Source organism: Porites lutea, chromosome 1, assembly GCF_958299795.1.
Source record: "Porites lutea chromosome 1, jaPorLute2.1, whole genome shotgun sequence".
Classification (NCBI taxonomy): domain Eukaryota; kingdom Metazoa; phylum Cnidaria; class Anthozoa; order Scleractinia; family Poritidae; genus Porites; species Porites lutea.
The window spans coordinates 36,820,035-36,880,982 of record NC_133201.1 but is presented as its reverse complement, the minus strand read 5'-3'; the positions used below and the strand labels follow the sequence as shown (position 1 = coordinate 36,880,982).

Here is a 60,948-nt window from a genome sequence, read left to right as displayed (position 1 = left end):
TTAAACCTGATAATACACTCCTGCGATTTTTTTGAACGGCTTCAAAATCTCTGTAAATTAGTGAGAATAACTAAGGTAGTTTTAAAGGTTAATCGATGGCACTCTGACAGGCAAAAGTAATACTTGCCAATTCGTAATCATGAAGGCAAAATATAAACTATTCCAAAAAGACTCATTCAACCCCCTGTAATATTAAAAAGCACTACATATACTCCAGCAACTTTTGCCTCTCGTGCGTCCTATTGGGCTCCTGATGTCAACATTATACCGAAAAGTTTTTCAAGACGAAATGAAACCTGAGTTTGATTTGGCAAGTATCGTGAACGTTTATCCTGCTAAAAAAAAAAACAAAATAAAATAAACTTTCGTAGTAAATTAGAGTTCGTTGCTTCTTTGCGTAGCTTTTAACTATCAATGTTATCATTATTATATATTTCTAGGTTTGCTTCTACAAGAGTGTTCCCAGCTTGACTTGTGCACCTTTTCTTAGTCATTTTTGTGTAGGAACAGAATCCGTCCATTCGAAGAACGACTCACTGAAGAACAGCGTTCCCCGTTCTTTACAAAATCTGGTGGGCTTGTCATCTAATTTCCAACACTTCAATCCATAAGGATGTTACTAAAACGGGGACGCCCAGGAATTCGTGCCTTGGTTGAAATCAGGTGGGGACGAAATTGCAAATCAGACTCACATTTTACGCTTACGTTTTGAGCAGGTGGTATGTTTTTTCGGTATTCAACCTGTTTCATTTACAATATGATAAGGTCTTAGGTCTTAGTTTTCGAGACACCTGGCACACTCACATTACTCCTGGATTACTCCGTTTACTTTAGACCGTCGCTTAATCCTGCCTATTTATCCCTCGGAATGTTCTTTTTCCCACTCAGACAAACTCTTGCAGAGTAAAGGTTTTATCCAAGCCCATTATATGCCCTGTTTTGAGAATGCTTGGTAAATAACTCGCAGGCATTGTAATGAGAAATAAACGTGGAATTTATTAATGCATGTACATATAGTGTTCTCGCGTTCTGTGCTTGAGTCAGACTTTGTACAGCTATTAGTATTTAAAACTAACGGCTAAAACTTGTTTTTTACAATTTTTTTTATAACTGGGAAAGCTTGTTGTTGTTGTTAGTGTTCTATTAAAGTCAAGTATAGTATTAGTGTCAAGCATGCCAAATAATACAGAATTCGGCATGTACTGGCACAGATTAAGGAAAAAAGAGAACCAAAAAAATGAAGGTGCCGTGAAAATAATCATGATTTAGTTGTGCTTGGTTTTAGTGATGCATATTCACTATTGTATACAGTGCTTTTCAACACGTTTTGTGAGTGTAGTTTACATTATAAAATCATCACATTTTCTTAATTTACTTTAGAATGAAAGAGTCCAAGGCTAAGTTTTAAAATCAGCCAAAAGAAATGCTTATCCAGATTGCACCATGTTATTGCCTTAGATGAGGTTGAAAATTTAACTCTTCAAGTCCCATGATCGACCAAAATCAATTTTCTCGAAACAATATCAATACATTATCCAGAGGAATGTTTATGACAAGTAATGAAATAATCACCAAAGGGAAAATGCTTTAATCTTCAACCAAATTCTGTCATCTAAATCTTTAAGGAAATGTAAAGAGATAAGTGTGGACAATGTTATTTGTATGTGGAAAATGAAGCTTAGAGGGTTAAGGTACGAGTAGGTATGACTAGGATCATTATGGCGAGTTAACCAAATGGGTTAAGTATAAACTAACATGTCTGGAACAGTTTAAATTCGTAAGTGGCCGCCTAAATACTTTTATGATATTTTGTATAGTTCCCTTCATATACATTACTCATTAGCAAAAAGGGGGCCAGTTCATTTCTTTATATCAATCATCATTATATCATCTCAGGAACCTATCTAGAGTTAGGAAGTATTTCACTAAAGAATCAGCAGAAGTTGCTGTTCATGCATTTGTCACATCGAAACTAGATTACTGTAATGCATTATTATACGGCCTACCTAAGATTAGTTACAAAGATTGCAGTATGTACAAAACACGGCGGCTAGAGTTGTGTTGCAAGTAAGTAAGTTTCAGCATATCACACCTGTTTTGCAGAGCTTCACTGGCTACCGATTCAATATCGCATTATTTTCAAGATTCTGCTCCTCGTGTATAAATCACTGAATGGGACATCGCCTAGCTATTTAGCTCAGAAACTACATTATCGTTCTCATACTAGATCATTGAGGTCTGTTAGTAATGAACTTTTTATGCAACCTAGATCGTATACCAAGACCTACGGAGATAGAGCATTCGCTGTTCATGCACCAAGAGAATGGAACTTAATACCCTATGAAATTCGGAAGTCCAACACCATCTCGAGTTTTAAAAGATCACTTAAGACGTACTTGTTCACTAAATTCAGTAATATCGGATCATTGTTTTTATAGATTTGTATATATAGCGTTAGTTTTAATTTTTTTCCTTTTTTTTTTTATCATTATGAATATGGTTTAATAGTTGCTTTAGTTTTAATTTTTTCCTTTTTTACCCATTGTAAATATAATAGGATATGGTTGTAAATTTGTAAATATTTTTCAATAATGACTGTAAAGCGCCTTGAACATAGGATAAGAGCGCTATAGAAATAAAGTTATTATTATTATCAAGCGATAACGGGTTGATCATGACCCTATGCCAGCAAATTGTGATAGTCAAGAGATCTCTACCAAAATCCTTCACAACAAAGGAGTATCTTTAAAAAAATGATTAGAATTTGCTTTTACACCCATTTTATATTCAGAATGATATTTCAAATTGATTTTGATATTTGTATCTTTTGACGATAACTAGATTATAAGGGGAAACTGAATAATTGCCTCAAACCCTTTTATCTCCTTAGAGAGTGAAGTGGCAAAAATTCCCTTTACACCTTTTACTGTAAATCCTCTATTCAGCCTCCCTCTCCTTAGAGGACTACAACAAGACAACCATGAATGTACCACTTCCTTGGCACAAAAAGGTATTGGTACAAATCATGCTATATGTTGGCAGTAGTCAGTGCGGCATTTCTAGTATGTCTCTCACTCTCTTTAGCCTTGTGCCATGTAATATTGGCCTAAGCATTCAGGAGGGGGTATGGTAGAGGACTGACAGTACAATTTGTTGTGTTTATATTAGAAAAAAAACATGCACTAAATGAGCTTTGGCGTTTCTAGTAAAGGCCAAGAATCGAAAATGCCGGTTTAAAATTAGGCCACGTTATGGGTCAAGGAGTTGAAATTATAGAGGCAATTAAATAATTGAGTCGATGAGTCATGAGTCAAGTGAAAAACTTCAAATATCTCGGATTAACTGCTACTATCTGCTTTAAACAAATACTGGTACATACAGTAAATATAGTGACAAACCTGAATAAACACTTCTTGAAGGGTGGTGGACAAAACACCGACCCACACTTCATGGACATACCCTAAAATGGACTACACTGCTGAAGTTTAGTGATTAGGGTTAGGAAACTGAGTGAATGAAGTTTTAGGTCAGTTTTCCCAGTATAAGGACCCTAAATGGAACCTGATTCACTCAGTTTCCTAACCCTAATCACTTAACTTCAGTGGCATAGTCCATTTTTGGGTAGTCATTGGGGGTAGTTCATGGAATGGGAGTCAGTGTTTTGTCCACCACCTTCTTGAAGTCAGTGCTTAACCCTGCTTTCAATGCCAAACCCTGACCTTAAACGATTCATAACTCATCACTCAATGACCTTAATATAACACTAACAACAACAACAAGCTTTCCCAGTTATAAAAAACAATTGTAAAAAAACAAGTTTTAGCCGTTAGTTTTAAATACTAATAGCTGTACAAAGTTTGACTCAAGCACAGAACGCGAGAACACTATATGTACATGCATTAATAAATTCCACGTTTATTTCTCATTACAATGCCTGCGAGTTATTTACCAAGCATTCTCAAAACAGGGCATATAATGGGCTTGGATAAAACCTTTACTCTCCAAGAGTTTGTCTGAGTGGGAAAAAGAACATTCCGAGGGATAAACAGGCAGGATTAAGCGACGGTCTAAGGTAAACGGAGTAATCCAGGAGTAATGTGAGTGTGCCAGGTGTCTCGAAAACTAAGACCTAAGACCTTATCATATTGTAAATGAAACAGGTTGAATATCGAAAAAACATACCACCTGCTCAAAACGTAAACGTAAAATGTGAGTCTGATTTGCAATTTCGTCCCCACCTGATTTCAACCAAGGCACGAATTCCTGGGCGTCGATAAAATCCGGAACATGGAACATTCCGGAACATGCCGGAACATTCCGGAACATTCCGGAACATGAAAAAATAAAAATAATTTTAATGAAAAAAAAAATATAATAAAATAATACTAATAAATTAATTTTTGTAAAAATTAATAATAACGTAAAATAACAAAAAAAAAACGAAAAATAATGAAATAATCGATAAAAAGAAACTGGTATCCTCTCTGAGTATGAGAAAACAATATTTTGACGCAACAAATTAAATTTTTGGGGCAAGTGAGGGTTCATGCAAATGACAGTAATGAGTGAAGGCTTGCTTCTAAATTCATATATTAAAATGGGTCGCGAGGAGGGGGTTTTCAAGCTTTCCTCACACAGCCTCCTCTTGTAATTGTTTGCCATAAGTTAATCATTTGGCGGTTAACCATTTGCGGTTGTGCAATGGTCTGAAATGTCGGTGCAGTATTTCATGTCAAGCCAAGTCGGTAAGTAGCTTATAGAGAATAGGGGCTGTCTTTGAATTTTAGTGGACAATACTCACATTCGTAGTAGTTTCTATACTGTTTACAGTCAGCATGATATTTCAGACGTCTCCTCGCGTCGCAAGAGGAGTTTGCAGGGAGACGGCTAAAATTCAGGCTAACTGATAACAGTTAGAAACTATCGCTGCGCTGCCACTGCCACTGCAACGTGAATCTTTAATTTAAGTATCCAAGTCCAAAGCGATGAGCCCCTAAGCTCTTCTTACGGTTGCAAAGCCGTAAATGGATAACCGTTAAACCGCATGGCAAACATTTACAAGAGGTGGCTGTTTGAGGAAAGCTTGAAAACCCCCTCCTCACGACCCATTTTAATATATTTTGAATTTGGAAGCAAGCCTTCACTTATTGCTGTCATTTGAATGGACCCTCACTCGCCCAAAAAATTCATTGCGACAAAATATTGTTTTTTCATTCTCGGAGATGATACCAGTTTCTTTTTCTTTCTTTCATTGTTTGTTTCTTTATTTTTCGTTTTTATGTTATGTTATGTTATTTATTTTGTTATTATAAATTTTTGCAAAAATTGTTTTCCATCTATTGTTCTTTTTATTATTTATTATTATTATTATTATTATTATTATTATTTAATTAATTATTTTTTTCACATTTTAATTTTTTCGTGTTCCGGGATGTTCCGGAATGTTCCGGGATGTTCCATGTTCCAGGTTTTATCGACGCCCCGAATTCCTTTCTTTGTCTTCTTCTTTCTCTCTCTCGTTTTTTAGACCGCCATTTTGGATTTTTGTGGAGGTTTCCGCTGACAACTCGTTCCCAGACTTCCGTTCCCCGCTCCCCGCTCCCCGCTCCCCGCTCCCCGCTCCCCGCTCCCCGTTCCTCGTTTTAGTAACATCCCCTTGTATGTTATTATTGTATATAAAGTGAATTTGAACAAATTACTGCAAATTATCACGAAACTTCGTTGCAGCAATAGGGACAACAACAATTAACTGCAGAGTATGTTTCATTGATCTTTTTTTAGTATTTCCTAGAAATTTTAGGATGTTATTTTTACCCCATACAAACACTGTAATTTTACTGGAACGGTACTGTGGTACTATGACAGAGCCTGGGTTACCTGTGGAGCAATGTGTTGAGCTCAGCCGGCTCATAATCTTCTATTTCATCAGTAATTTTCTTATCTACGAACCAATTCTTCCAAACAGAGAGCCAAAAACCAGTGCTTTTCGCAGTGTTTTCGTTTTTAGAGCAGTTTTTCAGCTCCTCTACCAGAGATGCCAACCTCTGGAGACCTAAAATCGAGAGACTGTCTTTTTTTCACAACCCCCCCGGAATTTCAACGACCCCCCGGAATTTCAACGACCCCCCGGAAAAATTGATCCAGCCTCCAATGGGAATGACTTAGGACATTATATGACGTCTTACATGATGTACATACTATCAAAATTCGAACTCATCGTTTTGATGCTAGAAATAATCTCTGTCAATTACTAAATACGTGCAAAAATGCCCCAGAAACCGTACTGCGAATAAGAAAATTCAAGTTTTGAGCTAAAAATGGGCTAAATCTCAAACTAAGTTTGTTTTATTTTTTACTAAGTATTCAATATTTATAGTGGACGTAAAAAGCGGGAGATTTATGTACCAAAGCGGGAGAGCGGGAGACGAGGCAAAAAAGCGTCAGTCTCCCGCCAAAAGCGGAAGAGTTGGCATCACTGTTCTACATTTGTTTCGGTCGCAAAAGCAAATGTGCTGCAAACGCCAACCATTGCAGTTTTTGCTCGAAACTGGTCCGGAGCGGATCCAAATTTTGCGCCATTTAGATGGCGCATATGATTGGCTCTCAGTAAGTTCTTTTGTTTATGAGCCAATCAGAATGCACAAAATTACCTTTTTTCTGCACCGTGTTACCTAAAAACTCCATTTCTCTTGGCCAATCACAATCGAGAAATTTTTTCATGTATATTATTAAATCTGTAATAGAGTCGGCTGTATTGCATTGAACGGCGCGGCTTATGGTCTTTCCGAGGAACGCTATTTTTGGTCGATGTTATTTAGTGTCAACACGTCACGAAATCCTACCTACCATCGACCGAAACCTAACCGGAACTCGACAGCGGCTTCGAAAAAACCTAAATACAAATAAATCCCGCGAGAGTACGAATCCCATCCCAGTTTTATTGCTGTCATTAGAGTCTCAAACACTAACAGTAGTTTTCGAGCTTTTCGATTTTCACCAAAGAAAGTTTAAGAAGTTCATAATGAAAAAAGGTTCTACTTCCACAATCACATGCTAACATTGGCGCCAAATCTAAAATTTTACAACGGATTCTGCGAAGGACAATGGCGGTAGCAGAATTAAGCGATACACCATGGGTATCTCTATTTTCAGTCGCATACGATCAAAGAGCGTTGCGTGACGAGCCTAAAAACGGCTGAGAAGTCTGCGAAGGACTCTTTTAAACCCTCCCTTCCCTCCTTCGTCATCCTTAAAGGATAGACTATATTAATAAATCACAACTGTAACAGCTCATGTGGACTGATCCAGTATGGATTATTCATGTGCTGGAAGTTTAGATTTGTTTTTCATCTTTAGCTGCAGGCCGTGTGCCCCACTAGTGAGGAGGAGCGTTGCGTGACGAAGGAGACTATCACCTTGCTCGTTGTCTGCATTCTTTCTCCGCCATTGAAGCCAACTTGATAGCATTTATGGCATTTCTCTGCCAGAAGTATGAACATTTTGAATCACCGCGTACAGAAAATTCAGCGGACAAAAATCATGCACCCAAAACAAAAGTTTCAAACCAACATGCCCAGAGACACCACAGGCATCCCAAGCTGACGTTACGGGTGTGTTATGTAAATTAACTTTCTCACGAGAGAGTCGGTGTCGCGTTACAAGCAACCGTTGAGACTTCGTATGAGAAATAAAATACTGAGGTCCGCGAACGCTGAATATCATTATTGCGTTCGACGTTAGGAGAACGCAACACATAATCTTGGGATTCCCGTGGTACTCAGTTGAGACTTACCGACCGATTTGCCCATGTATTCTAGGTAAACAACCACTAATTCTTTAATACGCTGGGACGAGAGACTAACTGTCTCCCGACCAGGATACAGCAAGGCCAACATAACACTCTCATGAGCTTACTTGATTATTGATTTTGAACGCAGTGAAAGTGAGATGAAAATGAGGCCAATATCTTTTGCCTTTGACCCATGATCATCCAGTCGTGGAAATAACATGTGCCCTTTTTTATAAGTACTGTATAACCTCCACCCACTTGTAACCGCTCTGTGGTAGTAGCCAACTCGAAAACTTGGCGTTTTTGGCTGCTACACACTTTTTCCTTTGTTATGTTTAATTCAATGTATAGTTAGCTCTGTTTTTACTCCAAACTTTTAAATTGATTCATAAATACACATATTACGTAAAATGGCCTAAATATGTTTTCGGAAACGTCCCGATTTTGTTCTAAATATCCGAGTGACAAAGTTCTAATTAAATATCTCAAAAATATCTGTCTTTATTTTTATAAATATTACAGTAATATTATTTGTCGGCCTTATTTCAGTACCCCGAGGACTAGGGCACTGCACTTACAAGCCACATGGCATATATTATAAATGGAGAATACTGCTGAATCTGATTTCTGCAGGCCTATATGGGGAGACTTGTTTGGCTTTCTGTCACTGAAATGCCCATGCCCTTATAAGAATTGAAGTAGCTTCCTAGAAAAAAAACATGATTTCAATAATTTTTCCTCAACAAAATTCGAAATATCACAATTGTATTTTTTTAACCTAAATATTATGAGATTTTCCAAAATCTTTTAATAAACACTTAAAAGGTTAAAATAACATAACAGAAACAACAGATGCCACGGATGGGCAAAACTGAGGAAGATTGAAACGGATTGAAGTTACGGTTTTTGAAAACTGTTCAGCCTAACAGTTTTTCAAAGTTGATCCCTGCTGCTTGCAACTTCAATACTGCTCAGGAGACATATTTGTTTGTCACGGACCTCTGATTTTGTCATTTACATGTAATATCGATCTTTGCTTAGTTTAAGTTCCATAGCGATTGAGGGCGAGTAATTGGCAAAATTAAACAAAATGAACTAGACTGCCGTGACACAGCCCCTTTAACCTCCTTTCATAAAAGTAACCGTGCTAACGTTTCTGGTTGTCTATTTTTTGTGAATACGAGAAAAAAACTTTAAGTCAAATATTGTCCTCGTTGTCGTTCTCTGCCTCGTATCTAAAGGTCTCTATTCTATGCAGTGCGATCTCCAAACTTCCAAAAATCTCTAAACACATCTTCACATCTTGTGTTCCTCTTTCAAAAGCGTTTCAGCGGGCAAGGGAGCAACGTCTCAATGTCACCCAGCAGTCCTCTCTCTAAAATCAGGTCTAGAGAGACTGGGCCTGCTTGAGGAAAAAAATAGCTGAAATTGAATTGAAGACGTCATGAAATCCAATTTTTTTGCCATTTTGTTTTTTCTCCTCAGCTTGAAATACACTAAAGTTCGGAGCAGACACTGTTTGACTATCTAAAAAATTAAAAGATAAACGTCCCCGGGTGGGCTTGAACCACCAACCTTTCGGTATCTCCAATTAGTTAACAGCCGAACGCGCTAACCGATTGCGCCACGGAGACTGACTATAGAAAGATTGTGGTAACTTCCCAGTTTAAACTTGCACTAATTGGCATGGATCTAGTCTCAAAACTACGGGCAGGAAATTTTTTCCGCTACTGGTACAGTAACTTGGTGCCCGACCTAAAGAGAGTCTTAATTACGGTAATGAAGAACGCCAGGGCCGCAAGTAATCTCCGCTTTAGTTTCTTCGACAAGAGATCTGGGTACGAGTAGTAGGTCGTAAGCGCCTTGCGGCCCGTGTCACGGTGATACGGGCATCCCTATTGCCCATATCACTGTAACACCTGCAGATTTACGAAGCCCGATTACTGTCATGCAAATTTTGCGCCCCATTTTACTTTTTTCGACCTTTCTCCGTCGCCTTTGGGTGTTTTTTATCCCGACTATTTTCTCGACTTTTGTTTCGATTTTTTTTGCTCTCAGTTATTCTCTCGACCGTTTTCTGTTGTCCTAACTTCGTGCCAAGACTCAATGGAAATTTTTTTCCCTTCTCTCAGTTGTTGTCAAGACTCTTTTAGTATATCCTGTTTTGTATATCATATTGTAGTGGCCATAAAGGAAGCTTCTGGCTGTTTCAGTGTATTCTTTTAGCAGGTGCCAAATTCATTTAACGTTTCTTTCTTGACCGGTTATTTCCGAGGATAGAAACAACCACTTGTTCCATTGTAGTCTCTGTCTTTAATGTTGAAACGGTTCACCGACGTGAAAGTCCTCAGACGCGTTCACAAAAGCTCTGTACGTTTACTTCTTAGCCAAACCAGAAAGAAAAAACATTCAATTCTCACCCGTTGCTGTTGTATTAGACATAGGAGTCCCCGAACACGAGTAATGGTGTCAGCAGCTTTCGGGTAAAGTATTAAGAATAGATTTAAATAGAATGACTAATTGATTGTGATGTACTCCATTCACTGACTCAATGCACTTTATTTTCTTGGAGTTACTTTACGGGTACGAATTGCATGTCTAACAAAAGTTGCGGTTAATCCGTTCTATAAAATATATATTATAATACTGTAACGCACCTGGAGCGTTGAGCGTAATTCCACTGGCAACATAGCTGCTACGAATTTAATTATGTAAAGCGCTCGGACTGAACATTTGGATCGTGGAAGTGTTGTACAAAAGTTGTGTAGACATTTGGATTTCAGCGCAAATATTCGAACCTCCAGCTTTGCCTCCTTTTGTCTTTGCTTTAATCCTATATAAAAACACCCTTTACATATCCAGTTTATATAATTCACGCAAACGCCTTCTGAAACTTTCACGGGTTGACCATATACCCGTTTTAGGGCGAGTGTAACCAGTCCAGAGAGACAGTTGGACCCTCAGAATGTTCACCAAACAGTTTCTCAAAGACAGGCGTCTTTTGTCCTTTCCTTTTATAACAAGAGGACCTCGGAAAACAGACCCGCCACACTGATCTATTTCAAGCTGTTTAATTCTGATTTAATTTGTAACAGTGGCTAGTAAATTTTGTCTTGAACCTGATTTTTTTATAAATCAGGTGCTCTTGTTAAGGTGCCAAAAAAATATTTTAGTTGACATCTACATATTTGGTTATATTATTCCATTGAAGAAAAGGCAAACCGGATTGAAAAATGGCATTTAGGAAATTTAAACCAAAAACGTCTCTGATAGTAGACAACTGCCGATCGGGCCTTCGTTTGTAGTAACACGCCCTGTTTCGCAGCGACAAAGGCTTGACTCTTACCAGGTTAGAATCCATTGTTTTTTTTAATAGTCTATTGAACATAAATGTCAGAAAAAAATTGAGTGGTTATGTTTTGTCGAGAACCTAAAACCGACTGTGCCATTGTGATACAATTTTTTGTAGTATTTATTCGCTCGCTGTCAGGGGTGCTTTATCAAACGAGGCTAGAACGCGGGTAATATCCGATTTCCATAGAATGCAATAGTCGCGTGGCGAGAATACAGATTTTTTAGCGACTTTAACCGAGGAAAGATTTTCGGAGCAAGACTATAATTGAAAGGTATTCAATGTTAAAAACCCTGATTTTTATCCAACTTGCCCTTGTTTAAAATGTAAGAGTTTAAACTAAAGCGTCCACGCAATTGTTATTTTCACTAGTCTCTTGTTGCTCTAAGCTGTTTATTCCGCGATGAGATGATTATTCTATACATTTACAGTCAAACCAAGTCAAGCGTACCCCCCAAGATTCTATTAATGAATTGATTATTTGAAAAGTGAATCTGTTAGTCGTTCCCGTAACTGGTGTCAAATTCAAAGCGGCATTTCTGCATGCGTAATGAGCAGTGAATATTTTACGAGAACTTCTCTGTATTTGGTCAGATTGGAAATCTTTGAATGGATTAAGCTTCTTAGAAGACATTTACATCAATTTCAGGAAAATGGAGGTGGTAGAAATTTCATAACTGCCTCGCGTGTGAATTCACGGCTCATTACACATGCAAGAGTGCAGAGATCAATCTGAAATCTACAACTAGCAACGGATTCAACTTTTGAATAATAAATTCATTAATGTATTCTTGGGGGGTACGCTTGACATGGTTTGACTGTAACCACTGTAAAATATAAAACGTCAATTAAAACCGCGCGAAGAGAGGAAATCGAACATAAACGTGGCGCGAAACTATTGAGGAAACCTTCACGCATGCGCCTGTTATTAAATAATATTGACCGCGCGATGTATCTTTAGCTGTAGAGCATCGCTTTACAACAACAGTGTTTCTGCTTATGTCTCCCACAGATTTGGGATGTCTGAACTGCGTAAAAGAAAAGGTGTTCCGTTGAAGGATAGAAATCGAAATTCGTCCCATGCGAACGGCGGATCAAAAAGCGTTCGTGCGGCTGCCAAAGTACCCGACGAAAATGGTGGACCGTCTTGGACTAGTTGCGGAAATTTTCTGTTGGGATCAATAATAGCCCTGATCGTAGGAACAAAATATGCGCTCTACGTCCGAGAACTTCATGAGAATGATATGTGGTTTTCAAACATCGGGGTTAGTAAAGTGACTTTAAATACACTTATTTTAATCATGCTCAATGTAAGTATGTTTGGGCCGTTAAGCTTATATTTCTAGTCTGTATAAATTATCAGGGCACAGTCTTAAGTCTTTAAAAAATAGGATAGTCCAAAATGCACTTTAGATCAGAGGGCATTATTTTTTAAGAACGATATGCAGTTTGATCGTAAGATAAGCATAAAATGGATTTTCATATTTCTTTAATTCTGAATGATAAGATTGAATTTAGCTTACATTTGATTCTCCGTCCAAAATTAAATTCATATTTATTCCAGAAGAAACCATTTTGCATAATTTTACCGCAGATAACAAAGGCTTAATATCCCTAACTTAAATTTTGAAGACTTACCAAGGTGATTTTAGATGACTATCAAGCAGCCATATTCATATTACAGCATAATTTTTACAGTAAGAAGGAATGTAAGAAAAAAAATTATTTAACATTCACCTTGTCTTACCTTTTTTTTCTGTTGTCCCATTGTGCTAATAAATTGATGTTTGATTTTTTCATAATGACTGAAATATCCTTTGGTAGGAGATTGACAGTCACTATATGGTATCCTAGCAACAACATATGGCAGTGGAGACCTTTAATTTTGAGATAGTTTTTTGGGCCGTAATTATAAAATTGTTGGTATTGGACATTTTTTTTTTAAAATAAGAGAATGTACTGTTGTAGGTCCCGGTTTCATTGTAAATTTAATGTGGCTCTTGCTGAAAACTTTCTTTGTATCAACCATAGTAGGGTTAAGGTGTTATGGCTTTTGCAGGAAGTAAGTTAGAGTAAGCTGTGCCTGTAATTAACTACCTGTATTACGTTTTTTCCTATTTTTAGCAACTGGAGAGAGAAATATCCTTTAGGACAGAGTCAGGGTTATATTTTTCATATTATAAGCAGATTGTTTTAGCACCATCATTTTTTCAAGGTAAGCAGTTATTTTCTGATAATTTTGTCTCTCTTTCCTGCAACCACGACTCAAAGCTGAGTTTCATAATTATGTACAAAATGCACACATCTGCAATCCATTTTGGCAATTAGTTTCTACATAGTTAAACGAGGATAAGGGAAAATCCCAATAACACATAGTATTCTTAGTTAATAATAGTCCTTTTCATGCTGAATCTGAGGCTGCCAGACAGATGGTTAAAGCAATCCATTTCAATCCTTATGTTTCAAATACAACTTCCTGTTAAAAAAAGTACTTTATTTGAGTGTTAATGTATTCAGCACTAAAGTACTAAAACTGAGGACAATATGTCTCCTGCTGAAGACGGGACTGCCATTTTACTTGATTATCTGAGCCATGGGAAAGTCTAGCCACTTGCTGGGCAAAGGCAGTACTTTTATTCTCATTAAGATCCTGAGTTTTCTCCCGGCCTCGGGAATTGAACCCATGACCTCCTGCACTGCAGTCAAGTGCTCTACTGACAGAGCTAATCCTGCTGGAAGGTCTTTGTTGATTTGTTGCAAACAATGCCTGGATTGAGAAAATGCTGATTAATAAAGCGAGTGGTATTGATAACATCTCGGCTAGTTAACTGAAAGAAGCATCACCCATAGTTACTCATAGTTTAACTTTTCAAATTAGTCTCTATATTACCACAATGGAATGTATCCAAATGCTTGGAAATGAGCTAGAATTTCACCAATATTTAAAGAGGACCTGAAAACTGATCCTAACAACTGCAGACCTACCTACCTCAGGTCTGCCTGTAGTAAGTAAGTTAATTCAATTGTTCATGACTGTTAAAGTACAGTTGTGGTATAATTCCTAGGTATAAAAACACGTGACATATTAGGAAATTCTTCGTGCTAATACAACTACTGTACTGCTGTACTATAGTCCTGCATCCCAACATGATGCCTTCCTTTGTGATTTAGAAGAGCGTCGGTCATTGTCTCAACTGACGCATCCCAATAATTTTCATTGTTTCTTAGGAATCCATGATGTCATGCATGATAACAGAACAGAGCATCTAAGGACTATTAACATATTAGAGAGATTTAATATTTATCAAGAAGTTATTCTAGCAGCACTATACAGAATTTTACCAATACAGGTGTGTACTGTACTGTCCGTAAGTTCATGCTAATTTTTATTTCAACTCAAACTTATTTTTATGTCATTAACCTCTTTACTTCTGGTACACCTCCCTGGAGGGGGGGGGGAGGGGGTAGTGGAGTGAGAGGCATAACCCTGCCCTTGCTGGGAAATTTAGGAGCTAAGTTCTCTGAAATGTTATTCCCTCATTTTAAGACCTACTTTATGAAAATATTTTACTGTTGTTATCTTACTTTTACTCTCTTTCCAAAATGCGTGGCCCATAAAAAGAAAAGCTGTTGATACTTAGTACTATTCCATAATTTTATTATAATTTTTATTTATTCATTTTCCTTGTGAGAATCAGATAGGATCACAACTTCAATTTTTTTTAAAATCTAGTTTTTTTAATTTTAGTAAACCTTCAAGCGGTTGCAGCCGGTAAGAAGTGTTGCTTCAGGTGGTAAATTTTACCGGTTACTGCCTGATAAGGGGAACACTGGATACCTAGATAATGTGGATCACATCAGCTTATGATAATCCCTGTCAACAATACACTGAACTGTGATGTTTTACTGACAGAGATAAACCTCTGTCACTACAGTTGACTCTCACTAGAAAAGACACTAAGGATTTTTTTTTCATGATACCAGGGCCACTTTCGCACTCCAGTTTCACTTTTGGAGCTCTCTTTGTTTACCTCATACCACCAAAAAAATTCATACTGGCATGAATTCACCCCAGTTGAGTGCATTGCTCACAATTGCATCCTGTAAACCAAGACTGGGGACAGCTCATTTTAGTATAAAATTGGCCTCCTGGTGGACTGGAATGGGTAGTGCATGTGTAGTTCTTCACTTTAAGTTGGTGTTATTACAGTGGACATGGAAAACACGTAAACGTGAAGCGAAATGAAGAAGTCTTGCACCCCTTACTGTTTGTGAAATTATCACCAATAAAGATTCCTTTTGACGTTTATTTCAATGGGATTTTGCCCACAAGCTTTATTTCTATATATTTACAGGATGCAAGATAAAGAGTAGCCTGTGAAAGTATTATGCAGAAGAGGATTCGTGTAAATGATCAGGCCATAGAATTTTTGTCTACAGATTGGGGTTCTGTCTGTTTTAAAATTTTTGCTGTGATTGTAAATATTTACCTTCAATAATAAGTTAGTATTATTGATACTACTAAAATTTAATTATAAAGGTTGGCAAGTATATCTTTTAAATAATCATTTATGCCAATTTCCTTTTTTTCTTGGTAGATGGAGTATGTATATTTTTATATTGATACCATCTTTGCCTTACATGGAATGTACATGATGGCGCTGTTTGCCTCATCGTGGATGCTAAGTGGTTCTTGGCTTGCTGGCTTACTATCTGCAAGTTTTTACATTTTTAACAGGCATGTGTTGTGAAAACTTTTAATACACGTACAACCTTGACATTGTCAAATCCGCAAAACCACGCTTAGGAGAGGGTTCCTGGTAGGCTTTCTTTCTTAACAGGAATTTGTGCAGTTTATATATCTCTCTTTTTTCTTTTGTTCTGTGTTAAATAAAAGCTATACTTAAAATAATGTGCTTTCTTTTTCTTTTTTTATCCTCAGGGCTGATACTACAAGAATATCGTTTACTATTCCTCTGCGTGAAAGTTTTGGATTCCCATTTCTCTTTGCACAGATTGCATTTATAAATTACTTTCTAAAGAAAGATGTTTTCTCCCTTGCCCAGGTAGCTACTTTTACTTTTATAGTGTTCCCTAATAAGAAATCTTTATTCAAGTGCATTTAATACAAAATTACAGAGCATGATAAGAGATACTCTGCATGTATCCTAGTATTATATAGTGAATATCTCTTGGCTGTAGCTCATGGTACTGTTATGATTATATTATTAATCTAATAAATACATGAAAAGATGATAAAATACATGTATTATAAAAACTTCTACATCACTCAGCAAATGCTCATTCTTTAATTTGTGATATTTTATTTCAGAGACTATGCCTCACTGTTATTGCAATTTGTACATTTTTCTTCACATTGGTCTGGCAGTTTGCTCAGTTTATTCTCCTGTTGGAGTCCATGGCTTTTTTTGGTACTTATTCACTTGGCTTCATTTCCAAGCACAAGGTAAGCCTCAGTATGCTTAAAACTAATTTGTGCTGAGAGAAAAAGTAGATTATTATTTCTTAAGAAGGTATTGTGAGGAGACAAGAAATGATGGGTTGGCTTGCGTAGATGATGTACAGTGACCATCTGTTACCTCTGCGTCCTGCTTCCCTGATGCATAAAAATCGCTAAAGATGTGAAATAATATTCATGGCTCGTGTCCCATAGGATGCAAAGATTGATCGATCTAGTTGAAGATGTTTTTGTAGAATATCCTGTTCATGTGACTTTTTTGGTTGTTTAACGACGCATATTTCTTTTTTTTTTAATTCTTTGTTGTGCTTAACAATTAACAGAAGGAGTATATTTTTATTTCTGTTCAGCAAACTGTAATACACAGGTTTGTCCAGGAGTCTGTCTTCAGATTAACTGTCTGGTTTCATAAAGGCCCAAGCATTTTCAAGTTTAGGACTCATTGGTCGTTGACCAGATGAGTCCCAAGACTCACCATAACAATTTGTAACGCTCTTGCGGGGGTCATTTTGTAGTGGTGTTGCAAAAAAGGGACAAAATTGGTAATTGGACATTAATTTTCCATCAAACTTGTTTTCTTTCAGGCACGATGCCTTTACCTCATTGTGATTGGTTCATTGTTAAGTGTGTGCATCCTGCAGTTTATCAATGACATGATCCTTTGTTCACTTGCTCTGAGTTTTGCAGTGGCTGCAGTTATCCTCATGACTTTTCATGTGAGTTTTGTACTGTTTTCAAGCTAGAAGGCCTTGAGATTGTTTTCACTCCATTATTTTTCGTGAGATTGACAAGATCACCCTCTTGATTTCACATGGCAAGTGATATCTGTTGAGATTGCACCTTCATGGCAGACAATTAAAGGGAGGGAAGAACGCTGTGGTTGGACAAGTTCCTCTTCCTTCTCCCTTTTGCAAGCATTTTTTGCATTTTTACATAGTTTCATAGTTCCTTCCTTCCCTTTTAAATACCTGCTGTACAGGCTACTTTGTAGGGAGGTCTGGAGGAGGGTGGTTCTTAATTCTTTTCCCCTCCCCCCACCCACAATAATTTATTATCACCCACTCTTTTCCCAAGGACAATTTACTTTCCCATCCGTATGAATTCAAGTTGGCAGCTACATCAAATTAGTTATCAATCTTGATATTTTATTTTTTGACAGACTTTTGGTTGTGTTTCAGGGGGAAGGAAATTCAACTGACAATCCCTTGCTAAGAGTGTTTAAGCTTGTTCTCAATACCATAGCAGTTCTTTTGTTAGCTGGAGGAATAAGCTTCCTTGTTAAGGTATAGTGAAGCCATTACCATAAAAGTGTATAATCCATGCTGTGTGAACCATTTGGTTCTCCTTGTGAATGCAGGGCTTGAATTGATGGAGAAGAAAAACTAGCCTCTTACGCGAACATTCCTAGGGTTTCATAACGCGTTCGTTCCCCACGTGAGGAAACGCGGTGGGGCAGGAACGCGTGACGAAGCCCAAAGAACGACTGTTGGGGAGGCTACATCTTTGTCAAATTAGTTGATTATCTATTTCAGGTTGTCTTGCAAATTGAGTCAGACGAGCACATCTTTAAGTTTCTCAAGTCAAAGTTCGGTTACGGCATTGGAAGGTATGTAAGTTTAACAACAAAATGAAGAGCTATTCGTCATTTTGTTTATTTGCTAATGCGACTTCTTATGAACCTTGAGTAAAAATAGGGAGCTTAAGCAATCACGACGACGTGGACGACAACTACACGTAATTAAAAAGAAAAAAACAATTCGTTTTATGAGCAAAACACTGAACGGCCCTGCACGTGCATTACTCGCGCTTTTTAGTTCATTTCTTTGACTGCTCGACTAGGACGTCAAACCTCCTAATGCGGCGTTTTATGGAGGATGTGAACATATGACGACGAATTTTCCTTTCTCTTTTTGAACCTGGATGAAGTCCTTTAGAATTCAACTCCTGGAAAAATCGCCCACACTTGACAAATTGAGCGAGTCCAGATAGACGCCATGAAAGGACGCAGATTCATTTTTTAGCGACGTTTTCACTGCTTTCGTCCTCGTCGTTGTTTGAGCTCCCTAAAAGTGTGAAGAACGTGGTCAGCACAGTTCTGGCCCCTCTCTCTATGTCACGTAACGCCGCGAGAGCTGACATGCGCAAACTGTTGTCCCTGGACCCTCTCTCGCGGCGTTGCGTGACATAGAGAGAGGGGCCAGAACTGGACTATGTCAGCACATAGTCACGTTTGTAGAGTGTGTGGATTGAACCTGATGGCAGATTGGGACCCTCTACCAAGTGTAGGTACAGTTGTGCTTCCCAGTTTGTCCCTGCGCTGTTTATAAATACCCAGTGTTTGCTTCATAGAATTGCATTGCGGACACATTGAAGAGAGATTTTTCTGTCAACGAAAGAGAACCTTTGTACCTTGTTTATGACAGAGTTAAGTCAAAACCCCTGTACAAGGCTTGAAATAATTTTGCGATTGGTGCCGGTCGAGTTGTCCGGTCAAATCTATTCTTCGGACACAACCCGGTTTTAATGAGGACACTGATTATCTATTACATCTTATCTCTTAAAAGCCCCTTTTTTCTTTACGAACGCCAATAATGTCTAATTATCTAAATTCAGAAGTTCTGAGTAAAAATTTCCATTAGAAGCGTAAACGACCGGACAACGTGTCCAGTCATCCAAGGATTTGACCGGTCAAAACCTACTGTTGCCCGGACATGGTCCCGCTGACCGGCCATAATTTCAAGCCCTACAGGTCCTTCGCCACATTAAAAGTGTCCCAAAGGATGATCCAATTTTGGGTGGATTCTTTTGCAGCATACTTGCATAGCCGTCGCATTTTCCTGCTGAAATTCCAACGGGAAAATGCAACCGCTATCCGCGTATACTGCAAATGAAAGGAGCGTTTATTCCCCTGTTTCAAGATTCCTAGCCCTACTTCCAAAAGCAACAAGGGTATATTACCCGCGAGTGACTGGTAAAATGTTCTTAAATGTCACAACGTTGTGAATAATCCGAGTATAGTTACGTTTGTGGTTCAAACCTAGCCTATTCACAGTCCCTCTATTTTCTCTTTAGAGATCGTCGAGCGCGCATATGAAAAGAAAAAACGGGGGGGGGGGGGTTGAATTTATTCACCGCAAGCACAAGGGGGTAGAGTTGGGGAAAGGAGAACTTTTTTCTCGCGCTTCGCTCTCGTTGCGCTCGTTTCGCACGCTTAAAAAATAAAAATGGCTGTGGACAGGCTGTTCAAACCTACAATCTACAGCTTTGTGCTCTTTTAGCTTGAGTTGGCTGAGCTGGATTGCAGGGCTAAATGAATACACGGGCTTGGAATTTAGAGAACGAGGTGGCCATTTGTTGTAATTCCCCCCTTTTCATTTCTCCCCAGGGATTTTGATTCATTGTTATACCTTTGCGAGGGAGCCTTCAAATTCCTTCCCACAGATAGCTACTCCAGACTGACGACCGGTGTGGTATTTCCTTGTTATGTTGTGTCCATGGTGGCCATATTATTTCTGTTAGCATATACAGTGTTTGTTAATTGGAGGTAAGACATACACTCATTTGTTGGAGTTGTAAGCAATTTTTTTCTTTTGGAATAGTCTAAATCCTGTCTGGCTTCTCCTCTCGAATCTGTGGGCAAGCTGTCTTGGGTTTTGAATAGCAAATCTGTGTCACTTAAATACAAATCTATGAGATATCTTCCTTTGCAAAAGATGTTCAGAAATTTTTAGATAAAATAATAATCCCGCGAACATACAGCAACAAATAGCGTCACCTGTGCAATGGTCTCAGGTAGTAGGAAGGTCGCGAAAAAAAGACGCGCCTTTTCTCCTTCCAACCCACGAGCGTTTTCCGCGTTTGCACGTAGCTGAAAATTTGACCGGTTTCATGCGCAATGTTCAACACCCAACAACACGCAAGTGGGATCTTCCTCGCTGTAAACAGCCGTTTGTTGATCTTGTAATTGCCTCATACTAGTAAGAAAGAAATGCAGGCTTAAGATATTTTGGGGTGCGGCGAAAAAATAAAAGTTTTTGTCTCCTGCAGAAAACGTGACGATGTCACAGAAGACGCGGATCCTCTTTTTCTTAACTCCCATCCAGAGGTGGTTTATCAAGTCATTCAGAGCGTTTTCTTTGGAGCATTGGCCCTAACTGCTCTCCGTTTTAAGTTTCTATGGACACCTCACATGTGCTTGTTTGCCGCTGGAATATTTTGTAACCAATATTTCTGGAAAACAGCGCTAACGAAGATAGGACTCAAAGAAACATGGGTGAGTCGCTCTTTGCTTGTATATTGCTGAAACGATTCCCTGTGCAAGGTGCAGGAGCAAAATGTGGCTGGTTCGCTAAATTTAGCTTTTTTTCCTGTCGATTGACTGACGGAATTTTAACCGTTTTGAGTCAAAACACTTTAAAAAGGTTTGTACGTGAATTCTAAAACCTGGAAATACATGTAATTTTATGTTTCGTAGGTTGGTTACTGTAGGTTATGTCAAATCGAGGACAATGTAAGTTAGAGAAGGGTAATTAGACAGTGCGAACGGCACGCAGTTTGTGTCTTTTGAACTAAGTTAAGTAAAAAATACCCTAAACCAAGGAAGGTTTTGTTACCTGGTTGGTTATGTCATTTTAAGGGACTTTTCTTACCTATTTGGCGCGAAATTCACCGGTTGAAAACTCTCTGGTGACGTCATACGCGATTGACCAATAGGAGAGCGAGTGGTGTTTGTCGCCACTCCCGACACAGCATATGTCAATCATTTTCTCCCGCGTAAATTTATGATGAGATTCAAATCCATTCAGGCGAAACAAGTCGACCTCGCGACTTCGTTGTTTGCTCGGTCGGTCATTGAAGCTATCTCCGCTTGCTTTTAAGAACTTACGAGAAGTCGACTTGTAGCAAGTCTAGAAAAACTTGAACAAGTAATAGAAAGTCCTGGAAGGTGAAGAACTCAAAAGAGTACGAAACCTGTTTCCTATCCTTATGCGAAAAACCGTGTCCGTAATAGGTGATACAGGTTTTGCACAGCATGTCTTGGGGCGTTGGCGAATGGTGCCGATATGAAAGTTACAACTCCATTTTATATTTTTGTTCTGTAGGCGAAGTTCACGGGACATTTCGTCGCTGCCTTTCTTCTAGCCATTTTGCTGTTCAATGTAAGTTTATACTTAAAAAAAAGTAATAAATGCTTTGTTAATGTTATTTCCTAATCCACGACACACTAAGAGCTCTTGAGAACTCGGTTACCATGTGTTCATGCTCCACGTGTTCATGCTCCATGTGTTCATGCTTTCCACGTCGAAGTGGAATCTATAAGTAGGATTCAAAGAAACAGGAGTAAATTACTTAGGAATATTATATACCTCATTGTTACTTAATTTCGCGGGTACTTAATTTCGTGATTTTGGCCAGACAATATTTCGCGGGGTTTTTTTTTCGTGATTTCAATAGGTAAATGTGAAAAAAGACATTAAATTTCGCGATTTAAGCATTCTCAACGTTACTTTATTGTTTGTCAAGTCCGTTTTGCTTGGGACAAGGAAAACGCATATTTATCTACTTCATACCTGTAATCTTTGCAACTTTCACAACAGGAGATACATGTACAAAATGGAACTTACAGTAAAACCTGCTGATAAATTGTCAGCAGGTGTTACTGTAAGTTCCATTAATAATGTGTTTATTTGTCGATGCATATCTTGTATATGTTGTTTTTATTATTTTATTAAACTGTGGTGGGGAGAGGTGATTAGAGCTGCACTAGTAACTGAAAAACAATTCGACTTTGTTTTCTAGCGTCTTCCGCGAGCGTTGGACGAACTCAAGGAATTGAGGGAATTTTACGATCCTGACACAGTAGAGTTGATGAAGTGGATAAAGTGAGTACAGAACTCTTTGTTGTCCCGGCCCACCGTAAACGCTCGACCCCACAACTTACACGACACACCCCTACTTTTGTCCTTCGTAAATAGAGGTGACCTTTATGAAAGTGGAAATGATACTCGCAGTTAAATGAACAACCTAAGCGGTTGTTGGTTTAACAGCGAGGATCATTTCCCCATTCATATATTTATCCGCAGTTCAAAATATGAATCATTTCTTATATTCCCAGAAGTGACCATGGTCATGGTAGACCATAACGTGGTTTCATCACTGTGTTATATGCCAAGGCGCCTTGTACCGTATTTCCTTTCGCCATGGAGCTCTAATGCTCTGATGCCTTATATATGTTGTGATACTGTGTGATATGGTACCGCATGCTCAAATTGCCCCTAGTCCGTCCCAACTGAGTCGCGTTGTTATTGGTCGTCTGTCAGTAAAGCCATGTTATTCACCCTAAATATGATTGGTGCGTTTTAATCCGCCTTTTATCACAGTATAATGGTCGTTTCATAGTTAGTCAAATTGTACTACTTATAAACTGTGTGACAGTTCACTTGTTGCATTCTAGTCAGAATACCCCACCGGAAGCGTCATTTACTGGTAGCATGCAGCTTTTAGCAGGAGTGAAGCTATGCACAGACAGACACATCACCAATCACCCACACTACGAAAACAAGTTTCTCAGAGAAAGAACAAAACAGGTAAAGATTATAATCCAACATATCATGAACATGGGACAAAGAAATGCAAAATCCCTGGCGACAGCCGGAATAGCAATGCCTGAATGGTCTTGGGGTCTTCCGCTAAGTGTTCGAACGCTTGAGCTAGCGAAATATAAGTATACTCCTGGCTCTGGATGTTCAAATGTTGGATGGCGCTATCCACCGGATAAATCACTATCCAGCCCATGAATATTAGGGAAAACAATTTCATTATCCTCGAGATAGTGATTTATCCAGTGGATAGCGTTACCCACCTTTAATACGAACAACTGGTCCCTGGCGTAATTAGCCTGCAAGCAAGGTCTCTGTTTGGAAATCCCCAGAACCCCCAGCCGTCATCGCGTCGCTTGTCGCTCACGCGTGATTTTTCCGGTCGCCCTCTCGCGATGCTCACTAAAATGAAGAGGTTGCTCTCAGCTGACTACAAAAAGCCTTTTTCTAGCCGTTCATATGTGAAAGGCGTCCTATACAGATTACGGAGTAGCCTTGCTATTGACAAGTTTAAAGTGTGACTTTACCTCCTTTTTTCTGTGTTGTATTTCACTTGCGAGTTTGGCAAGACAAAGGAAAGAAAAAAAGATGTGTTTCACCGACTTATGCGAGGTGGTATCCATTTCTATTACAGCAACTGATGATTAAAAACATTGACGAATGGTTGAAGGAGCTGCTGTGTCACGGCTCTCTAGTTAACAAAACGACAAAAATGAACTTTGAAAAACTGTTTGGCTAACAAGTATTCAAGTACAATTTCAGTCTGTCTTAATCTTCTTCAAGTTTGTCTATCTGTGCCCAATTTTTCATTTGACTTGTAACTGATACTTTCTTTTAATGTTTTGAGCGATATATATGTTTATGTTTCACTCAATTGGGTGGCAGTTCCTGCGGTTAGAATATTAATAAAATTCGTGACACAGCTCCTTTGAGATGTTGCGATGATAAAAGAGTTTCCTGCGCCTGGATAGCACTCTATCCTTTGACTCCTTCTTACTCTCCTTCTTTCTTTGATGTAGGTTTATCAAATTTACGCCAAACGTCCTCCGAGAGAGGTGTACGAAATTCTGCGTCAACATGGCACAGACTACATCATATTAGAAAACAGCATCTGTCTCTCACGACAGAGCTTGGGCTGCAGACTAATCGACCTCCTGGACTTGGACAACGGTCACGTGATCGACGGAGGCCAATTAGAAGAAGGATTACAATTTACAAACATTCCGCGTTTTTGTAAAGCTATAAAAATAGATAGCAAGAATTTTAGTCCGTATTTTAAGAAAGTATTTGAAAATCGTACGTTTTATTTATACAAGTTACTGTAGTAGGAATCTAAATATATAAAGTGTCACGAAAAATATGATCAGAAAACTTGTGTTTATTTAAAAGTTGCTTGACATTAAGGTTTTAACTGACAACTAATTAATGGTCGATTAATATTTTCTTTTCTGTTAATAGTCTAGTCAATCATTTCTCTACACTTTCAATTCTTTTGCGCTCCCTAAGTGGCCAGGATATCTTAAGTTAAGAAAGGTTCTTGTGACCTCAGAAATGAGGGGCGGACTTTTAACAACATTTAGACTTGTTAAAATTTGTTTCACTCAATAGAGTTGTGAGTCACTAGTATTTTTTTTAGTCTGAGGCTGGCGAGACCTAAATATAGGTAACGAATCGTAAAGCTTCTTGACCGCTGTCGTTAAGTTTTTGTTTGGTGTAATGTCTTTAGTGTTGTAAGTTCTCGTTTCCAGTTGGTTCACAAAACCCAGATTATTTGCAATGATCATCGTAAGGAAAAATAGACCATTGTGTCGGAAGTTGATATTAGGTAGGAAATAAAGATTATCAAATTTTATCTAGTGTTGTATTGTTTGCGTGTACGCCTGGTAAGAGTAGTGTCCAGTCCCCCTCCCGCTTTCCCTTGACTGTAGGAAGTGTTGAGTCATCAGGTTAGCTTGCGTGGCAAGCATTTTAAAGAAGAGAGGATTTCGGGCACACCCAGAAACAAAACTGGTTGATTTGTTAACCCTGTCACTTCCAAAGTGGCCAAAGTCAAAATTCAACAACATTTCCCCAAAACAATTAGTATGCTATTTTATGTCACATGCATCAACGGATTTCTTTCCCTCAACAGTTGGAACTACATACTTAATAAATAGTACCGTACCATGTGAAAGTACCGTTTAAGACATTTCATTTCAAAGGTAACCATACTAGATTTCACAGGATTTTGTTCACAGGTTCAAAAGTTAAATCCTCCTGACGAGATCGGCGCCATCATTCACTCGGACTGAGCTTTCCGCTCTTGCTACCCCCGGTACACTTGACATGGCCATACCCATAAATAGCTTGCTTTCCGGTTTCCCTATTAGTTTGTTCATTCGTTCGTTCCTTTTTGTATTATACTGGCAGGAAAGAAACACAATACAAGACTTGTGTTCTAAGAGCATAACAACTTTCCTTTTTGACAAATTAAAAGTCAATTCAACGCCTACTTATGACCTGATCCCTGAAAACAAAATAATTTAACAACAACACTAGTAAGGGAGAGTGCTAGAAGGCCTTCCTTTCTTTCTTCCTGTTTTTTTTTTCTGACCTGACCGCCGATTCTTGCCCCCCACTTAAAAAAGGGAGCTGATTACTGATCGGTTCGTGTCCTTATCCCCCTGGACAAATTTTGTAAAATGATATTAGGGACGGACCATTATTTTTTGACGGGGGAGGGGGGAGGGGTTGGAAAAGTTTGAAATAAATTGTTTGCAGAGTCTGTAAACACTGAAATAAATTGTAGTGCAAGTGAAAAAGAAAGTGTTTGCACGAAGACGAAGACCCCCCAAAAATTGTTTGCAGCACAAGCCGCATATAAAAAAATGTTTTCATGCGAAAATTTTCCGACACCCCCGTCAAAAAAATAATGGTCCGTCCCTTAGCCTTGCATAAAGGCTGGAACACCTTGAACGGTCTCGACCAACAAAGCTCCCATCCTTTAAATCTTAACCTTGAATCCCTAATGTGTCAAACTACATATGTTCTTATCAACCTCTTTTTTAGCTAGCCCCGGTCTTTCGATCAAACGTTGGATAGCGCTATCGACCGGATAAGTATTGGGGAAACTGATTGCACTATCTATCCGGTGGATCCTTTGGACAACCGAGGGCTGGACTTTCCCGGGAGCCTGGAACGGGAAAAGGGTCTATTGAGCCCACCAAAAGAAACCTTACCAGACAGCGGAAACACAAACAAGAACAAAATGGCGGCCAAAAGAGTTTTCGATCTGAACGAAGCTTCGGTAATAAAAAGTCATTCTTTGTTTTGTTTTCCATCTACCATACACATGACCGTATGCGTGGGCTTGATTATCATGTATTCTACTGTTCTCATAGATTGTTGACTTAAAAGCAGAGCTCATCCGTAAGGAATCTGAGTTCAAGCGAGAGAAACTTGCCGGAACTGAACAGAAAATCAATCGACAACACAAGGTAAGTTTATTCAAGCTGTTATCTGTGCGTGCCTCTACAATATTGGCTTAAATTTAATAGAATTGATAAGCAAACAGTACAGCAAGAAATTTCTGTCTTGTTTGATTCCTGAAATTTTGTCTACAGATTCAGATAACCTCAACTATTATAATCGACGTCATATGCTACAGATTTGTACACAGTTCAGTGTGATTTTTGATATCATAGCTTGTTCTGACAGTAGGTTATGAACATAGGGTTGCTGTTTGTGAATTTCCTTTTTAAGGAGCTGAGTCGGATGATTGACAGGATTTGAAGTTATTCCAAGCTGAAATTTTAGTAAATTCTAGTAACCAATACCCTCGTCTTTTCTTTTTTTCTAGAAACCTCCAGTTTGGGCAAAAGTGAAAAAAGAGACCAAAGATACAGGCTCAAAGACAACTGCTATTAAACAAGATGAACTGTCCTTGGAAGAGCAACAAGCCCTGCAAAAGTCAAGGTAATATTTTATTCAGGGGAAATTAAGTTTTATAAAAATGTTTAAAATTGAACAGTCCAAATAGCCATAACATTATCTATCCTTAAATCTCAAAATGCCGTAAAAATCAATTGATATCCACATTGGCTTTTCCCTTGGGTAAATACTAAAACAAAGAATGACCTAAAACCATCTAAAACCACCTCCAGAAATATAAACAATCCATGGAGAATATTGTTTTTGTCATTTTATTAGCGTCAATTTTGTCGCTATCAGTTAGCCTGCATGCACACCGGAAATGTTGCATTCTTTTTCCACAGGTATCTTGTTTCATGTAAACAAACTTTTAAAATACTTAGGAAGAGCATGTAGAAATTGATTACGATCAGTCAAGTTTAGTTATTGTACTTACATTGTACAGTGCAAGGATTGAACTATAAATCGGTAGGTATACTTCAAGAATTTTAGTTGCCATGCATTTTTCTTACCAAAGAAGTACGTGTACTTTCCGAGACAGGTAATTCTGGGATTAATTCTTCACGCTCAAACTGTCAGCCAAAATGATAGTAATTGCCCATATGTGGTACAATATTTCTCAAACTTACAGCCAGAATTGCAGTTTCAGCAATTTATTTAGTAAACTTCTTTCCAAAGGTTTAGGAAATGAATGCAGTGTTTTTTAGTGAAAGGGATACTGTTTTCCAGTCTGAATTTTTTTTTAAATTTCTGTTAATATGTAGTGGGTATGAAAAAATACGTGCTCTTCTTTCTAACCTCTCTTGATTAACCTTCCTTCCAACAGACAGGTCTTGGAAGCTAAAGCAGCTTTGTATGAAAAGATGGCAAGAGGAGAGATTGAAGGTACTGTGTTGCTGATTAATTTATTGTTACTTTTGTTTCCAATCTTTGCTTTGAACCCTGGTAACCATTACAAACTTTCAAGCTAGTTAATTATCAGGAGAGTATTTATAATAACATATACAATAATTATTATTATCTTAGTAATTAACCTCATACCTTTTATGAGATTCATCTGGTTAAAACTATGCTCTCTTAATCTTTTCTTTCTTAAGATGAAGATGATGGTGAAGATGGAGGCAGATTCCTGGTAGATTTTCACAAGAAAGTTTATTCAAAGGTGATGAAATTGTCATTTGCATCATTCTATTTTCTTTGGTTTACTTTTGTCAAATTTACATCCTGTCATTCTGAAAATTTTTACACAATTTTTCACATTACTGCATGGTATAGCAGATACATTATTGGATTGTGTTGTACTTGTCTGGTAAAAGCCCCTCTCATGTTAAACCAGTATTTAGCTTAGTTGATTCAGATTTTTTGTTGTTTCTTAGCTGTAATTATTCATAGGAGATAAAAGCAATTCTGCTTTGACCTGGGGTTAAATTTTACTTACAACAGGTGCACATGAATCTTTTACACATAAAACAGCTCTCCAGGGGATGGGGTCTATTTGTTAAATTTCAAAGTCAGGCATAACAAATAGCATCGTGCACATACTTGATATTCCTACTTTTTCCCTAAAAACGTTTGTGCCAACTATGTAGGCTAAGCCCAGTCAGACTCTCTAATTTAATGCTGGATGTTGATTGTTACAACAAATATAGAATTAGGTATGCCACCTGAGCCCACAGCGGCATTTTCTTTTTCTTAAAGACGGCCCTTACCCCTCAATCCCCCTCCCAGTTCAACCCTTGGTTGTGTAAATGGAATCAATTCTGCTTGACTTATTTTATCAAGCTCAGGAGGTACTTTATATCAGCTAGTCATTTTGCATAAGGGCCATTGCACTTGCATGACAGCATCAGTGACTCAATAGCTTTGATGATGAAATCTGATTGTCAGGATGAAGAGAGTGATCAGGATTCAGAAACACTGAAAGATGAAGACATTCCACCACCATCAGGACCTGAAGAAGAATGGTGAGAAACTGATTTTACTGTACCTTTAAATCTTACGTCTGCTTAAGCACCTGAGGACAGAAGCTGACAAGTTATTGAAGTAGTTGCCAGCTGTCTTCTAAAATTTCTTGCCCAGTCTATTCTGCCTCACTATCATGCATCCTCCCAAATATCCACCAGCTGTTTTCTGATATTTTCCGGAAAGTTCCAAACCAACTTGTTTCTAAACACTCCTTGGCCCAATACTGTAGGCCCTTTTCAGCTGATCAGTCTTGTGGAACAAGCAATGTGCATTCTGGGACAAGACGAACATAAAGCTTACATATAATTTTTAAAGGTGGTAATTTCCTTAGTTCTTTCCCAAGTGCATTTCTTTCTCTCCAGGCAACATAGTGTGTGTTTTTTATTTTTTTTATGTTAATTTTTTTAACAACATGACTTAGCAACTGCCAAGGGCCTACAGTGCTGTAATAGTCCCCAGCTGTTTTCCAATCTTTCTTCCTGGTCCTCCCAGCTCTTCTACTGTAGCTCTTCCAGTATCATAGTTTGTCTTACTTTAGTAACTTCCTGTCCCCTTGTAAGTCGCCAGATTTTATCTGTAGGCAAAAGGAGAAGTCTTTTCCCTCTCTCAGCTACTGCCACGAACATGTCATTGGTATTAAATACCCTGTGAGCAAAGCATTCTTTTGTCTTCTTGAGTGAAAAGGAGAAAAGGAGGTTCTGCCTGAATCACGACAAACCTTTGAGGTCGCCATAACCTGAACTTCTGAGCTAGTCAATCTTCTTCTCTCTTGTCAAACTGGTTTTTTCAACTGCAAGCATCCCTTAATTGGTAAGCCGATAGTGATAACTGAGCCTGCTGTTTCAAGCGCATGGTTCATTAGGCCTGGGTTTGAACCTATAATTATCTTAGCAACATGCCATGCATGCTCAACAAAGATCTTAGTTACTTAATTCATGCAGAGTCTTTCCCAAAAATCAAGCAAGTGAAATAAAAGCGTTGTTGACACGGCGGCAGCAGTAATGCCAGGGGGGTCTGATTTGTGGAGAGAAGAAAAGGAATAAAATTTATTATTAATAGTGTTTTTAAATATAATTGTTGTTTCCAGGGTTGACTATGTAGACTCTTTAGGTAGATCCAGAAGATGTCTTCGAAAAGATCTGAAACATTTGCAAGAGATGGACAAAGATATCAGCAATCGACAGAGGTTAGTCTCTATATTTTGCTCAGTTTAAATCTTTTCCAGCGTTCTTGGTCAGTTAATATATATAGTCTGCTCTTGCATTTCTGTGGTTAAAGGCTGCAGTGCAAGACTTGTCATAAGTCATAATGACCTGATCATTCATTTTTTCATCCTCCACATTTTTGTCTGCCTGTTTCTCTGTAACTTTAAGCTTATGAGAGTGCATAACAAATGTCATCCTTAACTTGTTTTTGTGCTTTATTTTTAATGCAGTCCACCAACACTGTTGTCTGAAGACATGAGAAGAGAACTGATGAGGCAAAAATGGGAGAAGGAAGAAGAAGAAGCCCTAAATAAGCCAATTGGACCTGTTCACTATCAAGACATAAGATTTGACGGTAAATAATTTTGATTTGTTCAGGACAAATTACACAAATTATGCGTGGGCAAGATTCTCCGCAATCTTCAGAATTCCACATCCTACTCAGCCTCATTTAGACAGTCGACTTGTGGCAAGTCTAAGCCTCATTCGATGCTTGCTAATTATCTAAATAGTCACACTATAGGATTTCATTCAGTCTTCTTGCCGGCTGCTTGGGGTGGAGTCACACAATGCTGGAGGCGAGGAGCATTGTGTGACTCCAGTTTGAGCGGCTGTGAAGGAGACTAGATTTCATTGAGAACCACCAGCTTTAAAAGTGCAACAGGAAAGTACTGCTTATTTGACAGTTTTGAGGTGGTACATAAGACTGGGTTGCTGTTGTGTGGGATTGCTCCATGGGATTATTTTGGATTCTATCACTTCGTTTACTGGCTATTACTTATTTGGGGAGCAAGAGTGGCACAGTGATGAGAGCACTTGCTTCCCATCAGTGTGGCCTGAGTTGAAATCCCAGTGCCTACACCATAAATGTGGGCTAAATTTGTTGTTAATTTTCTTCCTTGCTTTTCCCCTCTTCTCAAAAACCAACATTTCAAATTCCAATAGGACATTTGTGTGATGACATTTTGCTACAGTCAAACCCCATTAATATGTACACGGATGGGGCCATAGAAAGTGTCCGTATTAAGCAGGTTGAATTTAGAGAAAATTTTATAAGGGCTTTTTATTCCCAGGGACAGAGCAAACTGTCCGTAATAATTAGGTGTTCGGTTTGACTGTACTATGACCAGAATTCTTCAAGGTTTTCTTTCTTGTGCAAATTAGGGCTTTTGTTATTTAAACCTCAGTGAGATTACCAAATTTAATTTGAAAAGAAAACCAAAAAGAATTCTGGTCAAAGTAGAAAAATGACGTCATAGTGCAAATGGCCTATTCGATCTGTAACTCATGGACACGTAAATGTCTGGTGGGTAATCAATTACAATTGTTATACTACTACATGAGAAATTTCTGCAATTTGATTGGCTTAGACAGTGGTATTTCAGCTTAATTTGAAATACCTACATGTGAAAATTACAAACCTTTTGCGGGTAGTAGTATAAACAAATAATAGCATGATTTGTACGTGATATTTGGCATAAATACAACTGGTGATATTTCAAAATTGTCTCAAATTTCACTCGCCTATCGGCTCGTGAAATTACGTATAACAATTTTGAAATATCACTCGTGGTATTTATGCCAAATATCACTACAAATCATGCTATTACCTATACTTATAAAAATTATAGCTGGGAATTTTTTCCCAACAGTGCGTGTTATCATTGGTTACTGCCAGGTCACATGACATCTAACAATCAAACTGTTTCCTGCCAAAATCTCTGAGCCGGTAACATTGCAAAATCTATGACATCAGAAGGTAACAGTTCACTAACTGCTCGCGAGATTTATTTTCATAAATTTCCTGCAGTTGTCCCTCCCCGAACCCATACAAAGTTGAAACTCGAAAAAATTTCCGGATGAACACTTCCAGCATTGTTTGTGGGGTGAGGGAAGGGTTTGGGCCTGTGCGAATCGGAAAACGTCCCAGAAATACAAGTGTCCCAAGACTTTTGTCTATGATTGTAGGTTGCGCATGAACCTGGATCTATTGTTTAGCCCCAAAACAGTCCCACAGGGCAGTTCGGCACAACTTGGGCCCAGTCTCAGCAGCGGCCTTAAAATAGCCACCGTATTTGAGCAGTTACTCTTTTGAGGTCATCCGTAGGCTCGAAACGTTTGAGTACGAAAAGATGATTATGGACTCGGATAGTAGTTGATCCAGTCTGGTCTAGTGACTTACGTCGAAGCTGAAAGTACAGTATCCTTTCGAGAATATAAATAGATAGTTCCGTTAATGTACTCGCGTTTATGGTTTTTACAACGACGTAACCTTTTCAATTTTCCTTTTTTTTTTTGAACCAAAAGAGGTTCGCAACCATGGTGTAGGATATTATCAGTTTTCAACAATCGAAGAAGAAAGACAAGAGCAGATGAAGACTTTAGACAAACTAAGAGAACAGGTAGAGTGTCTTGATGGAGGCAAACAAATAGTTTTCCATAATTTACACCCGACATCAAAGTGAATCCCACTTTTTACAGTATTTTGTTAATTATCTAGGTTTCATGAAAAGGGCTTAAAATTCTGCTCGGTGTTCACTTTTTGTTAAGTCTCGATCTAAAAACTTGCAATTTCTTATCTTAAGATGATCTTTTCTCTCTCATTAGACAATGGAACAGCGACTCCGCGCTCAAAAACTGAAAGACAAAAGGAAAGCTGCCTTGGACGCCCGACTCGCGAAAGTGCGAGAGAGAAAACTGAAAAAGCTGAAAGCGTCAGGGGAATTAGACGAAGAAACAGTCACTGATAGTGAACAAACTGGAGGACATGGCATACAAACATCCAATGGGGAAAGCACAGTGGAACAAAGTGTTGAAGAGAAGTCCGTCAATAAGGAGACGAAGGAAAGACAGAAGGGTTTTCCTACCGAAAGGTCAGAAAAGAAACCTGATTTACCAGAATGGGCAAAACATAAGATAAGTAAGTGGATCGACTGTCTTTGTTTTTATCATTTTTTAGACTAAACATGAGCATTATTTTAGGTCTGTCTATACTCCTGGGACGCCCTCGCAATTCAACGAAAAAACATAACGCTTTCTATTTTGTCCTATTTTTTGACATAGGCAATGAAAAGTAAATCCTGATTGGGCTATGCCACAGGCAGCCCAATGATTGTGAGCGCACGAAAATGCAGCAAAATTACTTCCTCGTGAAACTATTGACATTTACATCATACACTAACAGGCTCAGTAAACCTAACTAAAAGTTTGTATGTATCGTTTCGTCTCGTTTCAGGACAAACTTGTTACTTGTGAACAGGTCCACTTAAACTTGTTTTCAATTCAATTGCTATTGAGAATGTTATGTACGGCCATTATATTCGACCGTAGGTAGGATTTTGTCGGACTGGCGAGTTTTCCAATGATTCTCTGCGACAAAGACAGTTCATTGACGGTTTTCTGCTTTCTTCTCAGAGCAAACCGACAGAGGCGGCTCATTTTCACGTAGTGATCCTCGGTCTGAAAGAGTTCAAGAGTTTGCTCCGCCCGCTTTCTACTACGAAGATGCAAAAGAACAGACAAGCAAAAATACCTGGAAAGAACCAGCGAAGCTGTTCAAACACAAAAATGAAACAGCTGATAAAGGACCAGAACAGCAAGACGGAAGCCTTGATAAGCGTTATCAAGAACAGAAAACTGACAACGAAGCCCCAGTACAAAATCAATATCAACAAACACCGGTACCACCTCTCCCTGAGTTTCCAGTTCTTCCACCTCCCCCTCAGGAGTATATTCAACCGCAATGGACTGGGTATCAGTGGCGACCTCCTGGCAACGTGCCACCAACTTCTCTACCACATCAATTGACATGGCAACCAAGATTTCCAATCAACGTCCCACCACCTCCTCCGTCGCTGTGGCAACAGAATTTTCCTCCATGGCAACCTCCTCAGGGCCCTCCCTCCATGGGCGCGGCCCTTTTTCCCAATTATCACTCGTCATGGAATGAAAGTACACCAAATAGTTACACATCCTTTTCTGAGACAAAAACAGAATTGAACACCAGTGATACTGTTGCTATAGAAAAATCTGATACAGGAAATATCGAAAGGGAAAAAAATCCTGACAGAACTACACCCTCAACACAACAGGTGGCTGATTTTGTAGCTCAGTTGCGTTCTAGCAGTTGAAGAGAGAAATACACATTACTGTCCATTTTCCTCCAAGCCCAGCAACTAATAAGAAGCTAATAACTGATAATAGAAATAAAACAACATCAAGATGTAGAAGTCTGTTGCTTCAAGAGTAGTCACTATTGTAATACTTCTTTTTGCTTATATTTCTCTTTTGTCCCCTACGTTTTCTTCCTATTACTGCGAGCTCTCCGGGCGAACATCCTTGTGACCATCCCACCATTCTTGGTGGAGACTGTGCCTAAGAGCAGTAAGAGCTAAAACTTGATTTGGGAGGTTCCTTTAGCCATGATGATTTTGAGTATGCGTATGTCAAGCGATGTCATCTTACCTTCGATTCGCACGCTATTTCCCCTGTTGCTTCGACTAAGTTCAGAGCCATTTGCTTGGATGCGAATGTTCGTAATGTCACATATTAATCATGCCAAATTCAAGCTTATTTTGTTGCCAGAAGCTTTTTTCAAGCGACTAAGGAACATTTTACGGGGAAGACAATGTTCTTTTACAAGCTTTCAGCGTTTTAAGTTGGGTCAGACGATTGACGCAAACACTGTCTAGAAGGGAACAATGAGCAGGCAGGATATCTCAGAGGGAAGCGTAAGGAAATGGAAAAAGGAGCGCCTGCGCCTATTTGTAGTTGATATCAGACATCTTACCCGACCACTCACGTTGGGTCGGTCCATAATGCCTCGCGTTTCGATCGCTGGCCCTCGTCTCGCGCGATCTCTCGAATAACCAGAAACTAATACTACAGGATTTTTAAAATTAGATTTTATTGCACCCATACCTCCGGGAGTTATGTTGAAGAAGCAAAAACCAACTCCCACTTTTCTGCAACATTTAACCGCCATGGCTAAAATGGCCAACTTATGTTTGAACTGTCCTCTTTTCACCTTCACTTCTCTTGAACTCTGGAGAATCGAAACAGTAGCTTTCGATTGATGACAGGGAATGCTTGTTTGGAATAACTGTTGTAGTCCAAGAGTTCTGCTACACTCTTTCATGAAAAAGGCGAAAAACAATAAATGAGTAAAACAATATCAAGGTGTAGAGGTCACTGAAAACTGATCTGAATATCAACCAGTCTTATTTGTCTCATATATACAGCATTTGGTAGGTGGTTGATACGTCGTGATCAATACTGAACACTGAAGTGACTATTGTCAATTTCGTGAGACAGAAGATAAAGTAACGTTATCTAACACCATCTACGATGTATAATATCGTACCAAAAATTTCTCTTGTTCATTCACTTTATATTTTGTTTGGTATTTTTTTCGCTAGCACGGGGAATGATAAATAGTCATTTGCGAGCGCGAAAGAAAAAGGCCCGTGAGGGAATGGGGAAGAAACCCCCATGCGCGACTCATGCACTATCATTAGACCCCATGCATCGACCGTAGCCCCTTCGGACACCTCATGAAATTTAGACAACGTAGTTTTACCCTTTACTGATTAGGATTAAGCACTGCATCTACTGGTTAGGGTTAAGCACTGTTTCGAAACTGGTTAGGCTCCTTTTTTTGGGTTGGGGTTGATGCTATATGTAATTCAGTTATCCAGCAAATCGTCGATCAGTGGTCTAGTGGTGAACGTAGTATACTGGACCTTGTGGGTCGTGGGTTCGAATCCTACTTTCCTTCGTATCAATTTTTTTTTTCTTTCAAATTGAAGAGACTTGCACTTTAATGAACATTTCCAGCTCGAAATATCATCTGAGTGTGAGATAAAAGCAGAAAACAGTTCTACTTCTTGTCAATTTCATGAGGGGAGAAAGGGACTACGGTCGATGGGATCTATAATGCTGACCTGACTTTAATTTCATCCAGACCCCCCCGTTCCTGTTGGCTGACGGGGCCTTCTGGTCCTGGTTCGGAGAAACCTTCCGGCTGAGAGAGACACGAGAGTCTGGAGACGAGGATGCCTTCGTACGTGACATGGCTTGTAGTAAACGGCTTGGAAACTAAAATTTCGAGGACGTTTTTGGACTTTTTACATTTAGGGCATGAATTTTTCGTCATTTCAGGCCATGGAACCTAAAAATGAGCCTAGCTAGCTGTAAAAAGGGGCAATACGGAGGCAATACGTCCTAGCCGGCATGATCACATGCTGTTTACGGAAAATTCCCTCATCCATGTCAGGAGATTCTGTATTTTAAAGCCTCCCCTAGGGCATGACTCAGCAATTGAGGACATTTCTGCAACGTTTTCAATGTTGGTTAGCATGCAAGGATTTTTCCCATGCCTATCGTCAATGATTTGCTCACTGGTAATAGAGGGGGTGGCCCCAGAGTGGTTTTGCATTGAAATTGGCATGCAACTGAATTTCGCATGCCCTGTAAGCATAATTTGAGGTTCTGTGACCTTCTCACCCAGGCCGCGAGAAGCGTAGGTTCTAGTAATAAGTAATTCATACCCAGCAAAATCCCCGGCATGCCGGGCATGCCAAATTTTCTGACATGCCCGGCATGCTAAATTCTCTGGAATGCCGGGCGTGCCATAATCTGGGTCATGCCGGGCATGCCAAAATCGGTCTCTGGCATGTTTCAACGCACAGGTTATAATTCCTTGAATCTACAGATATTTTAAGCCTGGCTAAAAAAAAAATAAACAGATCACAGTGCTTATCTTTTGATGTACGGTTACTCGATGACGTCATTGCTATTCCTTTCATTTTCATAGATTTGGTTGTCCCAGCGAAGTTTAAATAACAAAAGCTCTAATTTTCACAAGAAAGTAAAACCCTGAGGGATTCTGCCGAAGTAATAAAACAGCGTCATCGTGGAGATGACCTGTTGGGGGATTGTAAAAACTCCTCACCCCTTTTAATGAGTCTTTAATAGGATTCCCATTTCACATTGCGAATAAAATAGAATTGACTGAAATCAGTAAAAAGAGAGACAGAGACTATTTTCATTGTATAATAAAATGCATCTATGTTCCATGAAAGCTTTTAAAAATACAAGGTTATAGAACATCTTTCAAAGTTCATTACAAACTGAGCTAAGCCCCAAAATCACTGTTCATTATTCAGTAAATTATGATGTTTGACAATGCAATGTGCTTGAATATAACGTTGCAATTACAAATCTCTCGAACGCAATTTTCCCTACGTTAGAAAAGCTCTTTTTATCTTGTTTCACATTTTGATAAGGAGTCTGAGTTCCTCTTTCTTGTTTTGTAGGCTTGCCAGGGATTAATGTTTTTTTGTCATTACCAGTGTCTGTGTTCTTCGTTTTTAACTCAAAGTAAGTCAGTAATAACTGACGGTATCAAAGGATTGCTCTCTAGAAAAGTAATTATCTCCTCGTCATGTCTGGAAGTTACCTGTAACAAAAAAGAAATGGAATCTTAACACATGCAAGGAAATAGAACATGTAGAGCTCAGCTTCTCTTAACATATTTTCATACTGGCTTGTTAAGTCTGTTAAAGGTCGCAACTAATTGTCTGAGGCTAATTTCACAAGAGTGTGCAATTGAGATAAATGCATGGTAAATAAAGTGAAAGAAACGTGGTTTCACATTAGCCAATTTACATTGCGTTGTTCGATGATGTTTACACGCTCTTCTACTGCGAAATAAACCTTTGCATTTGGGTTTGCAAGTCAAGATTATCCCGAGTTTGACTGACACTCGAACAACAGTTTCATTTTTAAGCAGGGAAGGTGTAGACCCATATAAAGCAGGAATATGTAAAGGAAACTCAGCGAAAACTTTTTCGAATCTTTTTGTGGCGATATTCTTTCACGGCCCGTTAACTGATTAGGGGTTGCGAAGAAAAAATAAATTAGGACCAAAGGTTAAAGCCTGTCCGGTTACATCATTTCGTATGTTACCTAGAGTTCTAATAAATAGGTCATAAAATAGGATTTAACGAGAGCGAATTTGTTTCTCAATCGGCCAGTATAAAAAAGTGAGGCTATCAAATGAGAAGTTTATAGAGTATCAAAATTATTAAATTAAAAGCTCATTTAATTAGGAAAATTCCTATACGAAAACAATGCTCGTGACATTAAATTGATCAGATAAAATTCTCAGAAAATATGTCCAATAAAAGCCTCATTATTTGCTTTTGTTTTTGCGTAAAGGTAAATTTTTCGGCCCCAAAAGCAAAGTTGAAAAAGCGACTAAATCTTAGTTTTTTACATTGAACATGTTTATTAGCTTAGTTTTCGTCCGTTTTAAAAGCTTTATAACCTAATCATAATTTTCGGGTTAAAATATTACAAAATCATTTCAAAAACCATGTTCATTTAAAGTAGAGCCGGCAAACCTGAACATTTTGTAATTCAAAAGTCGGACCCAGCCAGGTTGTTTAAGCTTGGAATTATTTGCATTTTAGCGTCCTATAAATTTACCAGAATCGCCTCTCAGAGGCTTACTGTAGCAAAGCATTTTGTAGTACACTCGTAGACAAGCAATGTAAGCCTAAGTCTTTGCTTGGATGAGATATCGAAAAGAAAAATTAGTTTTGTGGACCTAAACGCACATTCACAGACTGCTTATATTGAGTTGTTTACAACTTTGCATTGACACGCGCAGCATGTTCATTTTTTTAAAGCGAAATTCAAATCTGATTTTGGCATTTGATTTACGGATATTTTATTTTGTCTCCAAAAGTGATTGTAATATCCGTTTGATTGTCTTTCCAACAACAGTCAAACTATGCAGCAAAAATAAGTAACTTTACCAGTACAGTGGAAAAATATGACCGTAGGTGCCAAAAATAATTATACTCGAGCTATAAAATTAGAACTGACTTTTTTTAGCTTTGGTTTCTTATTTTTGAAGTTTTCTCTAGTCTTCTTAGCAGCAGAAGAAGATTACAAGACATACAAACAGAAACAATCCGAAGTGAACAAGTTGACAACCACTTACGCCGGAGTTCTTAGGCATGCTCAACAGCAAGATAAACTGGATGCCAAAAGGATAATTCACGGGATTTGTTCGATATTCAGGCTTTTTCTTTACCAAATTAATACTAAATTTGTACTTACAGTCTCTCGCAGAATCCATTTCTTGTCCAGCATTCACCAACATCTCAACCATGCACCGCAGAAAAAAAAGACAAACAAGTGCGAAGAGACATGATGACATCGTGACGCCACAACTGCCACGCTAGAACAAACTAGATTCCTCGTCATCCGCGAAAACACTTCTGCGGAAATTCGGCCGATTTCGTGCGTGCTCGGGGTATCTTCGGATGACGCAGATGACGTTGCTCAAAGGACTATCGTCAGCGAGGAGTAAAACAGTTTGCGAGATTCGCATAGCCGACAAGGAGCGCACTGAAAAACTAAGCAAAATCTCTCTGAGAAGGCAGTCCAAATTCACCAAATCAGAACGTCTTTGCAGTATTAACGTCGTACTCTCGTACTGACTTGAACGACCTGGTAAGCTTCATTTTCACCAGTCTTTTAATGCTGTTGACCGGGAAACATTCCGACACGATAAAACTTAAGCATGGATAAGTTTATACCGAGAAGATTTGTTATCTTATTGTTTAAGACGCTTTTCCGCGATCAAATTTAAATGTGGACCCAGAAATGTCAGTATCGGTTTGAAATAAAAGGATTAATCTTTGATTGCAAGTTAAGTATTCTATTTTATGTATGAATAATGTTGTTTTGTTGTGCTTTTTATTTATAAATCCAGGCTTTTGTCTTTAGTTTTGCCAGTCGATCCCGTGACACACATTGTGACAAACATGACTTTTTTTGTTATAATCTGCATTTATTGCCAGGCATGAAACCTGTAACTTCAAGCTCCCTAAGATATATTTGGCGATTATATGTGATTCTCAGGATATGATGCTGAAGCGAACATCAAAATCAGTCTCGCTGGGCATGCCAATTTCTTGCCTGGCATGCCGGGCATGCCAAACGAACTGGCTTCACCATCGGCATGCCCGGCATGCCAAACCAGAGGAGCTAAAACTGGGAATGAATTATTAACCCGGCGAGAGATCTGGGACCTAAGTTTAGCTGGGTCGATTTTGGGCTGCGAGGGCATGAACCCATTTTTTTCACGCCTATGAGATGTTATTTCTAAGTACCAATGTTCCCTTGAATTTTGTCATGCCTAAATATATAAAATTTTCCCTCTCTCATTAATCCTCAGACTGGATGCGATTTTTACGCTCGGTAGGCATGTTCAACTGAAAATCATGCCCATACCCTTATTCAAAACAAAATGCTATCAAATTTTAGCTTCCAAGCCGTTAGTATCAGCACATCTGTTTTAAATGAAAATGTAGGCTCAAAATGATGACGGGACAGCTCAGATACAACGCGTTTCGCTGGCAGCAACTAACTTTCAACGGTATTTCAGTGGCCATTACGGAGTAGTATAGGTCGTAGTCTTGGACGATCTTTCGAAAATAGTGGGAATGAGCGCCAGAGGCCAGTGCGCAGTCTCATTTCTAAATTATTCTGATAAGGGACATATCTTCCATCTGGAGGCGAAACCCTTCCTCAGCGAGTTCAGCTGTCATCCACACGTACTTTTGGTTTTAAAAACCTCTCTCGCACGCAGATTTGGATACCTGTAATGTCGAACGCCCAGCTAGGCAGAATTAAACAGATGGTACCTTCCTCGAGAATACCCCAGGAGGGTAGAAAGAGATCAAAAGAAGGGCTTTGGAATAGACGCTTTTTAGTCTAACCTGGAACTCAGTAACTCACGCATGTCAATGAGATATATATCAATCCCTACTTCTGTTAGAAGCGACACCGGCATGCCTAGCAGATGGCGGAGAAATTTATGGACAATCAGAAGGAGCCATTATTTCATTTTGGTCAGAACATAAAGCTAAGTAGCAAATCTCTTCACACTTTGAACTAAGTACATGTAACTGCGCAGATTAAATTGTTAAAGCTATATACATACGCCTTGTGAAAATGTAAATTTTAATTAAATAGCAATGAATTAGGCAGAAATATCGATCGCTGAAGGTAGAACATGCGCGCTGGCAACAAGGCCCAGAACATGAGAACGATTGAAAAATAGCATTGTCAGCCACAAGTTTCCTCTTACAGTTTTGTAAAATGGCTCTTCAGGTTTTCTTTGTTTCGAATAAATAATGAAGGAAGTTTGAAACGCTTCATTTCACAAAGTTTATTATTGAACTGGCATCGATTATAGAAATAAGCTTCTGAATAAGTCCACTCTTTGGACATTTTGTTTGAACTGGGAAACATGTATTTGTTGCGAAACTACATTTTCGCCAAATGCGACTACCGTCGAACCATTTTTTGCGACATGGCAAAAAAATTCCGCTGTAGTAAGAAGAATTTTTACCAAATTTACAATAAACAGTATATACGTGCACAGCATAATTCGCTTCCGCAAGACATGTTTTGTGCGCGACTTAGTAAGGAGACGTTTAATTTCGGAACATTTTTGCCACGAATATCATGATCTGGTGAGGGGATCAGTTTGAAACTCTTGAGATTTAAGCTATCGTAATAAAAAGGTGGCAAAGAACTTGAAAAGAAATCAGTTCATAGAGAGTACGATCACTCTAAGTAATAAAAGTGTATCATATGTAAATATAGTAAAACAGCACAGTAAAACTTGCAGGGTATGCCATCAGTCTGAATGGAATATTAAAAAAACAAAGAGAAATGAAACTGATTAGCAAAGACTAGTAAAAACAAACGAGCGAAAAATGTTATTTCATTTTACGAGGCACTCGGCCTCATTATTTTTCAGGTAATATTCTATTTGCATTGCTTGAGTTCCTGACAACAAGGTGACGTGTATGTTTATACGAAAAAGATCCATGTCTGGTGAAATATGATAATTTATCGTCTTACTTGGCCGGTCGGTTTTTTCGAGGGGGCTATCTATCATCGGTCCTTGAAATATGACTTTTTACAGCACAATAAAAAAGACGTCAGACGATCCAGTATATCGACTTATTAAAACGAATTTTAAAAAAGAAAAACAGACCTTCGACATTTACTTCAGTTTTCCGAAGAGCATTAAAATAATTTTGGATCTTTGTTCAGAAACAGGAATGAAATTCAAGTCATGATGGCAAGTCATATGAATGAATAAAATATGAAGGACCCCTAAGATATTACGTCATTTTCTGTTGAAGCAAGTTCTTGTTTTTGCTTGCCCTTGAATAAACAAAAGCGTTCCTCTTGTACGAAGCAATTCACTGGCACCTCATTCTGTATACTTGTTTCACAAGGTAAGCTCAGAAGTGAAAAGATGATGAAGTTCGTTTTTATGCTTTCTCTTATTTGTGCCTGCTTGTATTCTTCTCGAGCGGGAAGCACAACTCAAAAACAGGTAAGGCAGTCGTCAGGTTTGTTCATTTCTGAAAAAAATACCTTTTACTACGCATTTTGCGAACCTTTTCAATAGTGGGCTGAAAGCCTCGGCTTTCTCTTAATATTTCACAGAAACCTCAAACGTGTAAATGAAAGAATAGTCATCTTCACAATTGATCGGAAAATCTTTTCACAAACCACTGACACATGAGTTCGCTTAACCTCGGGTTTGCAAGCGTGTTTTCTGTTTGCCGGATTTATCACCGCCAGCAACACAAGAAAAAGAGGAGAAGAAACATTCTGATTGGTCTAATCTATGTTATATGTTTGATGTTGGTTGCCAGCTTATAGCTTCATTTTTCTCGACGCGTGATAGGAAACGTAATGATCAGAGAGCGAAAAGCTATTGTAGATGCCCATCTTTGTACCTCTAATTTGGGACTTTAATGCGGTTGATTCTGTTATACTAAAAACCGGAAATATTTCGATTTTCGATTTATCCTACAGAAAATTTGTGCCTCTCGAGGTGTGCCAATCAACATCAATGTTCAAGGAAAAGGAGGTGTAAAGGTGCGTATAAAGCCCATTTTACTTGAGTTGCGTAGCTAATAGCAAGTGGAAGTTTCATTCATTAATGTGATATGTCCCATTTTTAGGGAGAAAAAGGTGAAAAATGGGACACTGGAACCAAAGGCGATAAAGGAATACCATGCCAATGTTCTTTACAGGTAACAAAAAGACAGTTTTTAAAAAGTTTGTAATTATTCATAAGTTTGAATACTATTGTACAGTAAGTATGATTTTCATTTATTCATGAGTTCTGATCAGTGAACCTTCTGTCCGTTACTTAATCTGCTGCTGAGTTGAGGTTGCAAGAAGTCTACCCGCAATTTCATGGCGTGTTCCGTTTCAATTAGGCACGTGTCAAATTGCATTGCATCAAGCTGAAGTCTCAATATTAAATAAGACTCTCAATTACTGCTAATAGCTAAAATTTTTAATCTTTGGTCCAGTTCTCTTGATTCTTAGGTTTCAGCCAAAACCTTAAACTTTTTTTCTTCTTATCGGTTCAATAATCAGCTTTTACTACTGGTTTTTTTTTCATCCTAAGTATAAATTGCATCATCAGTGTATATTCTTTTTTCTGTTTTAGGATCCAAAAAAGCCATCTGCTCATATCGAAGCCGTCAATAAGGGGCCAGTCTGGTACCCAGCCAACACAGGTAATTTGTTCGTTCAGGGTTTTTTTTATTTTCGGCAAATAACTACGATAATTTAAAAAAGCCAAGGCAGGAGAACATCCCAGACTTATTTCGGGCTATACTTTGGAGAAAAACTTGTTTTGTAGTCAACTAGGCCGGTTTGTTTAAAGCAGGATTACTCACCGCTCCTCTAAAAAGCAAAAAAAAAAAAAAAGAAGAAGAAGAAGCCAAGGTGTTGTGAGGAAGGGGTGAGATCCATCCACCTCTCTTTCAGGTTAGGACGGTGGGTTGATGGTTAAGGGTACGACCTTGTAAATTAGTTGCGTAGTTACATTGCAAACTGACTGAAATGTGTTGATAATTTGTTTCGTAGTGATCAAGGATTGGTCGGTCAGTGCTCCGTACAGCCATCTTGCAGGCGGTATGACGTACCAAGACGGAAAACTGACAGTTCCTACCCCCGGACGGTATTACATCTACGCTCAAATTTACTACTACAACAATGGACGAGTCTTTGTTAAGGTTAACAACAAACCAATCACGATGATGCAGCCGCTAATAAAAGTTAAAGACCATGGTAGCTTGTACGCTGGTGGGGTGTTCAACCTGAAGGCTGGTGACGTCATCGCCTTGACTTCTTACCATTATCCTGATAGAAATGGCGCCAAAATTTACATGTACACCCATCACAGTTACTTTGGCGCATTTTTGATCTGAGCTTTTTTTTTGTTACTTGAAGTTAAATAAGCATTGCCATCGAGGGGCAAATACAACATCACCTGATAAATTAAGGGGTGTAAGTTTGAAAACGCTTCCTCGCTTCTAAATCAGAGTGACGCTGTTTTGTAGGAGACATAGTCGACTAGACTGTGGTCTAATGGTTTAGTACCGCTAGGTACATTACGGTTATTAACTAACCAGGTTTGATGTTGAAATAAACGCAAATAAGGCCATATATTTGTTGTTCACTGACTAAATTTTTGCACATTTTTAAAGGTTTAAAAAAAAAGGCATGTTGTAATTTTCGGATAACTTTCCACTGACAGTTTTACATTACATCCGGCAAGTTCAAGAGAAACTCGTGTCCGGCTTTACGCGTTTGTTTCAAATGTAACTTGTAACATACTTGAAACAGACCCAAATTTCAAGTCGTTGAGGGAGAGGAAAGTGGAAGCCAATAAGGCTCTTGAAAAGAAAGAAAGGCGACTGATATTCCAAAATTTAGCTTTACAGTAATATTCCTATTGGCGACAAGCACTTTAATTTGCCCTGTGTGTTGATTCGATGAAAAAAGAAAGATTAAAAGAAGCATACTCACCGCAATTTGGTTACCCCTGTATCTCTGAAAGCGCAAAAGGGACCAGCTCCTATAAGAACTCGTGTTCGTGCATTGTAAATTAAACTGGAATTTAGAGTGCTGACTTTTGAGGAGAGAAGTTCCTATAGCTACTTCCTAGGCCTCGTTTTTCTCCGAGGCTAATCCCCGTTCGAGATATAGTTTGTAAGCCAGCTGTTCGCGTCAAATGCGTGAGTCGATAGGTTTTCAGAGAGGCGTATAAGGCGTCAAGTTTGAAATCATCCGTAACCAATCAAATCTTAATATTCTTCTAAATTTTGACTAGAATTTGGTTGAACTTAACCAGAAACAATGAAACGTTTTGATTAGGAGTGGGGCGAGGAGGGGGGAGGGGGGGGGGGGGGGGAAGGGAGCTACTATACAATTATGTTTTTTCCACGAGGGACAGTAATTTCTACAAACAGTGGTCCAGTACTGTCAAGATCAGAAAAGGTGCAATCAGGGCGACTTCTAAATTCAATTTTGTTTCCAAGGCCAACACTGCTGCAAACGTTCGAAATTCTAGGGTTGAAGAAGGTACATCCTAAAATATCGAGTAAGCAGTGTTTTTAGACTTTTTAATATTTAGTCAGGCTTTTGAAATTCCAACAAGAGAAAGAGGATTATGACATAAGATTCAGATAACTTTCTAATGTCTGAATATGGAATTACAAGAGTAATGTAAACTGATCATGAAGCAAAGGAACAGTATTTCGGAATTTGGTTGGATTGGTCCAGGAAACGTGTTTGTCGTTTAACGATATTTTCGCCAAATGCGACCAAAGTAACGAAGCATCTTCTAGAACGGAAGAAAAGGTTCTCCCGTGAAATGAGCCGATTACACCACTATAACGCTGGCATCAGTAATAAATCGCAAAAGCAATTCAGTCTCAATTGAATTTCAGGTCAATTGCAATTCATAAAACGATAGAAATCATCTTGAAACTTAGGGATGAAAAATACGGCTCTTAATTTTGTTTAGACTTTGGATTGTACAGAATTAAAATTAAGTTTTCATTGAATTTTCACAGTTTAGTGAGAGTAAACTTTCTCTGAATTGAAACTAAAACGCAATTGCCATGGAATTAAAGTTGACTGCCAATGAATTATATAATGTTACATTTGGCATCTAAACTTGTGCTTTAGTTCTGGTACGTTCTTGACGTCCTTCAGTGTTTTACTGGGTGAACTAATTTAGGATCCAAACCCGGGGGGGTACTTTAGGAATTTCTGGGCGGGGATTTGCCGCTGGAAGCCTGGAACCCTTAATCTTTACCAGAGCTAGTTCAGCTGAATTTTGCTACCCTATACTTGAGTAAACTCCCCAAATCCCCCTATCCTAGAGTAGCTGTGTACCTAGTCTAGATAAAATCTTCAAGCAACTAATAAGTTTCCTGAAAAATGATTCCCTATTCTAGAGCCAAACGCTCTGATTTATATACCCTATCCTAGAGTAAACTGCTTGAAAACCATACCCTTCACAGCGGCACATACCTATATAGCCCATATATGGCAGTAGCCCCCCCCCCCCCCCCCCGGGGATCCAAAGAAGCCGTCTGCCTATATCGAAGCTATACGATTTGCTACCCACCAAACACAGGTACTTCAAGTTCACCGTAAGTCGGCGAAGTTTGCATTTAATTTCGTTAAACCAGAAAACTTGAAAGAAACACTGTATCCGCAAGAGTTACGCTCTTTTAAAAACGCAGGAAAGAGGAAAAAGGAAAAAAAGAATTATATTTGAAGTAAATGAATGTTGTCACGCGATCTCATTAATCTCTGAAAATCGCTACTTTGCTTCGTAGTGACCAAGAACTCCTTCCTACCAAGGACTTAGGAGGTATTAGGATATGGTGGTGGTATTGGGTAAACTCATAAGTATATTTCCAAAATTGTCAAGAAAGATGACGTTGATCTCTAAAATGCGTATGTTGATACCTTGCTTCGTAGTGATCAAGGACTGGTCGGTTAGTGCTCCGTACAGTCATCTTGAACCTAAAACGAGAAGTCCATGATAGACTACTGCAAAGCTGATTCAGAACAACGTGTATTGTTTTTTTTTCATAGCAATATTTCGGCTGGCCATACCAGCCTTCTTCAGGTTTACAGATGTTACTGAGCTTATGTAGGAATCACAATATATATAAACGGAGAATGTCGCAAAAAAATTGTTTAACCCATTCGCCCCTGAAGATTTTGCCGAAAAACACGTTTTGAAGCTAGTCGAGTGGTTTTCTGGTCATTGTCGTGCTATTAAGAGCTAAAACTTACCACAAAGCCGTTTACAGGTCGTACTTCGCGGCCTTCTGATCCAGATGAAAAATATCAGCTTGCGAAGCTCAGGCCTGCCCAGAAAGCAAAATTTCGAGGTTTAAAAGTGACACATCAGTCTTGACTTTTACTTTTCTCTTTCTCTCCTTCCCTCCTTTTTCGCTTTTTTTGCCTTCTTTTTTTTTCTCTTGCTGGGCATTTAGTAGGCTTCATTTTGGTGGGAAAAGTTTTTAGGAAAGCTTTTAGGATCTTAGGATTAGATGAAAGGAAAGGTAGGTGAAAGAGAGAGGAGAAAATGACGTACAACACACACAAAAAGAACTAGAAAAGAAAAAATAACAAGGATATCGACTACAATAATTCGTCACGGCGGTTTAGGCCATTAGGTTCAAGAATCATGGCCTTATCTATCAAATGCGACTCCCTAGCCTTACGAACTGAGTCACGTGAAGAATAAATTTTCTCTAGTGGGATTAACTGCATGTCAGTATGAGAATGGTTAGAGTGAGAGAGAAAGTGTTCAGAAACAGTAGTGGGTTTAGATTTAATGTTAGTTTTGTCGACTGCACGTCTGTGTTCGTTAAATATGTCCCTGAGGCGTTGCTTAGTTTCACCCATATATTGTAAATTACAACGGTTACATTGAACCATGTAGATCACGTTTTTAGTGTTACAAGTAATGTGTGAAGTGATAGAGCGTGTTTCACGTATAGCGTAAAAAGTATGACTTGTGAGGCCGTTAGTAATGTATGGACAAGTGGTGCAATTTTGTCCACAGAGGAAGGAGCCTGGCGGAAAATGATTGTTAGAGATAACGGGTAATTGTGCTTTAACTCAGTAAAAGGTCACGAAGATTAGAGCTACGTCTGTAAGCAACAAAAGGCGGTTGCTTAAAGACGTATTGTTATGAAAAAAAAATACACGTTGTTCTGAATCAGATTTGCAGTAGTCTTTGGACTTCCCTTTTTGTTTCTTAATATTTTGGCTGATTAGATCTCTTTTCTAGAGATCCAACGTTTACAACTAGCAGGATCTTCGTCCACGGTTTTTGCAGTTAATTTGAGTCACCTTGAAGGCGGTATGAACAGTACCAAGACGGAAATCTGACGGTGCCTACCCCCGGACGGTACTACATCTACACTCAACTTTACTTCCACAACACTAAAAGAGTCTTCATCAATGTTAATAAGTCATTACCATGATTCAGCCGCCCGTAAATAATATAAAGTACCATGGTAGTGTGTGCGTTGGCGGGGTTTTCAACCGTGAAGGCTGGTAACGTCATCACACTGACTGCCCACTATTATCCCTATAAATATGGTCCCAAAATTTACATGGATTTCAAACAGTTTACATTGGAGCATTTTTTTATTTAAGGTATTTTTAGTGCGTGGCGAAAAATTATCTTCGTAATCCAAGGGGTAACTAAAAAAGATCACTTCAAAGATTAAGAGATGTAAATTCAAGTGGCTACTTGACTAATTCAGGATTACACTATTTTGTAGGCGAGACATTCTACATTGGTTTCATGGTACAACGGCTCTACATATCTATATACACACATTACTGCAGTGCAACCAAATTTGATGTTTCAATAAAAGATGATTAAGTGCAATATTTATGCTACTTTCTGTCCGGATCTTTCACGGGTGTGAAGATTTGGAGCACAATGTAATTGGAACAAGGCGAAAACAACGCCTCTACCTGAGTTTCCAGTTCTTCTTCCTCCCCCTCAGGAGTATGTTCAACCGCAATGGACTGGGTATCAGTAGCAACCTCCTGCTCCTGCTGATTGAAGATGAAACTCACTTTTTATTGGATTGTCCAAGTTTTTCTTCGATAAGGGATATGTTCTTCTCTAAACTAGAACCTAAAATACCGTTTCTACGACTACAATCACATGAGTCCTTATTATCACAGCCGATGAATTCTACTGACTATTTTATTAACATCCAATTAATTTCATTTATATGAACTTGCTTTGAATTGAGAGAAAAACTTATCTCCGGAATAATTAATCCTACTGATGGTTAGAAATAAACAATGATTAATACGTTTCAAATTATTTTAAATATTTAATTTACAAGGAATCAATGATTAATTTCAAGTAGCTTTTGCAATACTGTAATACTTTGTTATCAGGTCATGCAAATAAGGCTTATTGTTGTTGTTGTTACATACCACCACCTCCTCTACCACATCAATCACCATGACCAAGATTTCCTATCAACGTCCCACCGCCTCTTCCGTTGTTATGGCAACAGGATATGCCTCCATGGCAACCTCCCCAGGGCCCTCCCTCGATGGGCGTGGCCCTTTTTCCCAATTATCACTCGTCATGAAATGAAAGTACACAAAATAGTTACACATCCCTTTCCGAGACAAAAACGGAGTCGACCACCAGTGATACTGTTGCTATAGAAACATCTGATACAGGAAATATTGAAAAGGAAAAATGTCCAGACAGAACTGCACCCTCAACACAACAGGTGGCTGATTTTTTAGCTCAGTTGCGTTCAAGTAGTTGAAGATCGAAATACTCCTTACTGTCTCTTTTCCTACAAGCCAAGTAACTAATAAGAAACTAATAACTAATAATAGAAATAAAACAACATCAAAATGTAGAACTCTGTTGATTCAAGAGCAGTCACTACTGTAATGCAAAAAAATGTTTATATCTTCTCCCATATTTCCCTTTTTTCCCTTTAGTCTTCTCCTTAATGCTGCGAGCTCTCCGGGTGAACATCCTTGTGACTACTCCACCAATCTTGGTTGGGACACTGCGCTTAAAAGCAATGCGAAATAAAACTCGATTTAGGAGGTTCGTTTAGTTATGATGATTTTGAGTACGGTTGTGTTGGCTCATGTCATCTTAACTTCGATTCACACGCTATTTCCCTTGTTGGTTATGTTCAGAGCACGCTTGCTTGGATGCGAATATTCGTAATTTCAAATTAATTATTCAAATTCAAGCTTATTTTGTTGCTAGAAGCTTTCTTCAAGACATTTGACGGGGAAGACAATATTCTTTTACAAGTTTTTCAGCGTTTTTGATTGGCTCAGAGTGTATCAAACGACTCTCAATCGAGCACTAGACTGCTTCTACCGTACACCAGGTTCGTGCCGAAGGATTTCGTTTTTTTCTGGATGCTCTTATAAGAGACAGACATAGAGGGACTTGTGCCTGATCTATATAACTACCCAGAATGTCACGTTAGTTCTTTGAAGCCACAGCCCAAACACTCCTTAGAAGGACACAATGAACAAGAAGGATTTCATAGAGATGAAAAAGGAATCGCCTGCGCCTATTTTTCATTTCGTTGGGTAGTCGATACCAGACCTCTTACCCGACTGCTCAAGTCTGGACTGCCCGTGCCTCTCATTGCCATTGCTGGATCTGATCCCTTGCCTCGCGCAATCTCTCGAGTAGCCAGAAATTTATCCACGATTTGATAGGGTTTTTTCTAAATTCAACCCCTTCATACGGACACCCGTTAATGCAGACAACAGACATTTTGTTTCTTGCCCTATCCAGCATATTATTCTCATAGAAAGTGATCCTCGCTAATTTGAATTCAACATTGTCAGCTGTGTGCTCAAATAAGCCTTTCCTTTCCAAAGGTGCCTTTCAGATGAAAGCATGTTGATGTTCCCAGCGCCACCATATGCACCAGATAGGATGAATTGTAGACGCCAAAATTCAGACTATTTTGGCATCAAACGAGTTATGAAAAGAACAATTTTTAGTTTTTCCTCATCCTATTGTATTTCGAGCACGGACCTCTGAAGACCAAGGTAGTCTAACGAAGAACACTAAGAGAGAAGCGAACACCCCTTTAACACGGACATTTTTTTTCCCATGGCCCTTCAGTGTCCGTATTAACGGGGCTTGACTGTACACCGCTAAAGCTCCTGAAGAAAACTTAATGAGTTTATTATCACTCATCCAATAGTCCGCTATACAGCCGTTTTTAGTGTCGTCATGCAACGCTCCTCCCCACTAATAGTTAGTGGGGAGGAGCGTTGCGTGACGACACTAAAAACGACTGTGTAGCAGACCACTCATCCAAGGAAAGGGACGTATTTTGATAAAGAATGTTAATTATTTGTCATACTCGATTAGTTGGTTGTACTACGTTATTTTATTTCATTATATTTGTCAGTATCACAATGCATATAATTATCAGTTATTCAAGCCGCAATGCTTGAAAGAATAGTCGCCAGACTTGCGACTGACCCATGAATTAAACCAGGTCAAAAAATAATGCTATAATAACATACTAAGATCATCCATATATACAATTTCAGCTTTCCTAAGAACGTAAAAATATCTCTTGAAGCCAGAATAAAAAACTGTTTCTAAACATGAACGAAATTCACGTACCCCATAAACGTACTAATGATTGAACATCCACACGTCTTACATATAATTAAGGTGGCTCGACTGGATTTTTTTAGGGGGATACCTCCCAAGTTTGAGCCTTAACTACGTCGGCATGAGTAAAGATATGGAAAAAAGGTTACCACAACAGTATTACATAAAGATGAAAATTTCTTATGATTTGGGTTTTATTGCAATCATAGTCGCCATGGCAACGTAATGACGCCATTTCGTTTTTCATTTATCTTTGTGTTTCTCTGTACCAGGAGTTTTTTAAAGAAATCGCTTAAGGGAGTATGTACCTGCCATAATTGCCTCCATTATGGCAAGGTTTGAAGAAATTCTATGAGAGCGTTTTCGAAATATTTTGAAATGCAGTTTTAAGAATCATAAAAACAGTGAAATAGCATGCTAGCCGCACAATTCGCTAATATTTTAAGAAAATGATAAGCTTTGGGAACGCGGCTTCATCTGATAGTGGATTGATTCCATTGAAAACTGCATACAAAAAAAGAGGGGAATTGCTCTGGGCGATCGCGAGCAAGAAGGATTTTATTAACTTGCATTCAGATGCTTTTGATACAGTTTTTGGAGGTAATTTGGTCCACGCCTAAAAATTTCGCATTTTTCCAAAAACCGCTCGATAAATTTTTTTATAAATTCGACAATCCCGAGATCAATCGTCAAGAAATATTCTCTGCAAGTTTTAAGAACATTGAAAACGGGGAAGGCTTTTAAATAGGGCCTCAAATATAGCCAATTTTCCCCCCAGATTTTGTGTTTACAAGCGAGCGTCCTCATTATTCACTGGCATTGTTTTCAAGTTTCATATACACGTGCACATTTAGCAAAAAGATAGAATTTGCATCAAAAAGGACCCTCGGTTAAAGCTCCGGGATATGCTAATTACCGGGTAAAGAGGTTAGTGATACATTTTTAACATCAGAACAATTCTTTGTGACAGTTTCTGTGATGTTATAACCCGATTAAGATAATTAAGTATTGCTTCCTACACGATGAGCCGTGACGTTCACCGTTTCGGCTCTCATTGCTATCTGTGAGTACAAGCCAATTATTAGCATATACCGGATATTTCTTTGGAAAGTAATTTTTGATGCAAATTTATATCTTTTGCTATTTGTGCACGTGCATATGAAACTTGAAAACAATGCCAGTGAATAATAAGGACGCTCACTTGTAAACACAAAATCTGGGGGGGGAAATCGGTTATGTTTGAGTCCCTATTTAAAAGCCTTCCATGTTTTCAATGTTCTTGAAACTTGCAGGGAATATTTCTTGACGACTGATCTCGGGATTGTCGAATTTATAAAAAAATTTATCGAGCGGTTTTTGGAAAAATGCGAAATTTTTAGGCATGGACCAAATTACCTCCAAAAACTGTATCAAAAGCAGCTGAATGCAAGTTAATAAAATTCTTCTTACTCGCGATCGCCCAGAGCAATTCCCCTCTTTTTTTGTATGCAGTTTTCAATAGAATCAAACCACTATGAGATGAAGCCGCGTTCCCAAAGCTTATCATTTTCTTAAAATATTAGCGAATTGTGCGGCTAGCATGCTATTTCACTGCTTTGATGATTCTTAAAACTGCATTTCGAAATATCTCGAAAACGCTCTCATAGAATTTCTTCAAACTTTGCCATAATGGAGGCAATTATGGCAGGTACATACTCCCTTAAGCGATTTCTTCAAAAAACTCCTGATACAGGGAAACACAACAATAAATGAAAAACGTAATGGCGTCATTACGTTGCCATGGCGACTCCGATTGCAATAAAACCCAAATCATAAAAAATTTTCATCTTTATATAATACAGTTGTGGTAACCTTTTTCCCATATCTTTACTCATGCCGACGTAGTTAATGCTCAAACTTGGGAGGTACCAACCCCAAAAAATCCAGTCGAGCCACCTTAATGTCGCCATTTCCTGAGGGCACAATTCTTGTTTTCACTTGCCCTTCGATTTAATAAACAACAACGTATTTAGCAAGCTACTATTCCCTAGTACTATGCATTTGTTCTGTGTTCTTCTTTCGCAAAAGTTGCCAATTTCAGCGCTGCGCTTTCAAGATGATCAAGCTCGTTTTTATCTGTGTCTCCCTGGTTTGTGCCAGTTTATATTTCTCCCGAGCGGGAAGTACACCGCAAAATCAAGTAAGACAATGGTCAATTTCGTTTATTTACCAAAAAATATTTTTTTTTCATTACACGACCTATTTAAGACGTATTGGAAGTCGTGAAAACATTTTGAAAACCATAGTCACTGTCTCTGGTAAAGATGACAAAGAGTGCGTCAATCAGTTTATAAGCGTGCCTCAGTGAGATCAGTGCGGCGATCGAGTACCAAGAGTGCTTTCCGGACCATCGGACAACCGCTCGAAACTCATCAAAAAAGACACATTCCCTTTTGCACAGTTTAATCGTGATTTGTGAATAGTGAGAACTGTGCGAAGCAACTTTGCAGCCCAAATTTGATACTTAATCCAGATCTTTAAAATGAAACTTTTATTTCAGAGAATTTGTGCTCCTTCGCATTCACCGATCGACATCAATGTTCATGGTCGGAGAGGTAAAAAGGTACGTGACTGTGAATTTCTCTACATGCACAGTTCGAAATTTTAGTGCCGCAATTAGTAGTGATTTCGAATGCCTCATTTTAGGGAGAAAAAGGTGTGAAGGGCGACACTGGAGCAAAAGGCGATAAAGGAAAACCTTGCCAATGTTCCTTACAGGTTAGACAGTGCTAATAGTTTTCATTTCTTATAAATGTTGATATAAAGGATCCCTTGGTCCTATACTAGTTAATAGTTAACGTTTAGTCAACTGAGATATGTTTTGCGGGAGCCGTTATAGGACAGAGGCACCCAACGACTGTTTTTTCTGTTAAATTTCTGTTCGGAGAAGAAAATATTGCCTAGAATTTTCTTAAGCTTGAGGGCGGCTAAAAATTTCTAGATGACCGTTCCATTCACGAACAATTTTCGAAACTTATCTACTAAATTGCCTACGATTTTTTTTTCACATTTCTGTCACCAGGTTAGGCAATTTTTGTAGAAAAAAGAAGACCTAAAATTTTCGGATTCAAAAATGTGATGGAGAGAGGAACCAGATAAAAATCTCCTACTTCCGTAATACATTACATTGTACTGATCTACAATTTTCGGTGGAATAATACTAACAAAGCCCTTGTAATTTCAAAAAGACTCAAGCTCCCTTAGGATGACTGAGCAGGTACAAATTTCATAGCGCCGCTAGAATGCATTTCTAGAGATCTGAAAGTACTCTGTATAACCTAAAAAGTGTTTTCAATGCATTTCGGAGGAAACCGTCGTTGGGTGCCCCTGATAGGAGCTGTGTCACGAACATTTACCAAAATTAAACAGTTAGAAATGGTACCAAATTGCATGAGCGAAACATAAAAATAACCGCTCAAAAACACTAAAATATAGTAAGGTATAAATTAGACAGCAAATACAAAAGGAGGCACGGACGAACCGTAGTAAACTTGAAAAAAATTGAAACGGATTAAGATTCTAGTTTTTGAAAACTTTCTAGTTAAAATTAGCTTGATCGGGTTTTTCAAAGTTCATTTTTGTTCTTTGTAACGTTTGATATGATGTTTGGGAGACATTATAGTTTGATATGACGTTGTGATTTTTGCCATCTACAAGCAATTTAGGTCCATAGAGCATAATTGGAAATACTTAATAAAATTAAATGAGCTAGAGAGCCGTGAAATATTCCCTTTAACTTTCAATAAATGACGGAAGCGGAAATTTTCAATAAAACTCTCTCTTGTACAATTTAGTTTTTAAGTACAGGTATTAACTTTCACAATTTTGCGGTCTTGATCCTTTGCTTTTAGTGCGAATCGAAAGCACAGATTCGTACAATTAGTACAAATTGATGATCAACTCAGTGCATGCTGTTTTAAGTATTATATAGATCTCTGCTCAGTTTTACAATACTTTAAAAGTTTTATGTCATTCTAAGGAAACATTCATCATCGGCTTTTATTTCAGGATCCAAAGAAACCATCTGCTCATATCGAGGCTGTTTACAAGAGAGAGGTCCTCTACCCAGCCAACACAGGTACTTCAGTTCATTGTTTTACTAGTTCACGGCAGGCTACTGCTTTTTTTTAATTTTGTATTTTGTCTAGCGAGAAATTCGAACAGATAGTTTATCCTCATAAAGTTTCGATGATTTACAACACAGACCTCAGAAAAAAAAATACAATAACAAGTAAGTTTAGTTTCTTCGAGCTTCGAGGAAAGAGCAGGATTTGAATCAAGAGGATTTGGAGTCATCAAGGCTGAGTTTTTCAAAGAAGGATTAAGTTATGTACTTACGCTGAAGATAAGAACTATAGCTGCAAACGACGGTAATTGAGGTAAGGGGTGGGGTTACAAGAAAATTTTCGAAAATTTCCCACGCATGGTCACGCACATCTCCCAAACCACTTAGAGTGTATGTTTATAACTTGCTTCTTAGTGATCAAGGATTGGTCGCTCAATGCTCGGTACAGCCATCTTACAGGCGGTATGAAGTACTACAACGGAAAACTGACGGTGCCTACCCCCGGACGGTATTACATCTACGCTCAAATTTACTACCACAACAATGGGAGGGTTTTTGTTAATGTAAACAGCAAAGCCATTACCATGATGCAACCGCCAATAAGTGTTAATCACCATGGTAGCTTGTACGCTGGTGGGGTGTTCTACCTGAAGGCTGGTGATGAAATCACCTTGCATTGAGCATCGACAGTTATCCAAATAAAGCCGCCAAGATATACATGGCCACCTACCACAGTTACTTTGGCGCATTTCTGATTTAAACTTTTAACATCAAACCCCCTTCGTCATTAAGTGCAACTGTTAAAAGTATAACATAAAAGCTGTAGGTTTTAAGGTTACTAAAATAATTCAGGGTTACGTATAAAATATACCCTTAATTATTCGTAGGAGACATTCTGCATTCGTCTCATCGTACCACTATTTATATTATTGTATAAAATTTATGCAACTGGGTTTGAACGATGTTGAAATAAAGGAGATACTGCCACTGCTGGAGCTGTCTTGATCTCTGTGTGGTTTTTTCAAAGGGTGGGAACGTCTGGAAAACAAAAAATCGAAAAAAGGGGTTGTAAATTCCAGCCTTTCATCACTTCAACTCTGTCTAAAAGAAGCTAGGAAACGACTCGATAAATTTCCATCAACATTTTGACGCTTTTGTCCATCTGTTTAAGTTCACTCGAGAGAAAAAACACCAACAATCGTGTTTTTGACTGTTTGTCTCGACCTGTCTTTAATGCAATGTATAACAAAATTGAAACATACAAATCTACATCATGAAGGCAAAGTTTTTCAGTAGCAACGGAACATCGAAAAAGTAATGGGTTTAATTAATTAGTTCAAACAACAACCGGCTTTGCAACATGACGTGGAATGTCGTAATTTCGGGGCACCCTGAACAACGATTTCCTCCTCAACACATTAAAAACACTTTTTAGGCTGTTCAGAGTTCTCAAACCTCTATTAAGAGGCCCTCCATGTGGTCACCCTCTATCAAACGGTCACCTATCAATTTTCCAAAATTTAGCATAAAGTAAGTAACAATTTTACGCTCATTTACGCGAGATGTGGAAGTTGAGCATTGCCACCCTGGTAGCAGGGATCAGCTAAGTCTCGTTCCCAGTCGTCGTCCTCGGTGATTTCGGATGTGACGTCACCTGTCAAGTTTGTCGGGAAAATTCGCCGGTTCCAAGCCTCCTCTTGTAACTCGGATAGCGCGAACTGGCCTGGGTACGAGGCTGCCTTTGGGTTTTGTTTACATGACTGCGATTAATAGACTAATTCCACGTTTTCATTAGTCAGTAAAGTAAATCGCTAGAAATATACGTTGTACACTGTCAAGTTCACAAAAATATATAGCAAAGGAGTACGACGGGTCTCCCGCATTACACTCTATTTACTCTTTGCTTTAGGTTTTGAACGATTTGATACTTACCCTTAAACGCCCTTGCCATGGATGCTGAAATCAATCTTAAAACGTTATCACGTACTTTTTTCCATTTTAAGGGCCGTTGTCAGTAACTATCGCGAATCACGCCGCCAGATCAATAAATTCGAATTTTTTTTTCTTTCACCAAAACAAACATTTTGGTAAACTATTTTCAAAAACAATATTCAAAAGTTCCAGCGAAGCTCCGTTTATGCGAAAAATAGGAAATTAAGTTTAAAATCGGCTTGAAACAATTCGAACTGCCACCAAACTGAGTGAAAAAACAAACAAACAAACAACAACGACAATAACAGCCAAAAAAAACGCTTAAAATGAATGGACAAATTTGAAGAAGATAGAAGCGGATCGCAATTGTGGTTGCCTAACAGTTTTCAAATTATATCTTTTCGTGTGCAACGTTTGAAATAATGTTTGGGAGACATATTTTTTTGACACGAAGCAGTGATTTTGTCATTCACAAAACACTGCTCTGTAACAGACCCAGTGGAATCTATATCTTCACCTGGTTCTCGGAGAAAACGTCACCGGGTTGGCTTATTTTCCACTGGAGTTTTTTCCTACTTGTATATCTCCCATAAAAGCTAAAATAGGCAAAGTGGACTACGCACTCCCCTGTTACAATCAAAGCCGCCACCAACTTTTCTGAAAGTTTACCTTAAATTAAGATTATGTAATATGTTCCCCGAAGCGAACAAAGAAATCCGAAGCAATTCAAGTGAAAGACAAGAGTGTGAGAACAACATGTGTGTTAGTCGGTACGTTTTCACAGAGGCGTAAGGCTCATCGATAACTAAGGCTAATATAACTAAACAAGTCTAAATTTTCATCAAGATTTTCAAAGGAAGAGTAAGGAATATTTTTGTTCAATGTATACAGATACAATGAAATAGTACCTACAATTATATTTCATTCACAAGGCACAGCAAAAGGGTGATTAAGTAATCTCAAGATCGGAATTTAAGGTGCAGTCAGGGTGACTTGTAAATTCAAGATCCTTTCGAAAATTAAGTACAACACCAGGCCACCAAATTTCAAAGCTTAGGGGTAAGACAACTGAGAAGGTATCTTCTAAGATATTGAGTGAGCGGTCTTTTTTAATATTTAGACAAGCTTATGAAATCCTAAAAACAGAGACCATTATGAAATAAGATTCAGATAAGTTTCAAATGTTTGAGTATCGAAGTACAAATTTAAAGTTACATGTAAGCTGCTGATCGCGACGCAAAGGAACAGTATTTTGGTATTTGGTTTGGACTAGAGAATAAGTGTTTATCAGGGCAAACGACATTTTTGCCAAATGCGACAAAAATAACAAAGCATCTTTTCAACGGAAAAATCATTCGCCAAGAAAGTAGCAAGCCGATTACATCACTACAAGGCTGGAATTTAGAGTGTCAATGACTCTCAATAGCAAAGAATTTGATCGAGTTTTCACAGTGAATTGAGGGTGAATTTTCTTTGAATTGAAACTTATTATTAAATAGAAATCGCTACGGAATTGAACTTGACTGCCATTGAATTGAAATTGAATAGACATTGAATTCCAACATTATATAAATTGCTGCATTCAGCATGTAAACTCACCTGGAACTTTGGTTCTAGTACGTTCTTGACGTCCTTCTGGGTCCAGTTTAGGAGTGAAGGGATAGTGAAGCTCGTTTTTATCTGTCTCTCTAGTTTTTGCCAGCTTGTATTCCTTTCCAGTGATAGGTACGACTGAAAATCAGGTGAGACCAGTGTACTGTTATGTTATCACAAGTTTCATTTATGCAGTGCTCATGAAGAATGATCTGCCGTTGCCTTTGTTTTAACACCACGAGCTTTACTTTTGCGATCGGAACCTTTCCAATCTTCAAGGGCCTGTTTACATAGAGATGGGGGACCCCAGGTAGGTGAGGTAACCCGCTTAGATGGGGGGTAACCCGCCTGTCCATACAATCTCATATTTTAATTTGATCGCGTTTACATGATATGTGGGGTGATCATATGAGACATTATATGGACAGGCGGGTTGGCCTCCTAAGCGGGTTACCTCACCTACATGGGGTCCCCCATCTCCATGTAAACAGGCCCTTAAAGCTGCGTGGAAGTATATCGTTCGCTATTCACCCGACACAGGTAACTCACTTAGTTCACCGCAATCTACATTTCCATTTAATTCTGTTAAGCCAAAATTTTGAAAGAAAAAGTGTATCCCCAAGGCTTACGCTATTTCTAAAATGCAGAAATTAGAGAAAAGAGCATAAATTCGTTGGGCACAATAAATGAAGGTTGCCACGCGATTTTATTAATCTCTAAAAATCGCTATCTTTGCTTCGTAGTGACAAAGGACTGGTAGGGTTGTAGGATATCATGGGGTATTGGGTAGAGTCATAAGTATATTGGAAAATTCGTTAAGAATGATGACGTTGATCTCTAAAATCACGAATGTTGTTACCTTGCTTCGTAGGAATCAAGGGCCATCTTGAAGGCGGTATGACATACCGAAGACGGAAAACTGACGGTGCCTACCCCTGGACAGTAGGCTCTGCTCGGCAGGGTGCCGCAAACATGAAAGTGATCAAAACCCAGAGCGAACTCAACTGTCTGTTACTGCTTTAGGAGCTGTGCCATGATTTTCATCAAAATTAAAGAAACAATTGGAAAGAGGCAGGGTACACTGATGCCGCAAACTGCGTCACCGTACATCTCATGAAGACTTTCTTTTATTATTGATAAAAGTCGGAATTCATCCTGTAAAGATCGACCAATTCAATTTTATAGCCAGTTCCTTAAAAAGGCTTTTCTCTTTGCGGAAACAAATTACTTTTGTACAATCGTAAGTGAAGACGTCGTGAATTCTGATCAGATGCTGTAATCCCCCGGCTTTCCTCTGCCCGCTCTCGTGCGAAACGCTTTGCTCTCCACACCCTTACTAGATCTAACTAGAAACCCGTCGTGAAAATTCTCAGTGTTATGTCACTTGCAAAGCACCTGTTTTTCCGTCTTGCACAATAATAT

The 60,948-nt window shown here is 38.6% G+C and overlaps 3 protein-coding genes, 1 non-coding gene and 1 pseudogene across 4 annotated transcripts; 4 read left to right on the top strand and 1 right to left on the bottom strand.

The window, feature by feature from the left end:
* Positions 1–9,336: 9,336 nt before the first annotated feature.
* Trnan-guu (transfer RNA asparagine (anticodon GUU)) lies at positions 9,337–9,423 on the bottom strand. Its single transcript is given in 2 exon segments — positions 9,337–9,372; positions 9,386–9,423. It is a non-coding gene; the product is annotated as a tRNA-Asn (tRNA).
* Positions 9,424–10,352: 929 nt separating this feature from the next.
* LOC140949508 (protein C-mannosyl-transferase DPY19L3-like) lies at positions 10,353–25,071 on the top strand. The gene is made up of 16 exons (XM_073398671.1): positions 10,353–10,372; positions 12,154–12,406; positions 13,266–13,356; positions 14,370–14,491; positions 15,740–15,879; positions 16,084–16,207; positions 16,474–16,608; positions 17,205–17,336; positions 17,799–17,903; positions 18,153–18,226; positions 20,006–20,164; positions 20,668–20,893; positions 21,723–21,779; positions 22,420–22,502; positions 23,075–23,207; positions 24,239–25,071. Exons 2-16 carry the CDS (start codon positions 12,161–12,163, stop codon positions 24,542–24,544), a joined length of 2,133 nt encoding a protein of 710 aa, XP_073254772.1. The 5' UTR covers positions 10,353–10,372; positions 12,154–12,160; the 3' UTR covers positions 24,545–25,071.
* Positions 25,072–26,456: 1,385 nt separating this feature from the next.
* Positions 26,457–34,483, top strand: LOC140938048 (coiled-coil domain-containing protein 174-like). The gene is made up of 11 exons (XM_073387593.1): positions 26,457–26,505; positions 26,600–26,695; positions 27,058–27,173; positions 27,955–28,013; positions 28,226–28,290; positions 29,016–29,092; positions 30,181–30,279; positions 30,529–30,653; positions 32,606–32,700; positions 32,906–33,218; positions 33,713–34,483. The coding sequence occupies exons 1-11, from the start codon at positions 26,467–26,469 to the stop codon at positions 34,426–34,428; spliced, it is 1,800 nt and encodes a 599-aa protein (XP_073243694.1). The 5' UTR covers positions 26,457–26,466; the 3' UTR covers positions 34,429–34,483.
* A 7,853-nt stretch (positions 34,484–42,336) lies between these two features.
* LOC140938039 (uncharacterized) lies at positions 42,337–44,760 on the top strand. The gene is made up of 5 exons (XM_073387586.1): positions 42,337–42,731; positions 43,220–43,282; positions 43,369–43,440; positions 43,866–43,935; positions 44,288–44,760. The coding sequence occupies exons 1-5, from the start codon at positions 42,651–42,653 to the stop codon at positions 44,629–44,631; spliced, it is 630 nt and encodes a 209-aa protein (XP_073243687.1). The 5' UTR covers positions 42,337–42,650; the 3' UTR covers positions 44,632–44,760.
* Positions 44,761–54,182: 9,422 nt separating this feature from the next.
* LOC140938029 (uncharacterized) lies at positions 54,183–56,972 on the top strand (annotated as a pseudogene).
* The last annotated feature ends 3,976 nt before the right edge of the window (positions 56,973–60,948 follow it).

Bases quoted from the DNA above. Each gene is read 5' to 3' on its own strand.
- LOC140949508 (XM_073398671.1), top strand. From the start codon at position 12,161: ATGTCTGAACTGCGTAAAAGAAAAGGTGTTCCGTTGAAGGATAGAAAT. The intron at 13,357-14,369 runs GTAAGCAGTTAT...ATTGTTTCTTAG, and splicing joins AGCACCATCATTTTTTCAAG to GAATCCATGATGTCATGCAT. The intron at 15,880-16,083 runs GCATGTGTTGTG...TTTTATCCTCAG, and splicing joins AGTTTTTACATTTTTAACAG to GGCTGATACTACAAGAATAT.
- LOC140938048 (XM_073387593.1), top strand. From the start codon at position 26,467: ATGGCGGCCAAAAGAGTTTTCGATCTGAACGAAGCTTCG. The intron at 27,174-27,954 runs GTAATATTTTAT...TCCTTCCAACAG, and splicing joins CAAGCCCTGCAAAAGTCAAG to ACAGGTCTTGGAAGCTAAAG. The intron at 33,219-33,712 runs GTAAGTGGATCG...CTTTCTTCTCAG, and splicing joins ATGGGCAAAACATAAGATAA to AGCAAACCGACAGAGGCGGC.
- LOC140938039 (XM_073387586.1), top strand. From the start codon at position 42,651: ATGATGAAGTTCGTTTTTATGCTTTCTCTTATTTGTGCCTGCTTGTAT. The intron at 43,283-43,368 runs GTGCGTATAAAG...TCCCATTTTTAG, and splicing joins AAGGAAAAGGAGGTGTAAAG to GGAGAAAAAGGTGAAAAATG. The intron at 43,441-43,865 runs GTAACAAAAAGA...TTTCTGTTTTAG, and splicing joins CATGCCAATGTTCTTTACAG to GATCCAAAAAAGCCATCTGC.